We start from the raw sequence: 72089 nt of genomic DNA, 5'->3' as shown, positions 1-72089 counted from the left end.
ACAAAATCACTTTATTTATAAATGTGAAAAGTTTGCAGCGATGTCTCTAGAGGAAAAGAAAAAATTTGTCATTAGCAACAATATGTGCTTCGGGTGCCTCAGAGTCGGACATGTTGCAAAAAATTGCAGAAAGAGGGCTACTTGCAATATTTGTAGACAAAGTCATCCATCTCCACTTCACGAAGAACGCCCTGTAGGAGAAAAGCTAGAAGCATTACCACAAAAGGACAATTCTTCCATTGCCTTATGCACCGTGAGAATGGACAATGGTGATCGCACTTCCATGATTGTTCCAGTGTGGCTCTCTAGTGCGGCCAAGAATAGTCCAGAGACTTTAGTGTATGCATTACTGGACACACAGAGTACCAGTACTTTCATTGACCATGATGTCTGTGGAAAAATTCAAGCGCACACAGAACCTGTCAAACTGAAGTTGTCAACAATGACTGTGACAATTCAGTATTGAACTCTTGTCAGAGTTGTTGGACTGAAGGTGAGAGGGTACAATTTACAAGAGTACATTGAGCTACCTCCAGCATACACTCAAGAATACATCCCACTAGAGAAGAATAGCATTCCCACTCGTGAAACAGCAGCAGGGTGGACTCACCTTCTGTGCATAGCCGAAGAGATGCCAGATCTGTTGAACTGTCCTGCAGGACTTCTGATTGGCTATGACTGTGCACGGGCTCTGAAACCAAAAGCAGTGATATCAGGGGAAGAGTATGAACCTTATGCAGTCAAGACAGATTTAGGCTGGAGTATAGTTGGAGCCAAAATGCCTTGCACTGACATAAGGGATGGCGAAGGGTTCTGCCATCGTATCTCTGTGAAAGAACTTCCACCTATCACACCTGCCTCTGTGATCAAAGCATTAGAGAGAGATTTTCTTGACACAAATCCAAGAGAAAGGACAATATCCTAAGATGACATTCAATTTCTGCATCTCTTGAATGGGAAAATTCAATATAACGAAGAGGGACATCTGGAGATGCCTCTACCATTTAGAAAGCGTCCTCAGCTTCCAAATAACAAGCAGCTGGCTACAGTCAGATTGAAACATTTAAAAGGAAAAATGGAAAAGAGTCCAAAGTACAAGGAAGATTATATCAAATTCATGGACAAGGTCTTTAGAGATGGTGATGCAGAAGAAACAAATGCCACCACAAAGGAAGGCAACACATGGTACATTCCGCACCATGGGGTGTATCATCCTAGGAAGCCTGAGAAGATTAGGGTCGTATTTGACTGCTCTGCCAAATGTGAAGGCACCTCTCTGAATGACCACCTCCTCACAGGACCTGATCTAACAAATACTCTGACTGGAGTGCTGTGTAGATTTCGCCAGCATCAGATCGCGATTAATTGCGATGTTGAGAAAATGTTTCACCGCTTCCACGTAACCCCAGAAGATCGGGATTTCTTGAGGTTCCTGTGGTGGGAAAATGGGAACACCGCAAGAGAGCCCAAAGAATACCGGATGCGAGTTCACATATTTGGAGCAGCATCATCGCCTGGATGTGCTAACTATGGCATGAAATACCTCGCCAGCAAATATGAGAATGATTACCCATTGGCTGCAGTCTTCATCCGGAAAAATTTCTATGTGGATGATGGGCTTATCAGTGTCGATTCAGTTCAAAGAGCCAACCAGCTTGTGAATGAAGCACGGGAAGTCTTTAGTAAAGGACAGCTGCGCTTACACAAATTTGTCTCTAACAACAGAAAGGTTTTGGATGCAATTCCAGAGGGTGAACGGGCAAGTGCAGTGAAGGATGTGGACCTGAACTACAGCGAGCTTCCAATGCAGAGTGTGCTGGGAGTGAAGTGGAGCATAGAGACGGATGCGTTCTCATTCAATGTCGTCCTCAATGAAAAGGCAGCCACCCGGCGAGGAATCCTATCAACGGTAGCTAGTGTATACGACCCATTAGGATTTTTCTCTCCCTACATCTTGACTGGGAAAAGAGTGCTGCAAGAGATGTGCAAACGAGGTGTAGGATGGGATGAACATGTTCCCCTTGAACTGAAGCCAAAGTGGGAAACATGGCTCCATGACCTGGAAAACCTTGAGAAAATTCAAATACCAAGATGCTTCATTCCTGATCACCTCAGCACAATACGAAAAATTGAGCTGCATCATTTTTCAGATGCCAGCAACAATGGCTATGGGCAATGTTCTTATATCAGGATTCTTGCTGATGAACAAGTACATTGTGCATTAGTCATGGGTAAGGCCAGAGTGGCACCCACAAGGGTGGTCAGCATTCCACGCCTTGAGCTCACTGCAGCTACAGTCTCTGCCGCTGTGAGTAGTGTCCTTAGAGAAGAGCTGGAGCTGAAGATAGACCAGGAGTTTTTCTGGACTGATTCACAGGTGGTGCTCGGGTACATCAAGAATGACGCCCGACGCTTTCATGTTTTTGTAGCAAATCGCGTCCAGAAAATAAGAGACACTACTGATCCTAGTCAGTGGTTCTACGTCGAAACAAGCCAGAATCCAGCCGACCACGCATCTAGGGGTCTCAAGGTGGCAGACCTAATAGAATCAAATTGGCTCAGAGGACCAAAGTTCTTATGGGAACAAGAAATTGTTTTTAGCCAAAGATCCCCAGAGCTTCTTGTAGGTGACCCAGAGGTCAAAGCCCTGAAAACAGATGCTGTTGAAAGAGACAGCTTCCTCCATAGGCTGTCAAGACTCTCAGATTGGAATACAACCCTCAACATTATTGCTCGGATTCAGAGACTGGCACACAAAGACAGGTCTGGACCCATTAGTGTAGAGGAACGAAGAGGAGCCGCTCTTGTGCTCATCAGAGCAGCACAAAGAGAAGCCTTTGAAAAGGAGCTGAAATTGTTTAGTCAGGAATCCACAAAGCTACCAAAAACTCACAAGATGTATCAACTTGACCCTATCTTTCAGAATGGATTGCTCAGGGTTGGTGGCAGGTTGAGAATGTCCTCCGCATCAGTTGAGTTGAAGCATCCAGTTATCCTTCCTAAGGAAGGCATTGTCACACAGCTTATACTTGACCACTGTCACAAAAGGACTCAGCACCAAGGCCGAGGTCAAACCTTGAATGAGCTCAGAGCCAGCGGATATTGGATAATAGGTGCAAGCAAGGTAGTGGCCAAGCACATCAAGAGTTGTCACTTGCAGAAAGGTGCGTGGACGGACTGAAGAACAGCGAATGGCAGACTTGCCTGTTGACCGAGTAGATCCATCTCCTCCATTCTTGTACACCGGAATTGACTGTTTCGGGCCATTTAACACGAAACAAGGTCGAAAGGAATTCAAGCGGTATGGTCTGTTGTTCACATGTCTAAGCTGCAGGGCCATCCACTTAGAAATGTTGGAGGATCTCACAACAGACGCATTTTTGAATGCTTTGAGATGCTTCATAGCAATTAGAGGAGCGGTAAGACAAATCCGATCTGACCAAGGTACTAATTTCCTTGGAGCAAAGAATGAGTTGGAGAGAGGTCTAATGGAACTTGACAAGGAAAGGATTTCAACTTACCTTGCAAGAAAGCAATGTGACTTCCTGATGAATGTGCCTGAAGCAAGCATCATGGGAGGCATTTGGGAACGCCAAATACGGACGGTTAGGAGCGTGATGAGTTCTGTTCTGGCACAGGCTAAAGGGAGACTGGATGACACCTCTTTGAGGACATTCTTCTATGAAGCCATGTCAATTGTTAACAGTCGTCCACTCACAACAAACACAATCAATGATCCTAAAGGTGTTGAACCTTTGACACCTAACCATTTGCTCACAATGAAGTCCATTGTGCCCCTCGCGCCTCCAGGCAAATTTGTCCGGGAAGATTTGTATGCCAAGAAGAGGTGGCGTAGAGTGCAGTACCTCTCGGAACAATTCTGGAGCAGGTGGCGCAAGGAATACCTGGCCAGCATAAGCCTCAGACAACAGTGGCATGTGCCCAGAAGAAATGTGCAAGTTGGGGATGTCGTTATTGTCAAGGATGACAATATTCCCAGAAATGAGTGGAAGCTAGCCAGAGTTGTTGAGGCAAGGGCAGATGGTGATGGTCTTGTGCGAATGGTCAAAATTCAAATAGGACAAAGTAATTTAGGAAAGAAAGGTGAGCGCATAACGCAACTTTCTTCACTTGAGCGTCCAGTTCAAATATTAGTGGTGCTAGTGGAGCAGAATTCATAGACTAGTATCCTAAAACATTAAACAGGAAATATTAAACTTTTAGACTAAGCTGTTCAAAACCAAGTATCAAAAATTACTTGCTAAATGTATAGGAAAATTACACGATTTATTCAGTTTATTCAGAATATGGTTAACATAAATCTTTGTAATTTTGGTGGCAGTGTAGCTGTCGCTGAAAGCATGTATGTGTCATTTCTTTCTTTAAGCCTTTAAAGTATTTATTTGTTATGTTATTATTACAATAATGCACTGTAAATATTAATAGTAATTTGCCTATGTGAGTTTTGTTTTACAAGGCTTGTTTGTATTGCAATGTAATAGCGCAATGTTTCCTAGGGCCATTAATGCTAGTTTAATATGTGAGCAAGATGAATGAATACTCATGGACTCTTAAGAACATGCTTATGTACAATATGCTCATGTGAGAATGTGTTATGCACTTTATTTCAGTTTTTCACGGTGTTTGACGGTGATTGAATGCGCTTAAGTTGTGAAGGAATGCAATTAAAGAAACAACAAACATCAGTTGAAGCGTACGTTTTAATCTGACCAGAAGAATAAGTTTGGGAGCAGCTACATCCGCCATAACCCGACTTAAGGATTTCGTTTTACTGTTTAGAGATTTTTTAAAAAGTGTCATTTCGCTGTGCGAAAATTTAAAAACTCAAACTTTAATTACTATTAAGACTTATAATTATTTGGAAAACATGATAACTATCTGTTCTGACTTATTAATGTTTATCTTATGCTAACAATCCAACCTTCTAACAGTCTAATTAGGCTTTTAACTTACCAGTCACTTTTTGTACACTTACATTTTCTGTTAATTTTAACTTGTAATCAAATATCAATATTAATGCCTAGTTGAACAAAACTTTAAAAATATTACCTCTTTGTTTTAAAGCTTTTTAATCCTCTAATAGGTAATAGAGCTAATGTGCATATGCAGATTAGCCACAGTCCTTTACTAAGTGGGTGGTGCCATAATTTGCATAAATTAGACTTGCAGAGTGTGTGAGGTGTTGGCAAAGCCCCTCCCCCAATAAATACCGGTTCCAGACTAAAGGGGGCGACATAGACCAGACCGATCACACACACAGTTTGTCCAGATCACGCGTTATATGCCAAAGATAAAAATTTGTGAGGCGTCTATTTACAGCCTCCTCAACACTTTTCAATGCATCACCCCTGTGAGGACGTGGATTTTTGTCCCCATAATGTTTTTGGTCCCCATGAGGTTGCTGTGTACACATGAAGTGATAATTACAAACTCTCTCACTCTCTCTCACACACACACACACACACACACACTCTCTCTCTCACACACACTCTCTCTCTCACACACACACACACACACTCTCTCACACACACACCCCCTCTCACACACACATACTCTCTCTCTCTCTCTCTCTCTCTCTCTCTCTCTCTCACACACACATACTCTCTCACTCTCTCTCACACACACACTCATTCTCTCACACACACACACACACACACACACACACACACACTCACACACTCTCTCTCTCACACACACACACACATACACACACTCTCTCTCTCTCACACACACTCTCTCTCTCACACACACACACACACACTCTCTCACACACACACCCCCTCTCACACACACATACTCTCTCTCTCTCTCTCTCTCTCTCTCTCTCACACACACATACTCTCTCACTCTCTCTCACACACACACACACACACACACACACACACACACTCACACACTCTCTCTCTCACACACACACACACATACACACACTCTCTCTCTCACACACACACAGACACACTCTCTGTCTCACAGACACACTCTGTCTCTCACACAGACAGACTGTCTCTCACACAGACAGACACACTCTCACACAGACACACTCTCTCTCACACACACACACACTCTCACACAGACACACTATCTCTCTAACACACAGACATTCTCTCTCACAGACACATTCTCTCTCTCTCTCACTCGCACAGACACTCTCTCTCACTCGCACAGACACTCTCTCACACACACAGACACAGACACTCTCTCACACACACAGACACACACACTCTCTCACACACACAGACACACACACTCTCTCACACACACAGACACACTGTCTCTCACACAGACACACTCCCTCTCACACACAGACACATTCTCTCGCTCTATCACTCACAGATACACTCACTCTCTCTCTCTCACACACACAGACAGTCACACACTCTCTCTCTCTCACAGACACACTCTGTCTCTCACACAGACGGACACACTCTCACACAGACACTCTCTCACACAGACACTCTCTCTAACAAACAGACATTCTCTCACACAGACACTCTCTCTGTCTCTCACACTCAGACTCTCTCTCTCTCTCTCTCTCTCTCTCTCTCTCTCTCTTTCTCTCTCTCTCGTGTGCGCATGGACTGAGTGAGTGGGCGGAGTGGGAGCGGTAGTGATTGAGTGGGCGGAGCGTGGCCGAGGCCGCTGCTGTAAAGTTCACTTGTTCATTTTTCTATCTGTCTTTTCTTCAGAAATACGATTTCCTTTAGGTCTTTGGTTTCTGAGGGAGTCTTAATTTACTCTTGTTTGTTGTGTGTGTGTGCGTGTGTGTGTGCGCAGGTGTGTGTGTTTGTGTGTGATTTTTCCCGCTGGCCTGGGCGGCTGTTTCCGTGTTGTTTTGGGAAACATGGCTGCCTCAGGTACGGGGAAGTATGAGTCTCTCACGTGGCGGCATGCTATTAAAGTAGTCACTACCGCCAGCGTTGAGGAGGTTAGTCTGGCCGTGGGGGAGAGTGTAGGATACGACAACATTCTGTCTGCGGCCCGGATGAATAGTGCCGTCGTGCTGTTTCTGAAAACGGTGGAGTTAGTAAACGACATGGTGGACAGTGGAGTTGTGATTGATGGTGTGTTCCACTTAGTGCTTCCTTTATCAACCACGTGTAAAAAAGTCATCCTGTCGAATGTTCCTCCTTTTATTAAGGATGAGGTTCTGTCACAAACCCTATCCCGCTATGGTAAACTGGTCTCTCAGATCAAGAAGATAGCGACTACAAGTAAATCCCCTTGTGTAAAACATATCGTGTCTTTCAGACGGTGTGTGTACATGGTTCTGAAGGACAATAATGATCTGGAGCTGACACTCAATGTAAAGGTGGAGGATTTTAATTAGGTTATTTACGCTACTACTACTACAATGAAGTGTTGTGGGTGTGGTTTATCTGGTCATCTGCTGCGGGCCTGTCCTGAAAAACAGGTAAATCCCGAAAATAATGATAATGCTAACGCGGCCGCTGGTAACGAGGTTACTGCTGGAGTGGACGTTGGGGTGGATGGGGCCCACACACCAGGAGAGGGAGCAGCAGCACCTTCTCAGGTGGAGACACCTGAAGCTGGCCCCTCTCACCAGGGTGTCGGTGCTAAACCGGGTGAAGAAGAGAAGGCTGAGGGTGAGCCTGAGTTATGTGATAAGGATACACAGGACAGTACGGTGTCACTAGTGTGGATTTGTCCCTTGCTGATGAAGTTGCGGATGATAGCTCTCACATGGATACAGAAGAGAATGTGTTCAAGGTACCCCAGAGAAAGAGATGGAGAAATCGCCCTCATGCACAGGCTAAGAGGAAAGATGTTGCAGAGGAGTTGAATTCTGTGGAGGTAGAGAGCGAGAGCGAAGCGTCTGACTGTAGTATTACATGTAGTGTAAATCTAAGTGGCTTTTCGAGCCATGAATATCGCGTGGATGACATCAGGGCTTTTCTGAGAAAGACTAAACATGCTAGGAATGTGAGGATAGACGAGTTTTCCCGGATGTGGAACAGTTCATTAAAAAAACACGTGGGTTTATGGGAGAAGGGGGTTTCACTGATCAGGAGGGATACCGTCTAAAGAAAATCCTTACAAAAGTCAATGTAATGTTAGACAATAACGATAGTGATAGTCAATCCTAGACATCATGTACGTAAATCTATTATTTTTCCTCATATTTATGAGTGAGTTTCGAATCGCTTCGTTGAATTTAAATGGAGCAAGGGAAAGAAATAAAAGATTTTTGTTGTTTGAAACGGTGAAGCAAAAGAAAATTGATGTAATCTTTGCTCAGGAAACCCACACAGACGCCAGTAATGCTGCTGACTGGGCCAGGGAGTTTAAAGGGTTATCCGTTTTAAGCCATAAGACATCTACCAGTGGCGGAGTATCTATTTTATTTTCCCATAATTTTATCCCCTGTTCTTATCAAGTTGATGAAATCATAAAGGGTCGACTGTTAAAGGTTAGAGCTCAATATGAGAATAGGTGGGTCGTTTTTGTTTGTGTTTATGCTCCGACCGCAGTCATTGAAAGAATGTTATTTTTACGAACATTAGATGATGTCCTGAAGAATTGTGACTCTGATGATTTTTTTATTCTAGGGGGGGATTTTAATTGTACAGAGCTGGGTATAGACAGGAATCATGTAGAGCCCCATATGCCATCACGTAGAAGTCTAGTCGAGTTAATGAATTCCTGTGACCTTGTGGACATTTGGAGAAATTTTCACCACATGCAGAAACAGTATTCCTGGGTGCACTCCTACAATAATATGCTCTCTATGGCCAGATTGGATAAATTTGATATCTTTAAACATCAGTTAAGTGCTTTTAGAAGTTGTGTAATTATACCAGTAGGATTTACGGACCACTGTATGGTTCTCTCTACTGTGTATTTAAGTAAACTCAAACATAAGAGTGTGTATTGGCATTTTAACACCAGTTTATTGCAAGACGGTCATTTTAGGGATGTGTTTAAATATCTTTGGAGTGATTTTAGAACCACAAAGGTTTCTTTTAAATCCATGCAGCAGTGGTGGGACTTTGCCAAAACGCAAATTAAACAGCTGTGTCAACAGTATACCTCCAATGTCACGAGAGACACAACTCTACGCATGAAATCCTTGGAGGATGAAATAATGGAGCTTCAAGAGTTAATGAAAAGCACAGGACGGCAGGTATGCATAGAAAATTTAAGAATAAAAAAGAATTTATTGACTAAATTGCTAGACGTTACCGCACAAGGAGCTCTGGTCAGGTCACGGTTTCAGACTGTAGAGTGTATGGATGCACAGTCAAAATTATTTTTTAATTTTGAAAAAAAGAATGGTCAGAATAAGCTGATACATGACCTGTTTTCTGATGAGGGGACACTTTTATTGGACCATAGAGAAATTCGAAAGAGAGCAGTCGGTTTCTACAAGGAACTGTGAAATCTCCGATGAACAGGCCCATGATAACGTCTTCTTGAAGGATCTCCCTCAGGTGTCAAAGGAAACACATGCAGACCTCGGAGGGGCGTTGACCCTAGAGGAACTGCTACGAGCCCTCCAGGGTATGGAGAGTGGCAAGGCACCAGGGATCGATGGTCTACCGGTATCACATGTTGATACGATGTTGAAGATCACTGACGATTTTAGAATTGTTTCTTCCGCCAAGGTAAACTGGGAGAAAAGCATGGCGTTTTTAATCGGGAGATGGTCAGGCGGCGTCCCAAACCTCCCAGACCGCTTATTATGGTGTAGAGATGGTTTTAAGTATTTGGGGGTGTTTTTAGGGGACGAAGGGTTTATGGGGAAAAACTTCGAAGGGACTGTCGAGAAGGTAAAGGGTCGGTTGGAGAAGTGGAATTTTTTAGTTAAAAAAGTGTCCTTTAGGGGGCGGGTACTTATAATTAACAACCTGGTAGCATCATCCCTCTGGCATAGGCTTGCGTGCATCGATCCCCCAATACATGTTTTATCTAAAATCCAGTCAATTTTGGTTAATTTTTTTTGGACAGTCTACACTGGGTTCCACAGAGTGTTCTGTTTCTCCCCAAGGATGAAGGGGGACATGGACTGGTGCACCTGCAGAGCAGGACTGCAGCCTTTCGGTTACAGTTTGTGCAAAGGTTGCTACATGGACCTGTAAATGCAAACTGGAAGGCTGTAGCATGTAACATTTTACGGACACTTGAAGGGCTGGATTTACATAAACCTCTTTTCCGGATGGACCCGAAAAAGATGGACATCAGGAAACTTCCTGTTTTTTACCGTAATGTTTTTAAAGTGTGGGGACTTTTAACAGTGCAGAGAGTACAATGCTCAAGTTCTCTCTACTGGCTGCTGCAGGAGCCAATCACAAATGGTTCCATCTTAGATGTATCTCAAAGAAAGCCGTTTCATGCGCTACTGACCTTAGCAGGACCGGAGTTTAGGAACACGGTGGCAGTTAAGCATAAATTTAATTCTTTTGAAATTCTTTATACCAGTATAAGTTATGTAGCCACAAAAAATAAGTCAATTCCTCTAATTATTATTTACAGACCCCCAGGGCCATATACTGAATTTCTTAGTGAATTTGCAGACTTTATCTCAAACCTGGTTGTGTCTGTAGATAAAGCATTAATCGTCGGAGACTTTAATATTCATTTTGATAACCTGGAAGACCCTCTAAGAATAGCGGTTGTGTCCATCTTAGATTCAGTAGGGATTAATCAGAATGTAATCGGGCCTACTCATAATGGTGGTCACACTCTTGACCTCATACTAACATACGGACTAAGTATAGAAAATATTATCATTTTTCCGCAGTCTGAAGTTGTCTCAGACCATTATCTTATCTCGTTCATAATACGTATTGATCATAATATTTCCACCTCGTCTCGCTACCGTGTAAAACGTACCTACACTTCAGCTACTGCACCAAGCTTCATAAATAACCTCGCAGAAACATCAATTAGATTTGGATCACCGTCAGATCACACAGAACTCGATCAGGCGACTGAAAGCTTGGAGTCAACACTCCGCTACACGCTAGATAGAGTGGCTCCACTCAAAAGGAAAATAATTAGAGAAAAAAAATTAGCACCCTGGTATACCGATCAAACGCGAACCTTAAAACAGACAACTCGGCAATTAGAACGTAAATGGCGTCAAACCAAACTGGTGATATTTCAAATAGCATGGAAGGAGAGCCTACTGAAATATAGGAAATCTCTTGGCGATGCTAGAAAAATCTATTTCTCCACCTTAATAGGAGACAACAAAAACAATTCTAGATTCCTTTTCAACACAGTAGCAAAATTAACTAGGAATAAAACCCCTACAGAGAGAAACACTCAATCATTACATAGCAGTGAAGATTTCATGAAATTTTTCAATGATAAGGTTGAAAATATTAGACGTGAAATACAGGCCATTAAATTAAAACTGGACAGTACTGTAACAAACCCATTACATGACAGTGTAGCAATATCAGATCAATGTTTAGAGTGTTTTGCTCCGCTTAGAGAGACCGAACTAGCTACATTAATCTCTTCAGCAAATTCATCAACTTGCATACTAGATCCCGTACCTACATGTTTGTTTAAACAGATTGGTCCAGTAGTAATTGAGCCACTTCTAAATATAATCAATTCTTCCCTAAGCAGTGGCTATGTACCTAAATCACTTAAATTAGCAGTTATTAAACCCTTGATTAAAAAACCTGATCTTGACCCGTCTCAATTGTCCAGCTATAGACCAATATCAAATCTCCCCTTCATCTCTAAGATTTTAGAAAAGGTTGTAGCAAAGCAGTTATGCTCGTACTTAGATAGGAATAACATTCATGAAATGTATCAGTCAGGATTTAGACCTCATCATAGCACAGAGACAGCGTTAGTTAAAGTAGTAAATGACCTTCTACTGACTTACGATCAGGGTTGTGTCTCGCTGCTTGTGTTACTCGACCTTACTGCAGCTTTTGATACTATAGATCACACTATTCTCCTTGATAGATTAGAAAATGTTGTTGGTATTAAGGGAACAGTCCTCTCCTGGCTCAGGTCTTATCTGACCGATCGTTATCAGTTCGTAGATGTAAATGGTGAATTCTCCATGCGTACTGAGGTTACTTTTGGAGTTCCACAGGGTTCTGTTTTAGGCCCACTGCTCTTTACTTTATATATGCTACCCCTAGGTCAAATTATTCGTAAACATGGAATTAGCTTCCACTGTTATGCTGATGATACACAGTTGTATGTTTCAGCGAAGCCAGAGGACAGACATAAGCTTAGTAAAGTTGAGGATTGTGTAAAGGACATTAGACATTGGATGTTAATTAACTTCCTTCTGCTTAATTCTGATAAAACAGAAATACTTTTATTAGGCCCACGTGTAGCTAGAAGTATCCTTTCTGATCACATGGTTACTCTGGATGGTCTTTCTGTTTCATCATGTGCAGCAGTTAAAGACCTTGGAGTGATTATTGACTCCAGCCTATCATTTGATGCTCATGTAGATAATATTACTAGGATAGCCTTCTTTCATCTCAGAAATATTTCTAAAATAAGAAACATATTGTCACTACATGATGCGGAAATACTAGTTCATGCATTCGTCACCTCTAGATTAGATTACTGTAATGCCATACTGTCTGGATGTTCCAGTAGGAATATAAATAAGCTCCAATTAGTCCAGAATGCAGCTGCTAGAGTCCTAACTAGAACTAGAAGATACGACCATATCACACCGATATTATCCACACTGCATTGGCTCCCAGTAAAATCTCGCATTAATTATAAAATACTCTTATTAACCTATAAAGCACTAAACGGTCTCGCGCCACAATATCTAAGCGACCTTTTGGTTTTATATGATCCGCCACGCCTACTTAGATCAAAAGATGCAGGCTATCTGACGGTACCTCGAATAGTGAAGGCTACAGCAGGGGGAAGAGCTTTCTCTTATAGGGCCCCACAGTTATGGAACAGTCTTCCTATTAGTGTTCGGGACTCAGACACAGTCTCAGTGTTTAAGTCTAAGCTTAAAACGTATTTGTTTACTCAAGCCTACCCTGACTAGATTCTGTTCTACTTTCTCCCTCTCTCCTTTCGCCGAGCCCCACACGAATTTATGGAGATACTAGAGATCCAGATCCTTTCTGCCTCTGGATGGAGCTCAAATCTTCTTTAATTCCAGACTGCTGGGACTACGGCTGCTCTTAACACCATACAGACTTCATATAAATCCATAATGAACTTTTTCACAATATCTGTTGTTACCCAGATGAGGATGGGTTCCCTTCTGAGTCGGGTTCCTCTCAAGGTTTCTTCCTCTTAAAACATCTTAGGGAGTTTTTCCTTGCCACCGTCGCCACTCAGTGGCTTGCTCAGTTGGGATAAATTCACACCTTTAATATCTGTATACCGTGTTGATATTTCTGTAAAGCTGCTTTGAGACAATGTCTATTGTAAAAAGCGCTATACAAATAAAATTGAATTGAATTGAAATTGAAGTTGCCGGACACATAAAGATGAGGTCTGTCCGTGTAGTCACGCAGTTCCTTGTGGAATGGAGGTCCCTGCTGACTGAAAAGGTCTTGAACATGCTGGAGGAATATTCCGGAGGGCTAATTAGTCCCAATGACCAAGATTCTTTACCGGATTTTAGTGTCTCGGCGAATGTACGTGAGTGCTCAGGTGTGTTTTTTAAATCTGAAAAACTAAGTTTTGTGGGTCCCAAGTTACCTTCTGGGAAAGAACTGTACAAAATTTGTGTACTATCTCTAAATAAAAAGTTTCTGGACAAAAGAGTCGACACACCTTGGCGTTCTGTTCTACAAATAAAGGAACATGTAAAGCCACAATGGAGGGCTTTGTACAAGTCACCATTAACAAAAAAGTGTGGGGATTTACAGTGGAGGATTTTACACGGTGCAGTGGCTGTTAATTCTTTTATCTGTGTTTTAAACCCTGATGTGAGTTATGAATGTCCTTTCTGTGCCGTGAGAGAATCTGTGTTTCACATGTTTATGCACTGTGTGAGATTGAAGCCTCTTTTTACTGTTTTACAGAGACTGCTTGGCCATTTTAATGAGAGTTTTACAGTCGAAACTTTTATTTTTGGTTTTAAATACTCTAAAAAAAAAAAAAAAAAAAAAAAAAAAAAAAAAAAAGGTTTAAGTGTCAGTTGATAAATTTTATCATAGGGCAGGCAAAGATGGCCATATATGTCAGCAGGAGAAACAAAATTGAGTCAAATTCAGGGGACAGCATTTTAGTGGTTTTTGTGATTCTGTTAAAATCTAGGATATTAATCGATTTTAAGTTTTACCAAGAGATCAAAGACCTTGTACCATTTGAAAATATCTGGTGTCTGGAAGGGGCATTATGTGTGATTGCAGAAGAAAAAGTGAGATTTCATCAACTTTTAAAAGACTGTGTACATACTGGTTGAAACTTGTTTGCTTTTTTTATATTCTTTACTCCCTGTGGGTTTTAAAGGCAACTGGAAGGAGAATTATTTTAATTATCTATTTATTTATCTATTTATATATATAATATATATGTGTGTGTGTGTGTGTGTGTGTGTGTGTATATTTATTTGACTTTTTTTCTTCTAGGGTCATTTGCAATGACTCTGTGGGACCGAAATAGGACGATGTAGCTTTTAAAAGCTTGTAAATGAAAGGCTTTTGAAATTCAATTCTATCTCTCAGACACTCTATCTCAGACACTCTCTCTCTATCTCAGACACTCTCTCTCTATCTCTGACACTCTCTCTCTATCTCTGACACGCTCTCTCTCTCTCTCTCCCCCTCCCTCTCCCTCTCTCTGGTGTATGCCGGCAGTGGGTGTGGTTAGCGTGAGAGCTGCGTGTGTGAGAGCGTTTGTCTTTCCTTAGACTCTTTAATCTTTATTCTTTTTTTTCCTCTATTGTTTCTCTCTTTTTGAGTGAGTGTTGCGAGTGAGCGTGGTGAAGTTTGTAAGTTTTCTGATCCTCTTTTTTTTTCTTAAGGTGGGGGTTTATTTGTGTGTGTTTGGTGGAGTCGGCGGCTGCCGGCGTGGCCGGTCAGCATGGCGGCAGGTGAACAGTTTAACTTTCACAAACTGACTCGCCGACACGCCATTAAACTGTCTCCACCTGACGGGTGCTCGGTGGAGGAGTGATATTAAACTGTCTCCACCTGACGGGTGCTCGGTGGAGGAGTGTTATTAAACTGTCTCCACCTGACGGAGCTCGGTGGAGGAGTGTTATTAAACTGTCTCCACCTGACGGAGCTTGGTGGAGGAGTGTTATTAAACTGTCTCCACCTGACGGAGCTCGGTGGAGGAGTGTTATTAAACTGTCTCCACCCGACGGAGCTCGGTGGAGGAGTGTTATTAAACTGTCTCCACCCGACGGAGCTCCGTGAAGTAGTGTTATTAAACTGTCTCCACCTGACGGAGCTCGGTGGAGGAGTGTTATTAAACTGTCTCCACCTGACGGAGCTCGGTGGAGGAGTGTTATTAAACTGTCTCCACCTGACGTGTGCTCGGTGGAGGAGTGAAGTCTAGCGGTCGGTGAGATTGTTGGTTATGAAAGTAATAAATCTGCGTCTAGAATGAACAGCACTGTTGTGATTTTTCTAGACAATATGGATAAAGTAAATCAGCTACTTGTGAACGGAATAGTGATTAAAGGTTCCTACGTATCAGTTTTGTCCCTCGTAAGTCCCGCTAAAAAGGTCATTATCTCGAACGTACCCCCGTTTCTAAAAAAAGAGCTATTGGAAAAAGAGCTGGAGCGATACGGTAAACTAGTTCAATTCAATTCAATTTTATTTGTATAGCGCTTTTTACAATAGACATTGTCTCAAAGCAGCTTTACAGAAATATCAACATGGTATACAGATATTAAAGGTGTGAATTTATCCCAACTGAGCAAGCCACTGAGTGGCGACGGTGGCGAGGAAAAACTCCCTAAGATGTTTTAAGAGGAAGAAACCTTGAGAGGAACCGACTCAGAAGGAACCCATCCTCATCTGGGTAACAACAGATAGTGTGAAAAAGTTCATTATGGATTTATATGAAGTCTGTATGGTGTTAAGAGCAACCGTAGTCCCAGCAGTCTGGAATTAAAGAAGATTTGAGCTCCATCCAGACTAGTGTCTCCGATAAAGATGATTCCCATCAGCTGTAAATCTCCTCACCTCAAACACGTCGTGTCTTTCAGGAGGCAGGTTCATATGATTCTTAAAAAGAGCGACGAAGAATTGAACTTGGTGTTTAAGTTTAAAATCGATGACTTTGACTACACCGTGCATGTAACGTCAGAAACAATGAAGTGTTTTGGGTGTGGCGCTGTAGGACATGTGATCCGCTCGTGCCCGGAGAGAGCCGGTGAGAGCCGGCCAGCTGCTCACGCAGAGGAACCGCCGCCCGTTAGAGCCGAAAGCAGGGCCTCGGTACCGGACGAACCGTAGGGAAGTGTGCAGGCCTCGCAGGAGGAAACCCGAGACCATAGCGATCAGGAGAATGAGGTGACGGGGAACTCTGAGGGAGAACAGAACGAACAGGGTGGTTTAGAAGTGGAGGTGAACGTTGGTCACACCGCGACTAGAGTAGCAGAGTCAGTATTGAAAATGAGGAGGATGTTTTCATGGACGCTGACCTCCCTAAATTCTCCACCAAGAGGAAGAACCCAGAAAATAAATCAAACGCTGAAAAAACTGCAAAAGTGTCAAAGATTAAATCAATGGGCTGTTCATCTCTGTCAGAGGACTGTTTTATAAACACACAAGAGGGTGAAAGTGTGGAAAGTGATGTAGGTGGAGACTCTCAGATGGAGGTAGAGGGCGCTTACTCTTCCACTGAAATTCAGTCGTTTTTAGACAGGACAAAAGGCATGTGTTTCGTTAAAGTTGAGGATTTTTTCCCAGATTTAAAATTGTTCCTTGATTCTGTTAAAATGTTTATGAAAAACACGGAAAGCACCGACCAACCAACTTTTAGCGAACAAGACGGTTATCGTCTCAAAAAACTGATGACGAAAGTTAGAGAGAAAATAGTGAATGATGGTTAAGTGTCTCGCATTTTGTTTTTCCCTATTTTGTATCAATCTCACGTTTCTGTTTGAATGCAGCTTAACATTTGCTATGTGTGACATAAAGCTGGGATCCTTGAATATTAATGGTGCTAGAGAGGATGTGAAGAGAGCGTCCCTTTTCAGCTTGTTTAAGGCCAAGAAGCTAAATTTGATAACCTGGAAGACCCTCTAAGAATAGCGGTTGTGTCCATCTTAGATTCAGTAGGGATTAATCAGAACGTAATCGGGCCTACTCATAATGGTGGTCACACTCTTGACCTCATACTAACATACGGACTATGTATAGAAAATATTATCATTTTTCCGCAGTCTGAAGTTGTCTCAGACCATTATCTTATCTCGTTCATAATATTTCCACCTCGTCTCGCTACCGCGTAAAACGTACCTACACATCAGCTACTGCACCGAGCTTCAAAAAGAACCTCGCAGAAACATCAATTAGATTTGGATCACCGTCAGATCACACAGAACTTGGTCAGGCGACTGAAAGCTTGGAGTCAACACTCCGCTACACGCTAGATAGAGTGGCTCCACTCAAAAGGAGAATAATTAGAGAAAAAAAATTAGCACCCTGGTATAACGATCAAACGCGAACCTTAAAACAGACAACTCGACAATTAGAACGTAAATATTCATGAAACCAAACTGGTGATATTTCAAACAGCATGGAAGGAAAGCCTACTGAAATATAGAAAATCTCTTGGCGATGCTAGAAAAATCTATTTCTCCACCTTAATAGGAGACAACAAAAATAATTCTAGATTCCTTTTCAACACAGTAGCAAAATTAACTAGGAATAAAACCACTACAGAGAGAAACAATTACATAGCAGTGAAGATTTCATGAAATTTTTCAATGATAAGGTTGAAAATATTAGACGTGAAATACAGGCCATTAAATTAAAACTGGACAGTACTGTAACAAACCCATTACATGACAATGTAGCAATATCAGATCAATGTTTAGAGTGTTTTGCTCCGCTTAGAGAGACCGAACTCGCTACATTAATCTCTTCAGCCAATTCATCAACATGTTTGTTTAAACAGATTGGTCCAGGAGTAATTGAACCACTTCTAAATATAATCAGTTCTTCCCTAAGCACTGGCTATGTACCTAAATCACTTAAATTAGCAGTTATTAAACCCTTGATTAAAAAAACCTGATCTTGACCCGTCTCAATTGTCCAGCTATAGACCAATATCAAATCTCCCCTTAATCTCTAAGATTTTAGAAAAGGTTGTAGCAAAGCAGTTATGCTCGTACTTAGATAGGAATAACATTCAGGAAATGTATCAGTCAGGATTTAGACCTCATCATAGCACAGAGACAGCGTTAAAGTTAGTTAATTGTTAAAGTAGTAAATGACCTTCTACTGACTTACGATCAGGGTTGTGTCTCGCTGCTTGTGTTACTCGACCTTAGTGCAGCTTTTGATACTATAGATCACACTATTCTTCTTGATAGATTAGAAAATGTTGTTGGTATTAAGGGAACAGTCCTCTCCTGGCTCAGGTCTTATCTGACCGATCGTTATCAGTTCGTAGATGTAAATGGTGAATTCTCCATGCGTACTGAGGTTACTTTTGGAGTTCCACAGGGTTCTGTTTTAGGCCCACTGCTCTTTACTTTATATATGCTACCCCTAGGTCAAATTATTCGTAAACATGGAATTAGCTTCCACTGTTATGCTGATGATACACAGCTGTATGTTTCAGCGAAGCCAGAGGACAGACAGAAGCTTAGTAAAGTTGAGGATTGTGTAAAGGACATTAGACATTGGATGTTAATTAACTTCCTTCTACTTTATTCTGATAAAACAGAAATACTTTTATTAGGCCCACGTGTAGCTAGAAGTATTCTTTCTGATCACATGGTTACTCTGGATGGTCTTTCTGTTTCATCATGTGCAGCAGTTAAAGACCTTGGAGTGATTATTGACTCCAGCCTATCATTTGATGCTCATGTAGATAATATTACTAGGATAGCCTTCTTTCATCTCAGAAATATTTCTAAGATAAGAAACTTATTGTCACTGCATGATGCGGAAATACTAGTTCATGCATTCGTCACCTCTAGATTAGATTACTGTAATGCCATACTGTCTGGATGTTCCAGTAGGAATATAATTAAGCTCCAGTTAGTCCAGAATGCAGCTGCTAGAGTCCTAACTAGAACTAGAAGATACGACCATATCACACCGATATTATCAGTACTGCATTGGCTCCCTGTAAAATCTCGCATTAATTATAAAATACTTTTATTAACCTATAAAGCACTAAATGGTCTCGCGCCACAATATCTAAGCGACCTTTTGGTTTTATATGATCCGCCACGCCTACTTAGATCAAAAGATGCAGGCTATCTGACGGTACCTCGAATAGTGAAGGCTACAGCAGGGGGAAGAGCTTTCTCTTATAGAGCCCCACAGTTATGGAACAGTCTTCCTATTAGTGTTCGGGACTCAGACACAGTCTCAGTGTTTAAGTCTAAGCTTAAAACGTATTTGTTTACTCAAGCCTACCCTGACTAGATTCTGTTCTACTACTCCACAGTCATAATTATCTTTTTTCTCCCTCTCTCCTTTCGCCGAGCCCCACACGAATTTATGGAGATACTAGAGGTCCAGATCCTTTCTGCCTCTGGATGGAGCTCAAATCTTCTTTAATTCCAGACTGCTGGGACTACGGCTGCTCTTAACGCCATACAGACTTCATATAAATCCATAATGAACTCTTTCACAATATCTGTTGTTACCCAGATGAGGATGGGTTCCTTTCTGAGTCGGGTTCCTCTAAAGGTTTCTTCCTCTTAAAACATCTTAAGGAGTTTTTCCTTGCCACCATGGCCACTCAGTGGCTTGCTCAGTTGGGATAAATTCGCACCTTTAATATCTGTATACCATGTTGATATTTCTGTAAAGCTGCTTTGAGACAATGTCTATTGTAAAAAGTGCTATACAAATAAAATTGAATTGAATTGAATTGAATTAAATGTCATTTTCTTACAAGAAACACATAGCACAGCTGATAATGAAACTGCATGGAAGAAGGAATGGGACGGGGAAACATTCCTCAGTCATAAGAGCAGTAACAGTGGTGGAGTTGGCATCTTGTTTCCTAGAGACTTTTTACCCATATCGTGTGTAACTGAAGAAATCATTGAGGGTCGTTTGTTAAGAATATAAGCTGTATTTGAAAATGTCAAATTGAATTTTTTCAATGTATATGCTCCAACTGTAGGCACAGAGTGTTTTTTTTTTTTTTTTTTTTTTTTAATTTTAAATACTATTATTAGTAATTGTGGTGATGACGGATATTGTTCCTAGGTGGTGATTTTAACTGCACTGCAAACGCAGTGCTGGATAGAAACCACCCAGAGCCACATGGAGCCAGTAAGGGATGTCTGGTTAAATTGATCGATGCGAATGATCTATGTGATGTTTGGAGGCTCTTCCACACCACTCAGCGTCAGTATACTTGGGCTCATGTAAAGGATAATTCTTTGTCTTTGGCAAGGCTTGATGGATTTTACTGCTTCACACATCAAAGCAATATACTGAGAAGCTGTTCAATACACCCAGTTGGTATTTCAGACCATTCCCTTATACAAGTTTCCATCTTTGTCAAGGATGTGAAATGCAATAGCGCCTACTGGCATTTTAATGTCTCTGCTGTCTGATAATGTTTTGAAGGATGTTCTTGTGTATTTTGGTCTATGAAAGATTTGGAGAGTGGAATAGTGAAGCTGCCGGATTTGGCAGACTCCACTAGAAAAGGAGAACATTTCAAAATTCTCCAGAGGAAAAAATCAGCTCTATCTAACCTGTTGGGTTTCTCTGCCCAAGGTGCTCTGGTTCGCTCTTGTCATCAAAACGTCATAAAAATGGATGCACCCTCTCACTTTTTCTTTGGCCTTGAACATAGGAATGGACAGAGGAAGCTAATGCACTCTCTGCGATCCAGCACCGGGCAGCTGCTACAGGAGTCTGCAGAGATCCGTAAGTGTGCAGTTACTTTTTATGAATAGCTTTTCAGGAAAGAGTTCCAAGAGAAACCAGAGGTGGTGCAGTCCTTTTATGAGGGATTACCCAAGGTCTCCGTGGAGGTTAGCGCAGAGCTGGAAGCTCAAATCACTGCTGCTGAGCTACTTTCTGCGTTGCAGAGCCTAGAGAGCGGTAAGGCACCTGGTATTGATGGTCTTCCTGTGGACTTTTATAAAGTGTTCTGGCCTGTGATCGGAAAAGATCTACTGCTTGTTCTCAGAGACACTTTGAACAAGGGACAACTACCACTGAGCTGCAGGAGAGCAATACTTACTCTTCTCAGTACTGATTACAATCTTTTATCAAAGGTGTTGGCCATGAGGCTGAGAAAAGTTATGGAGCATGTTGTTCATGTCGATCAGACTTATTGTATACCCAACAGGTTGATATCTGATCATCATCCTAATTCGTGATGTTTTGGACCTCTCCAAGTTATTGGGCTGTGAAATCTGTCTGATTTCACTAGATCAGGAAAAAGCCTTTGACAGAGTTGAACATCAGTATCTGTGGCAAACGCTAGATGCGTTCAGGTTCAGCTCGGGATTTATAAACATGGTGCGAGTCTTGTACAGTGACATTGAGAGTATTTTAAAGATCATCGGTGGTTTAAGAGCTCCATTTAAGGTCCAGAGAGGAGTCAGACAAGGCTGCTCACTATCTGGCATGCTGTACTCCTTGGCCATAGAGCCTCTCCTACACAGATTAAGACTGTCTCTTTCAGGTGTAAACCTTCCTGGATGTGAAACGGTTTTTAAATTATCTGCTTATGCCGATGACGACGTTGTCATCAGCAAGAAACAAGAAGATATTGACACCCTTGTAGAAAACATTAATGATTTGGGTGTAGTGTCCTCTGCAAAAATTAACTGGGGAAAAAGTGAAACGATAACATTCAGCGATGAGTTGAGCCAGAAACTGGTTTTACCTGCTGGGCTGAGTTGGAACAAATGTGGTTTTAAATATCTTGATGTTTATCTTGGTGATGATATTTTTGTGAGAAAAAATTGGGACAATGTTTTAGAGAAGGTTGAAGGGCGTCTAAATAAATGGAAAAATTTATCTTACCACAGATGTCTTTCAGGAGTTGTACACTTGTGATTCACAACTTGGTGTCATCTATGCTGTGGCACCGCTTAGCATGCGTAGACCCTCCAGCACAACTGCTGGCTAAAATACAAGCAGTATTGGTGGACTTTTTCTGGGACCGTTTGCATTGGGTCCTGCAGAGTGTACTTTTTCTACCCAAGGAGGAAGGAGGGCAAGGACTCATTCATCTCGCCAGCAGGGGCGCTGCCTTCCGACTCCAGTTTATTCAGAGGCTCCTTGTTGGGCCCAGAGACCTTGTCTGGAGACCCTTGGCCAGAACCATATTGACCCGAGGCCGGAATTTGGGTCCTGCTGAGTCTTTGTGGCTGATGGACTTGAGTTCTCACAAACTTCACAATCTTGCAAAGTTCTACCAAGGACTGTTTACTGTGTGGGGGATGCTCCACAAACAGAGAAGACCAGGCGGTGAGACCCTATCGTGGCTGCCGAAGGAACCAGTGGTGCATGGGACTCATTTCAACGTGGAGCGCGTAGCAGGACCCTTTGTGATGCAGTTGTTCTGTTCAGCTGGGATTGTCACGCTAGGACATGTGGTCGAGCGATGTGGACCTGGTTTGATCAACGCTGCAGGCTTAGCCTCTCAAGTGAGAGTTACTTCCACCAGGGTCTTAAGCCAATTGCTCAACATGTGGAAGCACAAACTCACCAAAACGGAACTCTCTCTCTCTCTCTCTCTCTCTCTCTATCTGACACTCTCTCTCTATTTCTCACACACTCTCTCTCTCTCAGACACTCTTCTATCTATGAGACACTCTCTCTCTATCTGACACTCTCTCACCCTCTATCTCTCAGACACACACTCTCTCTCTATCAGACATTCTCTCTCTCTCTCAGACACACACTCTCTCTCTATCTGACACACTCTCTATCTCTCACTCTCTCTATATCTATCAGACACTCTCTCTCTATCTCTGACACTCTCTCACTTTCTCTCTCTATCTCTCTCTATCTCTCTCTCTCAGACACACACTGTCTTTCTATCAGACACTCTCACCTGCTATCTCTCAGACACTCTCTCTCTATCAGACACTCTCTCTGTCTATCTCTCAGACACTCTCTCTCTCTCTTTCTCTCAGATACTTTCTGTCTCTATCTCTCAGATACTCTCTCAGACACTCTCTCTCTCTATCTCTCTGACACTCTCTCTCTATCTGTCATTCACTCTCTATCTGAAAAAGCGATTTGTGAGTGTGTGTGTGAGTGTGTGTGTGGACACTATTCATAAGTAGTTAATGAAAATGGCATCTTGTAAAACCATTTTGTTTAAACATGTCTGTCTCTCCGTGAAAAATGAGGAGCTTTTATTGTTTTTATTCACTTCCTGCTTCTTATATAGTGCGACTGTTTATTTTTCCAGGGCTGGGCCTCACTTCATACCTGATACCTGATTCTCCCATTCGGTGCTGTTTTTTCAGAAGCTGCTGCTGTGAGGACGCACTCACACATGGTTTCCTCTTTTAGCTAGCACTAAGCTAATGTTTAGTTCATTAACGTTAAAGTCATTAACATTCATGTCAAATCTGTCAGGGTCTTCTCTCGTTGGTTTCGGTTACTTTGGGCTTGCTCTGTCTCTTCACCATTTTCCTACTCGTTTTGGAGGAATGATAGAAAGTGACATTTTCATTCCTGGGGTCTCGTTTCTGAACCGTATCCATGTAGAGAACGTGCAGCGGGATTGCTGCATCATTGTCAGTGACGTTCATAGATAGTTCGTAGACCTTTGGACACGCCCCGTGTGGTGTGTAACGAGCAGTACGAAGAGCCCGTTGCTTGGTGTTTTAATGGGAGGTGGTTTAGCATATACGGTGATTTGGAAGGCGTTTTTTATGCAAATGAGTGTCTCTGTGTACAAGTGCATCAGTTTAATGCGTGGGATTTATCAGTGGGCGTGGTGTTCAGCTCCTCCTACACATGTGTGATAAAATCCATTTGCTTGGAGGGTCTTTTGCATAAATTTACAACTTTGATTGCACGCTTTGATAAACCCGGATTTGTTCTTGGATACAAGAATGAATCCAAACCTCTCATATCATGACAAATGAGTTTTTATGGTTATTCTTTGTCATTTGTACTGATGAAAATGTCATGGACCTATACATACAGAGAGGTTTCAGTGAAGTGGGTGTGGCCTCTCTGTCTGTCTCAGTGAAGTGGGTGTGGCCTATCTGTCTGTCTCAGTGAAGTAGGTGTGGTATCTCTGTTTGTCTCAGCGAAGTGGGTGTGGCCTCTCGGTCTGTCTCAGTGAAGTAGGTGCGGCATCTCTGTCTGTCTCAGTGAAGTGGGTGTGGCCTTTCTGTCTGTTTTAGTGAAGTAGGCGTAGCCTCTTTGTCTGTCTGTGAAGTAGGTGTGGCATCTCTGTCTGTATCAGTGAAGTAGGTGTGGCCTCTGTCTGTCTCAGTGAAGTAGGTGTGGCCTCTGTCTGTCTCAGTGAAGTAGGTGTGGCCTTTCTGTCTGATTGTATATTTACATCAGGCGATGCTCTCTTTAAATAAACTGGATAAAATAGTGGAAGTCGTGTGGTCATATGTATCTCTTGTAAATGTATCACAGTGTCTCTTACTATATATACACTGTATGAGAGATGTAGCACGTTCATGTGAATCTGGCATCATCCTACTGCACTGCATTCTGTGTGTGTGTGTGTGTGTGTGTGTGGGTGTTTTTATGCTATTGAAAATATTGAAAGCCAGTGTGTTAAATTAAGCATATTGTCGGTAGTGAAGGAAGCGTGGCCTCTGTGTCTGTCCATCTCAGTGAAGGAGGTGTGGCCTCTCTCGCTCCCTGTTTCAATTTCATTAAATTGAATGTAATTCGGAGTGATTTATTGGTGTGACACAGCACAGTGTGCATTTGGTAAAACTTGAATTGAGTAAGTAAGTGATAATAACAGTAAAAATAAAAAGACAGACAGACTATTGGTTTGTGCTCTTTTATTAATAAATTAGCATAACCCAATTTTTTACTCTCATTCCACTGAATTTCACTTCACACACACACACGTGAGTGTGTGAGTGTGAATGTGAGACTGTGTGTGTGTGTGTGTGTGTGTGTGTGTGTGTGTGCGAAGTGAAATTCAGTGGAATGAGAGTAAAAAATTGGGTTATGCTAATTTCATACTAAAATCATACACCTACACACACACACACACACACACACACACACACACGCACGTGAGTGTGAATGTGAGACTGTGTGTGTGTGTGTGTGTGTAGGTGTATGATTTAATTCTTGACCATCTCTTGCAATGTTGTCATTTGATGATGTTCCCTTTTAAATAGCAATTATCAGTCCGTACACGATTTTTCAGAGTTCTTTATTTATTTATTTATTTTATTTTATTTTATTTTTGCTGTGGCTTTTTACAGAATTGAGTTTTTTTTGTGCTTTTCTTTGCAGAAATCTACTTGCACTGGTTAAATTGCAATTGCACGAAATTGTTCTGTACAGTCTTTTGCAGTCATGTTTGTTTGTAAATGAGTCCCCTACAATTCCACTGTGTGTGTGTGTGTGTGTGTGTGTGTGTGTGTGTGTTTCAGGAGAACGAGAAACTCGGACACAAGAGTAATGTTGATGGTACTGTGTACACATCAACATTCACACACGTCTCCATGCTGGACATCTCAGGAGCTTTCACACACAGTGCTAGGAATATCCCGGGACAGAGAAACGCACCTCCTAAGTGAGCGAGTTTAGCGTCAACCGGTGAAATTTGCTGTAGCGTGAACACTTCGCCTCTGTGAGCTTCACTCTCCGTCAGGTTCACTGTAATTAGACATAAAATGTACATAGATTATTTTTCATGCATTTAGGATTTAATGTTTTTTTTTTTTACTCTTCGAGGAACAGAAATGATCTTTTGAGGCAGCTTCTTCATCACTACCTGCTCCGTTTGACTCAAAAATGTAACGACCGGTTTCAAAAAGTCATGATGTCTACTGTTGAATTTAAACAGGAAATGTGAAATATTTTTGTTCCTTTGTTTCCTGTACTGTCTTTTTTGCTGTGATCTTGAACCCGGTTGTAATTTTATTATTTTTTAAATAAATAAATGATCATTCTATTTCTCTCACTTTCCTTGTCCTAATTGTCCTGTATCTGTTAAATCCGTTTCATCTGTGGTCTTTCTGTCTGTATGAACACTTGTAGAAATTAAAAACCTCACTTAATACAAGAAATTCATATCCTAAATGTTGCAAGTGATTAATCTGATCATTTTATTCAGCTGTTTAATTATTACTTTCTAAATAATAAACAAATGAATGTTCTGGATTCATGAGGAATGTTTACATTTTGTGTCCAAACTCAAAAGTTTATACAAAGTGTATATTTATGATAATAAAGCACAAAGAACGTGAAACCTCAACATGACTACAATCATAAATGAATTAAATATTAATAAAAAAAAATAAATGAATGAGTGAGAGAAAGTATATTTTGAATTAAAATGTAATTAGAAAGGAGCACTTTTAAAGTGGATTTGATTTAAAATAATGATAAAGCTGTTTTTTTTATGTATTTGTATATCTTATCCTCTATCGTGTTTAAGAAGAAGAGAATAATGAAGCTTTTTATGAAATAATATTTGGGTTTATTTTATTTTATTTTCTCCTCACAGATTTAAATTTACGTCAACGTCCGTTACGTTGGTGACCTCACCGCAAGCGCGAGAAGTCGAACTGAGGAGCAGAAAGCGGTGTTAGTGTTAGTTCTGGCCCGTTTGGACCCAAACTAAAGTGAGTTTATTCGGTTCTGTGTAACCGAACTCGTTGTGTTCTGTGCTGTGTCATGTGTATGTGTGTAGTTAACGGTGTTAACACCTGTGTTTCAGGTGTATCAGTATGAAGCAGGCGGTGACGGCGCACTGATTCACTCTCGGAGCTCGGTTCACTAATGACCGAATCACCGAGGAACCGACCAAAGACAGACCCGCACAGAGAAGAAGAACAAGAGGAGGAGAAGTGAGAAATAACATTTTAAAACTTTTTTATTCACTCCTCTGGTTCAATATTAATGTTAATATTATACAAATATGCTAGCGGTGCTAGCTTTTGAGGAGGCAGTCCAGTCCACGCATGCGCAGTGTAATTAATGAGCAAGCTAATCGAAATGAGATTAGCTGCCGTATTTTATGCGCGTGTCCCTTTATAATGGTTTTGATCTCTGCTCTACTTAATGGTACATGTATATCAACTGTTTCATGTTTTATAGATCTTTTTGCCAGTATATCCACAATTTCATTTCCTTCGACCCCTACATGTGCAAGAACCCAAAAGAAGGAAACACTCAGCCCCTTAGCATGAAGTATGAGAAGCAGATGAAGTATTTGGTAGACAATGTCTTCTCTGAATGATGTTTTCCCAGACTGTATGCTTGATGGTGCTGATAGACTGTCAGAAGCTATAGCGACATCTTGGTTCTGATGATTTTTTTCCAACCACTGCAATGCCAGTAGGACTCCTAATAATTCTATAGTGTACACTGATAAATGATCGGTCGCCCTTTTTTTGTCTGCTACTTCATACCGAGGAATGAAGAAAGCTGCACCAGTGCGGCCAGTCTCAGGCTGTTTTGACCCGTCTGTATATATGAGTAATTTATCCTGATACTGGTCCATATAGTTTTGAGTTATTATCCCTTGTGGTGCTATTTTAGAATTCTCTTTTAATATTTGTTGTAATCTTGTATCTACAGATGGTTTTATGAATCTCCAGGGTGGTACAGTTGGTATCGCCATAATGGGGCTCACTTGTAGCTGACTGAGACCTGCGTTTTGTGCCTTTGCATTTCCTAACCATCCGAAGCTATTAAAGTTAGTCCTATAAAACTCTGAGCATTCTTGTAAGATGGCTTTCGTGGGGTGCACCCTGCTATACCCTTGTAGATTTACCCAATATGCCAGCATGATCTTAACCCTCCTGATACACAACGGCATCTCTCCTGTCTCCACCTGTAATGCAGTCACTCGTGATGATTTAAATGCTCTAGTACAGACCTGAAGTGCTTGTGCCTGTTCCACATCAAGCTTTTTAAGATTTGATTGTGATGAAGACATATATGATAAGCAGCCATAATCAAAGGTGGCCCTCATGAGAGCCTGATATATATTTATGAGCGATGCCCTACTTGCTCCACAGTCTCGCCCTGACAGACATCTCAGAACATTACTAATCTTTTCACATTTGTTCTTAATTTTATCAATATGTGGACCCCAGGTCAGCTTCTCATCAAAAATCACTCCTAAAAATCTCACAGCCCTGACCTGTTCAAGATCTAGCCCATATCATTTAAGTGGTACTGTTTTATGACGTTTAGAGAAACATATACCTTGTGATTTTGAAATTGATAGTTTAAATCCCCATTCATTTGCCCTCTGTTCTACTTTCCCTATTGCATGTTGCATTTTCTTTCTTAAATATTCTATATTCCGACCCCTAACCCAGAGTGCCCCATCATCCACATAAAGAGACTTACCTATATTTTCTCCAACCAGATCAAATATGTCATTAATCATAATATTAAACAGTATCGGGCTACATTCACTGCCTTGTGGGTTACCATTTTCCACTGCATACCTATTTGAGTACTCTGCACCTACTCTAACTTCTGTTGCTCTTCTGTTCAGGAAGTCTAATACCCAATTATACATCTTACCATTTATTCCTAATTTGTCAAATTTAATTATATAAGTCCATCCTTCCAAAGCATATCATGCGCTTTTTCAACATCAAAAAATACAGCAGTTACACTTTCTTTGTTAGTCTGAGCTTTCCTAACTTCTGACTCTAGGCATAATACAGAATCCCTTTATGAAATCCTGACTGATACAGTGAGAGAAGCCCTCTACTTTCTATATAGTGATCTAATCTATCTGTTACCATCCTCTCCATAGTTTTGCCTAGCTGTGACGTTAATGCTATAGGTTTATAGCTTGCTGGATCTGACGGGTCTTTGCCAGGTTTGAGTATTGGAACTATAACTGCCTGTTTCCATGTTAGTGGGATTTTTCCTGTATTCCTTACCATATTGAACAGTCTTAATACTACATCAAGTGTGATGTCACTCATGTGACCTAGCATGCTATAGCATATACCGTCTTTCCCTGGTGCCGTTTGCCGTGCATTTGATATGGCCCTTTTTAATTCAAATAGAGTAAATGTCAAGTCCAGCTCTCCCCCTGATGTAGTCCTTCTTTCTACTATCCCTGGGTTTTGGGCAAGTGTCTGATCTCTACACCGCTTAGCTGTTGAGGATAGGTTTTCAGTACTGTGGATCTTCACAAAAGTTTTTAGCTTTTTCTGCATTGCTGATCGCATTTATATTGTTGCTGCTTAACACTGGTATTTCTACACTGTTCCTTATTCCGCTCATTGTCCTAATTGTTCTCCATATGTCTTATAGCTGGGTTTCACTTCCAATTTTATTGCAGAATTGTCTCCAATACCCACGTTTGGCTGATCTAATTGTTTTCCAAACTACTGCTTGTGCCCTTTTATAGTTAATCAAAGTTACCAGTGTATGGTGAGCTTTGAGTTGCCTGAAAGCTTTATTTCTCTTTTTAATTACTATACTACAGCTCTCATTCCACCATAGCACGTTCTTTCTTCGTTCACATCTTGTCTTTTTAGGAATTGTTTCTTCAGCTGTTTGTATAATTGCCGTAGTCACTTTTCTGTTCATTTCTTCTACATCTATAATATCCTTATTCACTAGTTCCACACATTTTATTTCACTCAGCATTTGGAACATCTGCCAATCAGCTTTATCTAACCTCCACCTTGGTGTTCTCACTTCACTATCCTGGTGTATCTCTACTCCTATCCTGGTTATTATTGGATAGTGATCACTACCTACTGTCGACTGGTCTAAAATCTCCCATGTGCTGATTCCTGCCATTTCAGTTGTCATTATTGTCAGATCAGTAGCACTTTCTGTGTTATGTGAACTACTATACCGTGTGCCCTTCCCGTCATTAACACATACCAAGTTTTTATCGTCTATAAATTCCTCTATTACTGATCCATTTATATCTGTGTTCTTACTCCCCCATATTGTGCTGTGTGCATTAAAATCCCCACACCATACTGTTTTCCCTTGTGTCACCCCACATACTGCATTCAGTGTATCAGTGCTCAGTCTATTACAGGGATTATAAAAGTTGACTATCATTATACTGTCTTTTCCTGTCCATATTCTGACTACCACAGATTCATGTTCTTTCCCTTCATTGATTAGGTTATATTTCACATCATTTCTTACAAAAGTTGCTACCCCTCCACCTTTACCCATTTCCCTATCGTTTCTGATTGTAGTATATCCATAAATCACAAAGTCTAACTGTGGTTTTAACCACGTCTCTTGCACACATATCACATGAGGTTTATCTAACAGATCAGTCACAAACTTTTTGAATTGTTGTCCATCAGCTATAAGACTCCTGGCATTCCACTGCAATATAACTAGGATCATGAGTCGCCAGCCCATGACTGAGAGTTAGAGATTCCTGCAGTTAACATTTCTTCCACTCCTTCACAGCTGAGTCCTTTAATACCAAGGTATTTTTCAGCTGATTTAACTACTAGTATTTACAGTCTGTGTGTTTTGTTTTATAAAGGAAATGTTTATTTTAGATGCCATACAGTAACTTTAATTCAAATCTAATAGTTAGTTCAATATAAAAGATGAATCTAATACTAATATACTAATACATTTAACAAAACATTGAATAAAAAAAAAAAGATAATTTCTTATTTAATGTCAGGTTAGGTACTGCATCATATTATAATTAAACGTAATCTTGTGAACATTAATTCAATTTATGTTTTTATTTCCTTTAAAAACGACTGGAAAATGCAAATGAGGCAAGAGTTTAAGAGGAAACTTTTTAGTTTGACCCACAAACTGATCACAGCATTGTTGCACTGAATTATTTATGGTAAAAACACTGATTACACCTGTGACAAGTGCATAAATTGCATAAAATGTCAGTTGAGAGGCATTCGATTTTGGACAAGATGTAAGGGGGAAGAATTCGGAGTGTATTTAAAAAAATAAATAAATATTTAAAAAATAAAAATAATTTCTTTAGATTTGTCAGTGTATTTTGTGAAATGTTGTGGAATTGTGCTGACGTTCCTGAGTGAGTGTAAAATGCAGACAATACGAATGCATTGTGATTTCATTTAAATTTAAAAACTTTCGTTTAAAACTCGGAATGTGGGTGTGTTCAAGTCCCGGACGCAGAAGCCCAGAGAAGGACAGATCGTATGGAGGAGCCAGGAGAAAGAGGTCCGACCTCCTCACCGATGAGACACACTGAGATTTTACACACAAACACATCTGTGATGGTTGTGTAACAGGAAGTCACACTGTTTCATAGTTACACAGCTTCTGATTATGTGTATAAAAGCTTGTTTCTAAAATAAATGCTTAACAGATTTAACAGGTTTCGCCGAGTACTTGATGTGACCTCTGACCTGTCGTGGAAATTAGACAACACTCACAGACTCGTCCTCTGAAGGTAAAAAGGTTTATTACAGAAAGATGGTTAATACAGGATAGAATAAAGCAGGACAGAATAATGAGAGCACTCTGAAGTCCTTGTACTAAACCACTACTATATATATGAAACTCAGAGCATGACATCATTCTGTGTACCGATAAGAAGCAGTTTGAGGCAGTTCAAACAGGCTTTGTTTTAGGATCTTAGATGATGTTTAGACGAGCCTAGAACAGACGAACATGTTTGTGTCTCTGTAAGCAGATAAACATTCTGTACTGATCTCAGTGACATCACATGGCCTTCTGAGTCGTTATCCTCACATGAGAATGAAACAGAACAAGAATAAAACTATTTCAAAGTAGAAATTAATAATTTCCCTCACATTTCCCCCTTTTATCATTATAAAATATGATACCTAAAATTAACAGAGGAATTACAATGCTGTGAATACATCAGAACTTCAGAATCCTTTCACGATTCAACTGAATTCATCATGAAACAGAAATAATGAAGGCGCTAAGGCTGTTTTTGCGGCTATAAGGTATCCTGTCGTTAAGCAAGCTTATGAGTGAAATGAGAATCGTCATGGTGAAAGGAATATTTAGGTGTGAAATGGATGTCAATTAGTCGTCATCGTCAGTGTCGCTGAGACAATCTAGTTCCCAGTCAGGTTTAGGGTACAAATCATGTTGTTCATCATAGGGATCGTAATCAGTCTTTGTCAACATCAGCGTTTGGTCATTAGTGATTTCAGTGAGCGTGAGAGACAATACAAGGCAAAATGAGCAATAGAAGAAGAATCATTGCACCTATTGGTAGACAGACGGTTAACATCCACGAGCCCCATCCCTCGAGTACTGAGTTCAGCCAGTCAAACCCCATCTCACTAGTCTGTGGAGGGTTGTGAATCGCAGACCGCATATGTTTAATGATAGAATAACCATTATGTGTCTGCATGACGAGGGGACGCGTGACGTTGTGCGGGTAGCACTGTTGGCAATGATTCTTACCACGAAAGGCGATACAGAACGGTTTACAGAGGCGGCCAATATCTTGGCATAAGGGCTTTTAACTACTAATTGTCGTACAATCTGCAGCAATAGTGTACTAGAGAACTTTGTGGGCTTATGTGGGACCATTAGAATTCACGTCGCCTTAGGCACTTAGTCCCGTCACCACAATCAGCTAAATACCAAATTTGGGTAAAAGTGTGTGCGTCATGCACTCTTTCTGCTGCAGCGATGTGATTGGCGTGATTGATCATTAAGTCTTCCACCCAATAAACTTCAATACAGCGCTTTGGTTTATCTTTCCAGCTTAAGGGTCTACCCCCGACCCCCAGTGTTGTCGGGAACGGTCCCAGTGATTTGTGAGTTTATTTCTATGACAGGGTTTACTAACAGATACCACCTGTACCAGGAGAAGGGTGCACGATTAGGAATGGGTTTGCATGTGAGAGTGGATGTGCAGGTCGACATCCTAATGATTTGTGTCTAGTCTGCAACAGTAGTCTGTGGTCAGGGAGCTTTGGGGCGTAAGAGCTGCGGTAGCAAAGTCACATCGTCTATCCTCTGTCCTGGTCACGTGGCTATATAGTACGCACCAATGAAGTTCAGTCCTCCTAATAGTACAGTTTCCGTCGTACTATTCCGGCTACTACATTCCACTTAAGACCGTCTATTGTGGAGTCGCATGGGATTGGTTCATGTGTGTGAGTGTGTATATGCAGATCGTCGCTCGGGAGCGTTGGTCCTCCTAGTCCTGTCTTCTCCAGCTCAGTCCTCAGCTCTGGCACACTCCTGCAGTGGCTGGCGTGCTTCCACATGGCTCTCTGGCTGGCCTTTACCACAGAGTGAGTGACGAAAAAGGATCTAGTATGGCCCAGACCACCAGGGCTTGTTCCACCTGGTCCTGCGGAAGTCCTTGATCACGACCCACTCTCCGGGCTTCAGATCATGCAGCGGACCCGTGGCTGGAGCTGGAAATGCTGCCTTTACCTGCTTGTGGATAGAGTGCAGAGCAGAGGACAGGGTTGCACAGTAATTTAACATTACATCATCACATGCTGCAGTGTTGGGAAGAGGAGCTGTCACAGATCCAATGCCTGTTTGTGGAGGTCTCCCAATCAGTATCTTAAGCCCATCTTAAGCCTGTTTCAGAACAGCATTTGCTCAGTCTGTTTTTTAGTGTCCCATTTTCTCTCTCTACCACCCCACCACTAGCTGGATGATATGCACAGTGCTGCTTTAAGTCAATACCGAAATATTCATCCACCTACTCAAGGGCATGGCTCACAAAAGGTGTGCCATTATCACTGGAGATTATCATTATCACTACCGCTTCTGAGTCCTGTTTGGACTAAGGGATGTGGCCTTCTCTACCTTCAAACCTCAACCCACGTTATGAGTTGTGCAAACAGTGTGAACAAAATTTTTTTTAGAGTAATTAGAGAAAACAATGCTTTTCGCAGCTATCATTCTCCCTTTTGACGCATGGTCCCTGCCATGCGTCAACTTTGAAGACAAGGACAGCCCTGGGGGCATCGCCAAACTCCGTCAACAACCATGCAACCTGCTTTGCACTACACAGCCTTTTCCTCGTCCGTGTAGCCTGTGCTTGGAGGTCTGAAAGCTGTAAAGAAGGAGTGATTATTTTCTTTTGAGTTTTGGGACCATAGATGAAGCTGCTTGCTTTGCTGCACTGTCCGCTCGAGCATTTCCTAGGAAGACAGGGTCTAATTTGTTAGTGTGTACATCACATTTGCATACTGCAGCAGTTTTGGGGAGTAGGACTGCGTACAGTAGCTCAGAGACTCGTTTGTGGTGGGCTATGTGTGTTCCTGAACTCGTCAGGAAGTTCCTCTGTTTCCAAATTGTTCTAAATCATGTACTACCTCAAAGGCATATCTACTGTCTGTGTAGATATTTACTGACTGTCCCTCAGCAGGTCTTCATGCCTCTACGAGGGCGTACAGTTCAGCTGCTTGTGCTGAAAGGTATGAGGGGAGATTTCCTGACAAATCGTCGCGTGTGCGGTTACTACTGCATATCCCACTTGATTTTTACCTGTCTCTGGGTCACGTGACGCAGGTCCGTCCACAAAGAGGATCAGATCTGAGTTTTCCAATAGAACATCTTTCAGGTCGACTCTAGGAGAGCAGAGTTCATTAGTCAGTATGACACAATCATGTGGTTCCTCGTCTCCCTCTGTTGGAAGAAGAGTAGCAGGGTTAAGGACAGTACATCATTTTATAGTGACATTCGGCATGTCTAGTAGTATAGTGTTATGGTACTGCCACCATTGGGTGGACAGGTGTGAGGTTTTCTGCTCAATTAGGAGTAACAACACCTCATGTGGAACCAAAAGGATCAATTCTGAGTAACCTACCAGGTCTCTGGATGCCACCACAGCTTTCTCAGCTGCTGCTACTGTACGTACACACGGGAAACTCTGCAGCAACTGGATCCAGCTTACCTGAGAATGAACTGTCCAACCTGTTGCATATGCCATCTCTCTGAGTGGTGCTTATAGAATGGAATAGTTTAGAATGAAAGATCTACGATACGAACGCATACCTAGGAAAGAGAGAACTTGTTTCTTCGTCAGGGGCTTGGGAATACTCTGCATTGCAGATACTCTTTCTGTGGAGAGTTTCTTTCCCTTTGCAGAAATGTCATGACCCAAGAAATCTCGCTTCTTGTTGTACATACTGTAATTTGGAGAAACTGGCTTTGTGTCCTTTGGCAAGATGCTGCAACAATTTAATGGTGTCAGTGTCACACTGTGCCCTGGAGAAAGTGGTAGAGGTGCTAAGCTGTCTAGCATTTGGTTGTATATTGTTAGTGGCTCACAATACCCTAACACAAGTGAGTGAAAGTGTAAGGACGTCCATCAAATATGAATGCAAACCGAAACGGTCTTTATCAAGAGATGTACTGAAAAAAATGCATTAGCTAAATCTAGGACTGAAAACCATTTGCTATTTGCTGGAACCTGGCTTAATGTAGTGTAAGAATTGGGCAAGTCTTGAGCTCTCTGTTTGACTGCTGCATTAACCGCTTGCAAATCTTGTACAAATCTCCATTAGCCAGGTTGTGGGGGATTTTTTTTTTTTTCTTCTCTCACTGGAAATATTGGCGTGCGCACTGACGAATCAGGACAGGGAACAATGACCCCTGCCTTCAATAATGAATTGAAATCTGGTCTAATTCCCTCAATAGCTTCTGATTTAAGAGGGTATTGAGATTGTCTGGGCCTAAAGTCAGATTTGGGCATGATCACAACTGGTGGTGCACTTTTAGTCAGGCCTACGTCATGTTTCCCTAGGGCCCACAGCCTGAGAGGCACCTTCTTCAATTGTGGGTGTAAAGTTCAGAAACATTCCCTTGTCATGACATATTACATCCAGGTTAACCTTGGCCATTTCCTGAAATAATTTTTTGTAAACTCTCACTGTCGGGCTGCACCACATGTTGGAGGTGGGTTTCTGTTCCCAATCTGTAATTTTCCCACTCTCACATACTCTGACCCATGGTCCCACATCTTTCTACTGTTTGTTCTTTATTTTGGCTTATGAGACGTGAGGCACTGATTTGGGGACGAAAAATGCACGCAACTGCGTGTCACTCAGTTTGACTGAACAGGCACAAAATTTGTCACACCAATATAGGTACAGCTCTTCACTTTTTGGGATATCCATAAACCATTCTTTCTCAAAAATAAAATATTTTCTTTCATGCACTTGCGCTGTGCAATGAAGGGCAGAGGACAACCAACATCAACATAGTTGTCCTTTATCTTATCATGTGCCAACGTCAACAAATGAGCACAGGCGCTAGGCTTGTTATGCATGGACCATTGATAAACACAGAGCTCTGTTACTTTAACAAACAGAGTTCCCAATGAAGAGTCATCAGTTATTGTTACTCCCTGAGGTGAGGATATCAAATTTAAGTGTAAAACACACATTAAGTCCCTGCCCAGTGGATCGACTGGACATGAAGATGAAATTAGGAACTGGCGGGTTGCTCTTTTCCCATTTTCCCATTCACAAACTAGCAGTTCAGAGAAACGTTCTAATACTGAATGTCCTGTCACACCCAAGGAGCGCAGGGACCGTGAACTTGTTTTCAGGGATTCTTTTAATTCGCAGTGTTTATTACTGAATACGTTTGCTCCTGAATCTACCAAAAATGTGACACTTTGCCCATTAACTACAAGAGATGTACATGGTAACTGTGTGAAAGGAGAGGCATTATACTTTAAAAGGTTAAGGGTCATGACTGGTTCAGACATTTGTGAATTGTCAGTCTGACTAATGTTGGATGTGGGTGTGTGCATATATTCCTGCTCTTTGTGAGCTAACTGATAGTTTGGGTGTCTGATGTCACCTCTTCTGTTCCCAGGTTCCTCACAATTCCCTTAGCTCCGCCCGTCAGTTCGCTTCTGCTCTGGACAGTCTCTTGCAAAATGTCAAACCTTTCCGCAGTTGTAATAGTTTAATCCTGGTCCATATCCCTGAAGGCCGGGTCTTCCTCGTCTGCGTGCTTTTGGTCTTCCTCTCCTCTCCATCTTTCTTTCCTTTGCCTCTCGTTAGAGCTTCTCCGTGTGGATTGCATACCTCTCCACTTGTGTGAGGTTTCTGGTGTCCCAGGTTTGTTGTTTGATTATAGCTGCAATTTCTAGTTTCATGCCGTTCATAAAGCTCTTTCTGAGATTTGCCTCCCATACTGTGACAGCCACCTGCCCATCTGCCAGAGTGTCGGGTTTCTCCAAGCCTAAGTTTGCATTGTGGATCTCAGTGAGCCTGGACAGGTACTGTGATACAGTCTCTGAATCTTGCTGCTTGCATTTTGCTATTTTTGTCATGTCCAGTCACACAGAAAAGGTGTTCGTCAGCCACTGCTGGAGCGCCATGATTTGTACATTGAGGCCCTTATGATTTTCACTCTGAAGAACTCTCTGTTCTTCGAATCCATAGGAAGAGATTATGCAGAAGAGCCACTCAACATGATGCATAAAAACAGCACAATGCAGACAGAAGCATTCCTCTTCCACACAAGAGTAGGTGCAAACTTTCTGCCAAAGGTCTGGGCGCACCAAGCCTCAGAAAAAAAGGTGTTGATGCTCAGCAGGCTGGAAAAAGTTACAAAACCATATCTAAAGAGTTTGGACTCCTCTGATCCACATTGATACAGACTGTGTACAAATGGAGGAAATTCAAAACCATTATTACCCTTCCAAGGAGTGTACCACTCCAAGAGCAAAACGTGTAATAGCATTGAAGTCAAAAAGGACCCCAGGCTAACTTCTAAGCATCTAAAGGTCTCTCTCACATTGGCTAATGTTAATGTTCATGAGTCTACCACCAGGACAACACTGAACAACAATAGTGTGCATGGCAGGGTTACAAGGAGAAAGTCACTGCTCTCCAAAAAGAACATTGTTGCCCATCTGAAGTTTGCTAAAGATCACGTGGACGAGCCAGAAGGTTATTGGAAAAATGTTTTGAGACCAAAATAGAATTTTTGGCTTAAATGAGAAGCGTTATGTTTGAAGAAAGGAAAACGCTGCATTCACGCATAAGCCCCTTAACCCATCTGTGAAGCATGGTGGTGGTAGTATCATGGTTTGGGCCTGTGTTGCTGCATCTTGGCCAGGCCGGTTTGCCATCATTGATGGAACAATTAATTTTGAAGTTTACCAGTGAATTCTACAGGAAAATGTCAGGGCATCTGTCCATGAACTGAATCTCATGAGAAAGTGGGTCATACAGCAAGACAATGACCCTAAGCACACAAGTTGTTCTACCAAAGAATGTTTAAAGAAAAATACAAATTAATATTTTGGAATGGCCAAGTCAAAGTCCTGACCTTAATCGAATAGAAATGTTGTGGAAGCAAGCAGTTCATGTGAGGAAACTCACCAACATCCCAGAGTTGAAGCTGTTCTGTACTGAGGAATGGGCTAAAATTCCTCCAAGCCAATGTGCAGGACTGATCAACAGTTACTGGAAATGTTTAGTTGCAGTTATTGCTGCACAAGGGGTTCACACCAGACACTGAAAGCAAAGGTTCACCTACTTTTGCCACTCACAGATATGTAATAATCATTCATTTTCCTCAATAAATTAATGAGCAAGGATAACATTTGTGTCTCCTTCGTTTATTTGGGTTCTCTTTATCTACAGTACTACAGGCTTGTGTGATAATCTGATGATATTTTAGGTCATACTTAAACAGAAGTATAGAAAATTCACAAACCTTCAAGCACCATTGTACATACTCACCATCGGTGCCTTGATCATGCATTTCACCTCCTGAAGAGGAGACTGTTAAACGAGCATGTCGTTATTGTGGATTATGTTTTGAGACGCTTTATGGGTTCAGGTAATCCTGAGAGGACATGGCTTGGTGAAGACAGGCCTGGCAGAGCAATTAATAATCTTCAAGGCAGGTTCAAATAATTCCCCGCATTCTGTTTTGCCATGTTAACATGTGTGTGGATGTTTACTCTCAGATAAAGCAATTTCACAGAAAGTACAGGGACAGTCAGCACTTCCTGTAAATAGTCTTCAGGACTAAGTGCTATTAAGAATCACACTGTTTTGTATTTGCACTTTATGTAGTCCTGCATACTGTTCTGTGTTGCACCATGATCCTGAAGAAATATCATTTCGTTCCAATGTATACAAGGTATATAGAGGAACAACAATATAAACCCACTTGACTTGATTTTAAACATTTCTATCCTTTCTATTTGAGTGGACTCCCATCCCTATCTTTTGGTAAAAATGACTCAGAGGGTGGTCTAATACATTACTAAGGCCATGTTCACACAGCAGGCAGAAGTGGCCCAAATCCGGTTTACTGACCAAATTCACTTTATTTGTTAGGCTCTTCACGCTATGTTTTCAATGTGGCCTATATCTGGCATTAGTCTGAACAGATCACGCTCCACGCGGGGGTGCATGAACAAGGTGTCACGTGATGCATTCAAGCTCGCTGCATAAAAAAGGGCACATTATTCGGCCATGGCCACTGCTTTGGTTTGTGTCCATTTCTTTTGGGATCTCTTCAAACACGGAGCAGTTGCGATATGTGCCTTCTAATTCTGCTTGTACAGCAACATCACCCAGAGTGTATATAAGATCCGTTAGCTCACTATCCCGCCACTGAAACCTTCCTTCACTGTTATCTTCCATCTTTCCTTCCCAGCGGCAGGAAATCATGACGAATGTCGAGGTGGATTGACGTAAAAGTCGCATGAATTCTGACCTGCTTGTTCATACAGCGGTTGCATTGCCACGTATCAGATATGGATTTCAGGACCACATATGAAAATGTAGTTCATGCAGGCATGCAAGTAACAAATTTGTGTCACGTTTGAAGAACATGTGCCTTTTGCCTGCTGTGTGAAGACGCTTTATCAACCATCTGTATATGTATCATGTTAATGACATGTCAATCTGCGTCCAGCTACAGTACCCATAACCCCACGCGGCCTACCAACATGGCTCCAACAGGACTCTTACTGTTCGTTCAAGTCTTCCTGGGAGGTTCGTAATTATGACGTCAGGTGCATTCAGGTCACTTTGGCAAGATGATGGTGTACTTTCTTTTAATTAACTACAAAAAAAATAGAGCAAGGTGTTTTTTTTTTTAAAAAAAAACTCTACTCTAACAAAGAATGCGAATCAGGTGTGTTTTGCTTTTTTTTATAAATGTTTTTAATCAATTTATGAAGCCACTCTAAAATTTTGCATCACATATTATATGACAATTGTACGCTATCTTATTTTGTGCATGAAATTAGCTTGGTTTTACTGTAAATAAAAAAAGCCTGACTATAACTTGCTGCATATACCAAACACGTAATAACTGAAATCGGCTTCTGAGACGAGTAAACATTCCATTTTAACATTCAAATTTACCGTCAACTACGGACATTGCATCCATTGATTCCTTCTTACTGACACGACCCCAACTCTGAGCTCAAAGAAAATCCATAGTTTCCCCACTCGTAATTATGACTTTGTGGTGGCGTTCATGTGCATTCAAGTCGTAAATACGATCTTTCTGACATGACTTGAACGCACCATTGTTCCCGTCACACACGTTCAATCTCGCCTGATTACTAATTGTGCACACCTAGACTCAAATTCACTACCACAGTGCACCCGATGCAAAATATACTGTTTTGAACCAATCATTACCAAGACTTAAATTTAGTCATAGTCCCTTCTGGGTTGCTCTTGGTTTTGGATTCCTTGTCTTCGCTCTTTGCCTAGCCCAGTTTATGCTGGTCGTACATCGCCCGACCTTTACCTGTTCGCTGATCTTGTTTTTGTCTCACATTTTGGATTTGCCTGCAAGCTTGCTTAATTAACCTTTCATTTACCTGTATCTGTGTCCTATATCTGCTGCTTGACAACTCTTTGGACCTCAACAAATCATGTACTAATAGCACTGATGATCAGTCAGAAGTAACAGATCTGGTGTGTAAACATCATCTATTTATCATTAAAAGGTTAAATGAGAGTTAAGTGTAGATGTAAATCAAGAACAAGCTGGCAGGAACAATCTGAAGAATTTTAATGGTTTGCCATCAGTGCTATTGCATCAAAACAGGAGGTAATATTTGCCACATCTTATTGACCACGTTCCCTTCTTATCATTATAAAACTTCTGTCAGTAGCAGTATTCTTAATGACCTTTTTATGCCTGTGCCTATTTATGCTATTATTATTATTATTATTATTATTATTTTAAATATTCTATTATACACTACAAATGCACAGTTAATAGCATTGTGAACATGGTTCATGATTAGAACTTAGTCTGCATATTCATATAGTAGTTTTTAATTCTATATTCCATACATTTTTTTAAAATCATAATCATAATTCTGAACAAACAAACAAAGAAACAAACAAACAAAACAGCTATGTCCAGTGTACTGTGTTCAGTGTGAATAATACATTAGCACGCTGAGCAGAAAGCAGCCAATAGGTCAGAAGTTACAGAGAACAGCTTTCTGCTGAGAAGCTCCTATTACTGCACTTTGATTTTCTGACCTACTTCTTATTACAGTATGAGTATTAAAGATATTTGTTCTCAAGTGGACAGTTCAGGTGAAAGTATTGTGACAAAGAGATAATACAGCATAGTACCCAAATAAACCCAAACAAACAAATCCTTACTGTCAAGCAGGGTGGAGGGAGTATACATGTATTGGAGTGTTTTTCTAACTCTAGCCCAGAGCAATCTGACATCACCGAGGGAAGAATTGTCAAGGAATTTTTGACAAAGAATATCGGGCCATCAGTTTGAAAACTGAAGCATTCAAGTAAGTCTATTAAGAAATGCTAGTGTTGGGTCCGAGTCCACCTTTGTCGAGTTCGAGTCGAGACCACGTCCTTAACCAATCGAGTCTGCGTCTGCCTCCAAAGGGGGCCGAGTTGGATTCAAGTCCGTGTCCTTAACGGCTGAGTCGGAGTTGAGCCCAGAAAGTAATTAAATTGAAAAAAGTTTTAAAATTGCAATTGTAATCTCAACACTGAGCTGTTAAATTAATATTTTAACGTTCACAGACCAATGGCAACATAAATGTAACAAAAAATACCACTGTTACACCTTGCCATTGCCATTTAATATTTTTATTTCATGTCATCATCACCTCAACTAGTTTCCTATCAAAAATGGTTTCAAAGAAAAAAGGGCTATAGAGGTACATGTAGAACTTTTATTACATTACAAGTGTATGAAAATACAAATTAATCTGTTTTGGTATTGTATCACTACATTGTGTCCTCCAGTTCGAGCTGACATTTCAATTATTTGATGCGTCTCCCCCACAGTTATATAGGCCAAGAGAGAGACACACACACACACACACACACACACAGACACACACACTAAGAACGTGTACTAAAACTGTGTTAAATCTTCGGGGTATTTGTTATACGCTACATCCCGAAGAATTCAGAGAGCATGTATGGTGTTAAAAAAGAAAAAAAAAGTCATGAGTGGCAATATTTTGATGCAGAGAGCAACACTATGGTGCGGAGAAAAGATTAATCCCGTTTACACCTGAACAACCGCTCCGTCCCTCTCTCACATGGATTTACTATGGTTTATGTTCACTAGTTTAGGAAATAATAGTGCACAAATTCCTATCACCATATTATTATAAACACACATTTACACCGTGATCATGTGACCACAAAATCAGTGAGGTAGTCCTCACAATTAGTACTCGAATGTACCGTCTCTTCGCCTCCTGGAACCTACTCGCCGAGTGCCTTCCGAGCCTCTGGTGCTTCCAAATGACAGGAAACCCCGGCACTTTTCCCTTCTCATACCGCCGTGTGGCTGAACGCTCGAATCGAATCTGAAGTTGGTCAGAAGGTGTGCATTGTGTTCATATAACAGCACAGGTAGTTCTGGCTTAATATTAACCTATCCTTCATGTTACACTGTTCTTGTTTTAATACATTATTGTTTTATACGTAGTAACTACTCGTACACAGGGACTTGTATGGTGAACTAAGACTAATAAACTTTTTTTAAAATATGTTTATAACAAAGTGACTCTTACAGTTGCTTATGGTTAATACTATACAAGTTTTGAGATTTTATACTTTTCCTTTTACTAAGTGTATAAAGTAAATTCTGGTCTATGTAAGTCTTATTTTATGTTATGGACAGTCGTAAAAAGCTTTTTCACTGCATGTCGTACTGCGTATGGTTGGTGTGTTTGACAAATAAATTCTGAATTAAAATTTTTGTTAATTTTTTTTTTGTTAAAACACATTTATTTAACGTTTACGGCAGTTGTAAGCACTGTAAGTCTCGGTTATGAGTTCCATCAGGAATTCCCTCCCTCCCTCATCCCTCACCCAATCACCGCTGTGCATTATTTTCAAATAACAGAACGGTCTGGAGTGTGTTATTCCTTACATAACGTTCATGACTAGCATTCTACAAGGGTGAGTCAAATGAAAACCTTATTGTCTCGATTTCATTTAGGGCAAGTGATCCAGTGGAAACAAAAGGCCCTCAATACATTCCAGCTGCGTCCAGTCTGCGTATAAGTGCAATAACGCGTGAAAATAATGCTTTGCTTGCGTATAGTGGTAAATAGTCTGCAATTAAATATCGCTTTTTTAACCTTATCGGTTCTACAAAGTGCTTTCCACTGGTTTTCATTCACACACACTCACAATCCAATGGTAGCAGAGCTGCCATGCAAGGCGCTAACTTGCCATCGGGGGCAACTTGGGGTTCAGTGTCTTGCCCAAGGAGACTTCGGCATGTGGACTCATGTGGGCTAGGAATCTAACCCTACGATTAGTGGACAACCCTCTCTGCCACCTGAACCACAGTGCTGGCATTCGTTATTTCTGTACAGGAGCACAGTCTGTTGTGTGTCATTCCTTAACATGTCCAACCTTAAATGGTAAATGGCACACTTGTATAGCTCTTTTATCCAAAGCGCTTTACACTGTGTCTCATTCACCCATTCACACACACACACTCACACACCAATGGTAGCAGAGCTGCCATGCAAGGCGCTAACTTGCAATCGGGAGCAACTTGGGGTTCAGTGTCTTGCCCAAGGACACTTTGGCATGTGGAGACGTGTAGGCTGGGAATCAAACCTCCAACCCTACAATTAGTGTACAACCCGCTGTACCACCTGATCCACAGCCGCTCTTTAACATTAACATGTTGCTAACATGAGGAAAAATGTAACTGATACTCAATTACAATGTACTCAATCTCAAAAGACATCCATTTCCACTATGTATTCCTTTAGCTCCATAAACATGCAGTTATTCATTACAGTTAAAGCATGCTATTCAGTAACTACAGTGAAATTAATAGCTAAGGTATGCAGTTACAAGAAGGAGGAATAGCACTGTAAGTCTGGTCCTACTGAAGCGTCCTCGGAGTTTTAAAGCGCTTATTTGCTCTTTCTTCTTTAGATAATTTAATTGGGATTCTGCTCCGCCTGGCTGCCATTCTCAGAGCAACAGAAGCATTAAGTAAATTCACAGATATGCCACATGCAATGCAGTCAGTTTTTCTTTTTTTTCTATTTTAGTTTCATAGAAGTTACTTAGGGAGGAAAAATAACACACTTTCAATTATTTTCAAACCTGAACTTTTTACGGGAAAGGGGAAAATATTGGAATAAACTGTCCATGACGAAAGAGAGGAAGTGAAGGGAGAGCATCTTGTTAGCGGCCCGCTGTAGCCGTGGGAAGTTTTCTATCAGATGCATGTACAGGGAGAGGCACCCAGTTAGAAAATAACTTTCTGCACATGCTGGGCCATTTAGCACAACCTGTGATGACTCCTGTTTGGGCTGGAGATAAATGCACGTGCACGCTCTCTCTCTCTCTGTCTCTCTCTCTCTCTCTCAGTTCTCTAACCCCCCACAACTATACAGGAAAATTGCTACATTACCTGGGAGACGTATTCGCTTCCCATATCATTTCTTGCCAACTATGTGCACAAGCTGAGAAGAGAAGACCAAAAAAACCCCGCATACCGCAGAGATGAATAGAGTGATGAAGATTAGAAAAACAAGCATTACTTGTATTATCATTCGTTTTATTACTTTTAGATCCGTGAATAAGCAACAAATAATTGAGTAAACGCTAAAATTGTTGACATCCGTCATAGAAAAAGTTCAAAAATGTCTGTGTATAATGAATAAAACATGCAATTTTTGATATTTAGCTTCTTTTTATTTTTTGCTGGGATGCTTTACAGTTTTATTTGAGTACAATATTTTCCTCATACACACTGTATATAACTAACTGGTGTATGTATATGTGATGTACAATGATACAAGTCCCAACAAATAGAACTCGACTAGTGTAGTCCTCCTTGTTCTTCTTGTAATTTGTATGCCAGAAATATCTTTACAGTATACTTCAAACATGAAGGACACGATTGAAGAAAAAAACTTTCTAAAATGTTTTTTAGTCTTCTTTTATGCAAAGGTAAAATCATGATCATTATTAAAACGTTTGATGTACAAGTCCAACTAACACATGTCTGGGTGTTCAAAATTAAAATAAACTAAAAAAATAAAATAAATATAATTAGAAAAAATAAATCATAAAATGCTGTCTGCAGGTTTACCCACAATTCTTACAGATTTTCTTCTTAATTAAAAGGAAAAGCTATTCCATACTAACTTACTTTATCTCTTTGTTGAGTTCTCACTCATTTCCTGAACAATGAATTGTTGTTAAAACCAATAAAAGCTTAACATTTTGCCATTTTGGGCTTGACCCATTTTTTTTTTTTTACCCAGGACCCAGGTCTTTTAATAAACCATATTAAAAATTGTTTCAACATCAAGGTCTACAAGTCAGGATTTCGTAAACTGTAATCATTTCCGAGTAGCACTGTATTTCCCACAAACCTTAGTTGGCTGTGGCAGCCTTAAATGTAATCGATTACTTGGCAGTTGAACGCCACATTGCGGTATCAGATCTCACCAGTGATTACTATAACAGCATGTAGAGACTGTGCACATACTCATATTACTGCTGGGAATGAGTACGCCTGCCTTGTTTTATACGCCATGATTAAACGCAAGGCAGATATTCAAACAGGGGTCGTTAGATGAAATAGCGGTCATTTAAATGTTCTGTGTTGGGCTTTCTAAATTATTTCTTATTAATTATTATTGGTATAAAGTGATTTGACACTGTGCTTTTGTCCTGCTATATCTTTTTAGGTCGAAAAAAATTACTTACCTTACGTTATACAAATATAACTGAGATTATTTTAGATAAAACAATCGTAACGTTGTGCTGTCGCTAAATTTGATCGGTTCTTACAAACATCCGCGGCTAGCTTGTAGCCCGCTAGCATCATCTTACCGCTAGCCTTGTTTACATTTCACGTCTATCTTATTTGCCGCTGTTTTGTTTAAAAAGCAAATATGTCTGCTGTTTCTCCACTTTTGAGTGCAGATGAGGACTCGCTCGAGCTTCACATGGTGCTGTTGGAACTGGAGGATGTGGAGAAGCAGATCCGCGGCCTACTCGACAAGCAGGCCCAGCTGCTGGAGCGACGAACTGCACTGGAAATATCTTGTGCCTCTGCCTACACATCCAAGGTAAGCACGCAGCGTGATATTTCCACTCCCAGCCCCTCTACGCAGTGTGTTTCTCTGTGCAGGGACCGTGCACCCAGGACTTTTCCAGCCCAGGGCTTTTCCATCACGCCGGACCGCCGGGCTGGACCGCAGGCGAGGACCTCTCCGCCTCCGATGTTCGAGATTCCAACCAGGAACCGCTTCACCCCTCTCCGTCAGACCAGACGAAACGCTGTGATCGTCAGGGACTCCATTGTGCGAAACATCCGCGTCGCTTCAACAACAGGTAAGGTGTACACACACTGCTTTTCTGGTGCTCGTGTCCTTGATGTCGCTGCGCAGGTATCTGGGATCCTGAAGAAGGACGAGCGCATTGGAGCGGTTGTGCCGCACGCGGGGACAAACGACATCAGGCTGCGACAGACGGAGGTTCTGAAGAGGCACTTCTCCAGCCTGATCGAAACGGTACGAGGCAGATCACCCACCGCGAAGATCATCGTTTCTGGACCTCTTCCCTCATACAGACGTGGAGCCAAAAAGTTCAGTAGACTTCTAGCTTTAAATAACTGGTTGGTTTCTTGGTGTAGTGAACAGAATCTGGTGTTTGTTAATAACTGGAATCTGTTCTGGGAGCGTCCTAGGTTGTTTCGTCCTGATGGCCTGCACCCCAGCAGCCTCGGAGCGGAACTGCTGTCTGACAACACCTCCAAGACGTTACACTCCAAGTGACTGTCTACCATAAGCTCATCTTCCCACAATAACAACGTTCATCATAAGCAATGTTCAATTAATAGTCCAACACCTGTAGTACATACTATAGAGACTGTGTCTGTTCCCCGAGCTGTACAAATACACAAACAATATCGGAATGTCTGTCTTAGTAACCTAATTAACATAAAATTAGATCATACTGAATGCACATCCAGCACCTTTAATCTGCAGCTAGGACTATTAAACATTAGATCTCTTGCGTCTAAGGCTCTTATTGTTAACGACATTATTACTGATCAGGAATGTAATTTAATGTGTTTAACGGAAACTTGGATTAAACCAAACGAGTATGTAGCATTAAATGAAGCCAGTCCTCCTGAATGAAGGCTTCATTCATCCTAAATGAAGCCAGCCTCGTTCAACTTTTAGAGGAGGAGGTGTTAGACTCATCCATAGTCAAAATCTAGTCGTCACACAAAAACCTAGTCATAAATTTAATTCATTTGAAATTCTTTATACCAGCATAACTTATGTAGGCACAAAAAATAAGTCAATTTCTCTAATTATTATTTACAGACCCCCAGGGCCATATACTGAATTTCGTAGTGAATTTGCAGACTTTATCTCAAACCTGGTTGTGTCTATAGATAAAGAATTAATCGTTGGTGATTTTAATATTCACTTTGATAACGTGGAAGACCCAGCGGTTGTGTCCATCTTAGATTCAGTAGGGATTAATCAGAACGTAATCGGAACTACTCATAATGGTGGTCGCACTCTTAACCTGATACTAACATATGGATTAAATATAGAAAATATTGTAATTTTTCTGCAGTCTGAAGTTGTCTCAGACCATTATCTAATCTCGTGCATAATACATATTGATCATAATATTTCCACCTCGCCTCGCTATCGCATAAAACATACTTTCACATCAGTTACTGCACCGAGCTTCGTAAATAACCTCCCAGAGACATCAATTATATTTGGATCACCGTCTGATCCGTTAGAACTCGATCAGGCGACTGAAAACTTAGAGTCAACACTCCGCTACACGCTAGATAGAGTGGCTCCACTCAAAAGAAAATTATTTAGAGAGAAAAAGCTAGCACCCTGGTATAACGATCAAACGCGTACCTTAAAACAGACCACTTGACAATTAGAACGTAAATGGCGTCAAACCAAATTGGTGATATTCCAAACAGCATGGAAGGAGAGCCTACTGAAATATAGAAAATCTTTTAATAGGAGATAACAAAAACAATTCTAGATTACTTTTCAACACAGTAGCAAAATTAACTAGGAATAAAACCAATACAGAGAGAAAGGCTCAATCGTTACATAGCAGTGAAGATTTCATGAAATTTTTCATTGTTAAGATTGAAAATATTAGATGTGAAATTCAGGCTATTAAATTAAAACCAGACAGTATTGTAACAAACTCATTTGATGATAATATAGCAATATCAGATCAATGTTTAGAGTGTTTTACTCTTCTTAGAGAGACCGAACTAGCTTCATTAATCTCTTCAGCCAATTCATCAACTTGCATACCAGATCCTGTACCTACATGTCTCTTTAAACAGATTTGTCCAGGAGTAATTGAACCACTTTTAAATACATCAATTCTTCCCTAAGCACTGGCTATGTACCTAAATCACTTAAATTAGCAGTTATTACACCCCTGATTAAAAAACCTGACCTTGATCCCCCTCAACTGTCCAGCTATAGACCTATATCAAATCTCCCCTTCATCTCTAAGATTTTAGAAAAGGTTGTAGCACAGCAGTTATGCTCGTACTTAGTACTTAGGAATAACATTCAGGAAATGTATCAGTCAGGATTTAGACCTCATCATAACACAGAGACAGCGTTAGTTAAAGTAGTAAACAACCTTCTACTGACCTCTGATCAGGGTTGTGTCTCGCTGCTTGTGTTACTCGACCTTAGTGCAGCTTTTGATACTATAGATCAGGAGTGCCCACACATTTTTGGCTTGCAAGCTACTTTTAACAGGACCAGTCAAAGAGATCTACCTGCACAAAAAATGTGAAATATATATATATATATATATATATATATATATATATATATATATATATATATATATATATATATATATATATATATATAAAATATATAATATATATTTATGAGTATACTTCAAATATATACACACACACACAGTCAGCCAGGGTTGCATAGTCCGGACAGTAGCTGCTGGTAGCCAGCCTCAAACAGGCCTCCAAATGATGATCAGTCATTGTGGAACGGTATTTGGACTTAATGATCTTCATGTGTGAAAAGGCTGACTCACATAAATAAGTAGAGCCAAATAATGCAGTCAAGGAGGTGGCACATTTCCTCATGTTTGGGTACTTTTCCTCTGTGAGTAAGTTCCAAAACTGTCTATGCGCCCTGGACTTCAGCTCAATGTCAGTCTGTAGTTTCAAAATCTCATCCTCCACTTCAGACGAGTTCAGGTGAAACAGCGTTGCAATTTTCGATGCGAGTGAATCAACCTCAACATTGTCCCTAAACGGGTAGCACATGAATGTGGAGAATGGCACCAGTAAAGCAAAGTCTTGAAAGCGTCTGTCAAACTCTGACCGACAGCTGTCAATCTGCTCCGTGTAGCGTGCAATGTTAAACTGCACACAAGCCTTCCGCTGCGTCTCCAGATCTGACGCGAGGTTTTGGAAGTTCCCAAAAACATGGCGCTGCAGCTTTGAGAACAGAAGTTGCATTTTCCGTTTAAAGGCATTAACTGAGCTGATCGTATTGACCAGCTCCAAATTAAGCTCATTTAACATGTTGGTCAGATCGGTTAAAAATTCCAAGTCCAGCAGCCACTGATCATTATTGACCTGGGTGTATTCTGCATGAATAACAGCAAAAAGAAACTCGCTTATCTCCGGACAGAGCTCTCGAAATCTCTGCAGGAATTTACCCCTACTAAGCCATCTCGCGTCAGTGTGTAGCAGGAGCTGATTGGTCACAGTCTGCCTTCTCCAGATGCGCACGGAACAGCCGTCTTTGAAGTGATCTAGCACGTATAGAACAGGCGATCTTTGTTGCCACATCCATGATCTCTTTCATGTTTAGCATTCTTGCACATAAGGCTTGTTGGTGTATTATGCAGTGGTAGTTAAGGAAGTCAGGGAAAGCATCGTCTTCCCTGCACTTGGCAATGAATCCATTTGCGCTGCTCAACCATTGACTGATATCAATTTGCACACTGGAGCTGGGTTTTCTCAATGAAGTCTTTAAAATACTGAAAAATGTCCTCTCCCCACGATTTCGCTCGATAGCCTTTAGCACTGGCGCGCTTGATCGCACACGCATGGTGAGAGAAAAGACGAGATCTCAGACTGGCTGCCCTGTACATCAACGCTAACATCTACTTTTCTTTGAATGGCAATCTACCCGCACTTCCTTTGCGATCGACCGGTCGATCTCGATCGATGTATTGGGCACCCCTGTTTTAAGGTATTAATAGTTATTAAAATGTTTAATTTATTGAATTTCAATACTATATATGACCCAATCACTGAGTAATCTATATATAGTACTATATAACATTAGTAATAACTGAAAAAAATGGTGTAATTACCAGTCTTTTCTCCCCACGAGGTCTGTAGGTTTGTGCTGTGTTTGTATGTGTGATCCGAGCGTCCATCCGGTGGACAGATGCCATTTTGATTTGAAACTCGTGCCATTTTTGAGTTGGTAATGGGCGCAACCAAGTGTACAATTGGAGGGGGACACACCTATTTTCCTTAACAAACGGAAATATATTAAAAAGGAATAGACATAAATAAATAGAATAGATGAAGAAAAGACAGATCCGTTTGCCAGATTCATTACAGAGGGACATATAGAAAATATTTTGTACAGTATATTCGGGGGGGGCAACATTGGTGGGGACACGACCCCCCCAAAGAATACGTGGTTACGCCCATGGTTGTAGGATACACAGCAGCGACGGAGTTTTTTTTCCATCACATTTTGTCAAGAGTATTCAATCAGGTAAGCATGATTAAGTGAACTTGATTATAATATTTATGTTTATAATTGTGTTCTTGTTTGCCAGACAGATGTACAAGTTCTGTAATCAAGTTGTTGTTCAACAAGTAATTTTAATCTTAAATTGTAAGAGTTATTTTAAAATTGTAAGCGTACCCTCGGTTTTGTAAACCGCGCACGCACCGCGTAAAGTTTATATCATACATTCGCAGTCTGTTCCCTCAGTTTTTAGCAATCCGTTCCCTCAGTTTTTTTAGCGAATCCGTTCCCTCAGTTTTTAGCGAATCCGTTCCCTCAGTTTTTAGCGAATCCGTTCCCTCAGTTTTTTGCGAATCTGTTCCCTCAGTTTTTTGCGAATCCGTTCCCTCAGTTTTTTGGCGAATCTGTTCCCTCAATTTTTTTTGGCGAATCCGTTCCCTCAGTTTTTGGCGAATCCGTTCCCTCAGTTTTTGGCGAATCCGTTCCCTCAGTTTTTGGCGAATCCGTTCCCTCAGTTTTTGGCGAATCCGTTCCCTCAGTTTTTGGCGAATCCGTTCCCTCAGTTTTTGGCGAATCCGTTCCCTCAGTTTTTGGCGAATCCGTTCCCTCAGTTTTTAGCGAATCCGTTCCCTCAGTTTTTTAGCGAATCCGTTCCCTCAGTTTTTGGCGAATCCGTTCCTTCAGTTTTTTGTGAATCCGTTCCCTCAGTTTTTGGCGAATCCGTTCCCTCAGTTTTTTGGCGAATCCGTTCCCTCAGTTTTTGGCGAATCCGTTCCTTCAGTTTTTTGCGAATCCGTTCCCTCCGTTTTTAGAGAATCCGTTCCCTCAGTTTTTTAGCGAAGCCGTTCCCTCAGTTTTTTTAGCGAATCCGTTCCCTCCGTTTTTAGCGAATCCTTTCCCTCCGTTTTTAGAGAATCGGTTCCCTCAGTTTTATAGCGAATCCGTTCCCTCAATTTTTAGCGAATCGGTTCCCTCAGTTTTTAGAGAATCCGTTCCCTCAGTTTTTGGCGAATCCGTTCCCTCAGTTTTTGGCGAATCCGTTCCCTCAGTTTTTTGCGAATCCGTTCCCTCAGTTTTTGGCGAATCCGTTCCCTCAGTTTTTGGCGAATCCGTTCCCTCAGTTTTTGGCGAATCCGTTCCCTCAGTTTTTAGCGAATCCGTTCCCTCAGTTTTTTAGCGAATCCGTTCCCTCAGTTTTTGGCGAATCCGTTCCTTCAGTTTTTTGCGAATCCGTTCCCTCAGTTTTTGGCGAATCCGTTCCCTCAGTTTTTTGGCGAATCCGTTCCCTCAGTTTTTGGCGAATCCGTTCCTTCAGTTTTTTGCGAATCCGTTCCCTCCGTTTTTAGCGAAGCCGTTCCCTCAGTTTTTTTAGCGAATCCGTTCCCTCTGTTTTTAGAGAATCGGTTCCCTCAGTTTTATAGCGAATCCGTTCCCTCAATTTTTAGCGAATCGGTTCCCTCAGTTTTTAGAGAATCCGTTCCCTCAGTTTTTAGCGAATCCGTTCCCTCAGTTTTTAGCGAATCCGTTCCCTCCGTTTTTAGGGAATCCGTTCCCTCCGGTTTTAGCGAATCCGTTCCCTCAGTTTTTAGCGAATCCGTTCCCTCTGTTTTTAGGGAATCCGTTCCCTCAGTTTTTAGCGAATCCGTTCCCTCTGTTTTTAGCGAATCCGTTCCCTCTGTTTTTAGCGAATCCGTTCCCTCAGTTTTTAGCGAATCCGTTCCCTCAGTTTTTAGCGAATCCGTTCCCTCAGTTTTTAGTGAATCCGTTCCCTCCGTTTTTTTAGCGAATCCGTTCCCTCAGTTTTTAGTGAATCCGTTCCCTCCGTTTTTTTAGCGAATCCGTTCCCTCCGTTTTTAGCGAATCCGTTCCCTCCGTTTTTAGCAAATCCGTTCCCTCATTTTTTTAGCGAATCCGTTCCCTCCGTTTTTAGCAAATCACACACACACACATCCCTTCTTACTCCCGTCACATACACACACACACATGCACACACGTCCCATCTTACTCCCCCATCGGCCTGAGAAGCATAAAGGGCTATAAATCAGTGCACACTACTTTGATTGACAGTTTGACAGAAAGTGTATGATATAACTACTTCCGTAGTATTCAGTCTTCTTAATGTTTTCCCAAGACGAGCTTAACTCTTCTTTACGCAAAAAAATATTATTTAATCGACACTTCTTTATTTAAAAACAATGTTTTTGTTAACAATAAAAAGCGCTAACAGTCACGAGGCAGTCAGGTTTGGGACACATGCATGGTATGTGGTGCGTGCTTAAATGTTTGATCCGCACCTATTGGGACAAGTTTGTATTCATTGTTGTTTTTTTTAGTGTATATATTTAAAGATATATTTTTTGTATTAATTTATAATTTTTGTGGAAAAATTTTTAGACATCATGGCTGGACGTAGAAACCTGGGCGGCCAAGAGGCTGCAGCTCTGGTAAGGACGCACAAATCATTTAATTAAAACTTGTCTATTTTTTAAAACTACATTAAACCACTCTACTAACGATTGATCAACGACTCGATCACTTGAGTTTTATTCCAACACATTCCTGTTTTATTTTACTGTGTTTATATTGTTTGGGAAGAGTGTGTGTTCTGTCCATGGATAACAGCTTAGATGTAAAACGAAGTGCGTGAGTTTAAAAGACCTGTGTGTTCCTGTAGGTGTTGGCGAGACGTAACCATCTGATGAATAGGATCAATATTATATTCCAGCAGCTACGGAACCTTGTATAAGTGCACACTCTTACCTGCAACACCTGTTTATGAGTGTTTATTTTAGATCACAGATGCGTTAAAGTAACATCTGAACTTATTCACTCATATTCTCTGTCTCTCTCTGTCTCACCGGTTTACCTGACTGCATTTAACCTGCAGCCCACAAGTAGGACAGGGTGCAGGACAGCCACCTCCCCCTGGCATAGCTCTTCACCTGGGGGTAAGGATGCACAGTTCATCTAATTAAAACTTGTCTATTTTTTAAAACTACTGTGTTTATATTATTTGCAGAGGGTGTGTGTTCTTTCTATGGATGACGGTTTAGATGTAAAACGAAGTGCATGAGTTTAAAAGACCTGTGTGTTCCTGTAGGTGATGAGAGCTTATGTGATTAGATATTTGGATCTGCTCAATGACCTCGCTGTTCTAATATTGCAATATTACAACCTAGAGTAAGTGCACACTACACCTGGTTATCAGTGTTTATTTACAGTCACAGTGTTTAACCTCACGCTTCCTACCTCGCTAGGCAGATCATGTCCGAGGTCAAGGCACTCATCACTCAGATAACAGATGTAAAAGAAACTTCTGAGCTTATTCACTCTTATTCTCTGTCTCTCTCTCTCTACACGTTCATTATGAACCGGTTTCACTGACTGCGTTTAACGAGCAGCGAAGAAGAAGGACAGGGTGACGGACCGTGGCAGGTTTAACACAAATGATCGTCAAGCAGAAGGTACTACACTGAAACCCCCCCCCCGTCCCGGTCAGAATAACTCTTCTGCACTGTAGCTTTGTATATAGAAGTTGTTTTAGTTTGAGATGCCGTCGTAACCCTCAGGTTCAGGTTTAAAGAGCCATGGCATTTATCACACTTGTCCTCTACTTCTGGATATATTACAGAAAGTCTTGACTTAGACAAATGGAAAAGGTTTTGAAGAAATGCATTCCCTTTAGTATTGTCTGCAGGAAATTCGGATTTATAAAGTTAAGAGTAAAATGATTTAAAAGTAGCATATATTTCCATGGGATCTGTAGTGACGACATTATAAGTGTGTGCGTCTTGCTGAAGGTGTTAAATATGTTGCAGAGCCACACTCACGAGCATCATAAACAGGTTTAATAAAAATTAATAATAATAATTTCTGTTCCTTTGGTGAAAACTTTCAGAGCGTTTTAAATCTATGCCAGCCTTTTGTAAAATTTTAGATAGTATATAATCGGTATACATAAAATATTTAAGTAATTAAAAAAGCAGTGCTCGTGTTATTACAGGAGGCGATTTTGTAGGAAAACGTGAATAGTGAGAGGCGTGTGCGTCGTCATCGTGAAAGCATTTCAGACCCTTCTTTTCCCAAACAGAGAACGTGGAATCCATAAAGGAGGGGGGAAAGAGGTGGTTATTACACATAGGTGCCATGGTTGAGGCCGAGATGGATTTAAAATGACCTTGGTTTTTTTTTTTTTTTTTTAATTGTGTGTGTGTGTGTGTGTGTGTGTGTGTGTGTGTGTGTGTGTGTGTGTGTGTGTGTGTGTGTGTGTGTGTTTCAGGTTGACCCCTCTCAGCAGATGGAGGTTGTGTAGAAGGGTGATGGCAAAATGAAAGGTGTTTTTGTTCCAGCTGTACCCCATAACTCTGCTGAACATGTGAGAGTTGTGTTTTGAGTTGTGTGTTTTGATGTTTGTTTGTTTATGTATTTTACTCTTGAGTAAAAACACTGAAGAGTCTCGTATAATTTTTTTGCGTTATGTTTTATCATACAATTTTTATTGGAAAATCGCATTTTACTTATGATAACATCCCAACAAAATAATCACAGCCAAAACCCAAAGAAAGGGGGAAACAAAAAACAACAACAAACAGCCAGAAAAAAAACAAACAAATAAATAAAGAGGGGGGAAAAAGAAGGTAAGATGATTAGTATTTACCGTCTACCTCTCCTCAATCCACCTCCAGGATGCGTACATCATTGAGGTAAGTAATAAATTGTTGCCATTTTCCCAAAAATGAGTCACCCCTGCCTCTGATGTTGTACTTGATTTTTTCAAGTTTTAAAAAGAAGATTAAATGTTTAAGCCAGGCTGATATAGAGGGGGGTTGTTGAGAGGTCCAAGACAACAATATTCTGTGCCGAGCAAGTAACGATGCAAAAGCCACAACACTAGCTTGTTTATGGTTCAGAGGCTGATGCTGAGATGGAACACCAAAGATGGCAATTAAAGGACAGACATCCAATTTGATTTGTTTTTAAGAACGTCGGACATAGTTTCAAAGAAAGAGTTCCAAAAGTTCTGCAGTTTGAGACAGAGTGCAAACATATGACTGCGGTTACAGGGCGAAAGTTTGCATTTTTTCACACGTCAGGAACATTGGGATATATTGTAGACAGTTTCCTCCTAGAGAGGTGAGCTCTATGGACCACTTTAAATTGTATGAAACTAAGTCTAGCACATGACGTGATGGTACGTATATTATCTAACACTCTGCCCCAGTAATCATCCTCAAGCTCCAGGCCCAATTCCTCTTCCCAAGCACTAATGGTTTTGATATTGAAAGAATCGTCCTGTGACCAGATCGTGGCATATATCCATGAAATAATGTCACACGGATCCATGATATCAGTCCATCCTCAAAGCCGAACCTCTTCAGCACCATTAAAAGATATTCCCATTCTATCCTATCAAACGACTTTTCTGCATCCAGAGAAATGACCACGTCAGAGGAGTCACTGTTTTGTTTTGAATATAAAATACTAAGAAGAGTACGAATATTAGAAAAGGAATGCCCTCCTTTTATAAGTCCGGTTTGCTCCTGTGAAATAATGCTAGGGAGAATCCCCTCTAAACGAGGGGCCAAAAGTTTGGCTAAAATCTTGACATTACCATTGAGGAGGCTAATAGGTCTGTACGAATTACATAATGTTGGGTCCTTCCCATCTTTAAGCAACAGAGTTATAGACACTTGTCTCAATGTTTGTGGCAGTGTACCTAGTTCTGAGGATTCCAGAAGTAATGGAGCCAATGTAACATGAAATTTGGCTTTGTTTAAGGGGAGAGAGAGTTCCAACAATCAAACCACTGCGTAATTTGAGCTGTGAGAAAGCCACACACGCAAACGCACGCACACACACGTACACGCACACCTGTGGTTTGTACAATGAGGTCAAATCATCTCTCTCTTAAAGGAATATAATTCATAGCTTGTGTTCTTTCAGAATAAACAATACAAATATATGATGGTAGAATAGTATATCAGCGATCGGCAAACAGGCATAAACGGGGCAAAGCAGGAGTCAGAGTCGCGTCACAGAACTCAGGGTCAAAACACAAAACAAGAAACATGAAATAGTACTATGGACTGGGAGCGGAAAAACCAGCAGGGACGAAATGAACTGATCTATAGTTTAAACTAATTCTATTAAGGAACATAACATTAACAACGTATCTAACTATACTATATCTACTCTAATACTCAGCGAGGTGTACAGGGACGCGAGTGGTATACATCCCCAATATAATCAACCCTATAGAACCCAATAGAACCATTTCCTGCACTCTTATCAATGCACTTTTTAATGCACTTTTTTCTTGTAGGCTTCAGAGTGTTCCATTCTTTCAGCAGTCAGTTATAGGCCAAACATAGGGTATTCAAGGGGCTCAAAGATGACCACATCAAAATATTTTTATTTTACTCATTTATTTATTTAAAGTTATATTGTGCCTTGTTGGTAGCCTATGCCAGCTGGAATGAAAAAAAAATGTTCAGTGTTAAATAAATATTTTGAAATAGTATTTTTTGTAATTGATTTTTTTCTTTGAAAAGCAAGACAAAATTGTAAAAAGCACATTTTGACTATTTAATTTATGCAATGGTGAAAAAATTGCAAAATAAATGGGAAAAACATGAAAAAACATGTTCGGTTTCGGCTTTCGGCCAAGAATTTTAATTTTGGTGCATCCCTTTATTTATATATTTATATATATATATATTTATATATTTATATATATATATATATATATATATATATATATATATATTAGTGTATGTGTATTCAATAATGCTAATTGGTATTCATTCAGCTTCATGACTCACTGTTAGTGAAGTCTAATGTTTATTGAACAGCTAAAACACAAAGATCAATGACAAATACACAAACTAAATCCATGTGACTCACTCAGATGACTCATTTCCACCTGATATCACCAACTTTGAAGTACAAAATTACTTTTATCACTCTTGCAAAGAAATCAGATTATTCAAGTATATGGGGGAAGTTCTCAATATCTTCACCTGTCTCAGTTATGTGAAGAAGAATTCATCATGCAAGCAAGGCAACTTTATGTAAACATATAAACAAAGACAGCAGCATGAAGAATAGTAACTATAATGTGAGCAAATTTGGGGAAACAGCAAGAAGGAAACAACAATACCCACTGGTATGAATTCTAATTAGTATCACTCTCTGATCCTAAATGAGGTTATAATATTTTGAAGGTAAAAAAGTTTCCTCTTACCTCCCAAAAACATGACAGTGGGTGGATTGGGTAACATAGATTGTGTCTAATTGTGTGTGTGTGTGTGTGTGTGTGTGTGTGAGAGTGATAGAGAGAGAGAGAGCGACAGATTCTGGCATCCCGTACAGTCCGTATTCCTGTCTCAGTCCCAGCATTCCTGGGATAGGCTCCAAATCCACCATGAAACTGATCATAATAAAGTGTTAACCGAAGTTTATTTATTTATAGAAGCACATTTAGAAACAGAAGTTGAAACCCAAATGCTGTAGAAGTAGTATAAAACAGAATTATAAGCATACATTTAATAGTACCAAATACCAATGGAGAAATGAAAATTCTACACCCTCAGACCAAATTAAAAGATAATGAATAGAAGTGGGTCTTCAGAGAAGTGCTGAACATAGCAATAGAGGGGGAAGATCTAATATGCAAAGGGAGACTATTCCAGAACCTGGGAGGAGCTAATGAGAAAGCCCGGCCACCTTTGGTTTTAAAACGTGAACGAGAGATTGAAAGGGATAATTGGCTGGATGATCGAAGAGACCTTGAGGTAGTATATGGTGTAAGGAGATCACATATGTACTGGGAAGCAAATCTATGCAAAGCTTTAAAAACAAATAGCAAAATTTTTAAATCAGTGCAGAAACTTACCAGTGTAAAGATGTGATGACTGGAGTAATATGCTCACGTTTTCTGGTGCCAGTCAATAATATATCTGTCAAATTTTGTACCATTTGCAAGAACTGTAGAGCAGTTTTAGCCAATCCAAAATAGAGGGAATTACATTCGTCTAGCCTTGATGTTATAAATGCATGAATAACCATTTCCAGGTCCTTCTTAGAAAGCATTTTCCTGATTAACAGTGCTATAAGTTGTGTTTCTATATGACATGACCAAGAGGAAGCATATATAGAGCAAACAAAAAAGGTCCCAGTCCCAGAATGAAACCCTTAGGAACACCATATGAGATTTGTGCATGAAGTGAGAAACAATTTATTTAATTCCTACATTAACAGAAAAAGTCCTCCCCTTAAGGTAAGAGGCAAACCACTTCAACACATGTCCCTGAAACCCAGCCACATGATTATGTCTCTTTAAAAGGATGTCATGATCTACTGTATCAAAGGCTGCACTTAAATCCAGCAGGATTAAAATACAGCAGGAACCAGAGTCAAGTGAGAATAAAATGTTATTGGTAACCTTTAACAAAGCAGATTAAGCACTATGTAGTTCTCTAAAACCAGACTGAAATTTAATATTTTTTTATGTTGAAAGTACTCATTTAGAAGAGATCTGAGAATAAAGAACATTTTCCAAGACTTTTGAAATAAACGATAATTTGGAGATGGGTCTGTAATTATTCACATCATGTTGGGCGGGACTTTATGCATCACCTTAGGTCTTTGTGACCTAAAGGGGGCAACTGAGTCCAAGGTAGCAATGCAAGTACTGTTAAAAAGACCAACCAATTCATCAGGATTGACACAAGAAGATATACTAGAATATTGTACCCATTTTACATGTTATAGCAGCTGTCCCCAACCTTTTTTGCACCATGGACCGGTTTAATATCAGACAATATTTTCACGGACCGGCCTTTAAGATGTGGCTGATAAATACAACAAAATAAAATGACACGACCGGCATAAAACTGGGGTATTTAAAAAAAATATATAATAATAAATGTGAATCCAATGTGAAATCGCAAATTTATTAGCAGCGTCCTCATAACTTCACGCCAACAATATAACATGAGTAACATCCTCTCTGCCCCTAACACTCTCTGGTCGCTATGGTAATGTTTCAAGATGCCTTCAAAATAGGATACACCACAAAAACAAATATAAAGTACGACTCACCATAACGCTGAATCAGTGGGAGCCCTGAGCCTGTTTCTCTGTAACAAGACGGTCCCATCTAGGGCTAATGGGAGACAATGACACCCGGAGTGTGTTGCTTATGTCCAGTCTACTCCGTAATTTTGTTTTGGTTGCTGTCACTGCAGAAAGGATGTTGGAAATGGCAACAGGGTTTTCAGTGCTGTTGTGGCGATCTCAGGGTATTCTGCCATGACTTTAATTCAGAACACTGCAGAGTTGTTGTCTCGAACATACTTTTAAGGCCGCAGTCATTTGTGATCTCCAGCAGCAGATCTTCTTATTTATATTTCAAGTAGGACTCCAGGTATTGTCTGTTAAATGCAGCTTTCTTTTTCTTGGAAGTCATAGGCTCTTCTTCTGTCTCCTCACTGGGCCTTTCCCCCTTCGCAAAGAAACTTTCCAGAGACGTTTGTTTTCAACTCATTTTGCTAGCTTGTGGGTTTATTTTTTAGCAGTAATGTATCACGTGACCGAGACAAGCATCTTGACATGCATCAAGAGTTAGAAATAGACGGATGTAACGGAGAGAATCCGGTCATTTCAAAGTAAAACATCGTTTTCAGAGAATAAATAAAATGGAAATAATGTAAGTTATTTATTATTTCTGTGTGGCCCGGTACCAAATGACCCACAGACCGGTATCGAGGGTTGGTTACTGAATGTGTCAACATTTTATTTCACTAAATATATTTCCAATGAGGTTATTCACATGAAATTTTCACCAGACATCAGTAATAACTCAAGAAATCTGGAAATATAAAGAATTCACAACATTAAAGTCCATAAATGAAATAGTGTGTAATCACTGAGCACACAGCTCTCACTCGCAATGGTATCTTTTGTTCCCAGCACAAACACACACGTTCTCATACATAGTATGGTCATGTGCATTCCACACACACACACACACACACACACACACACACACACACACACACACACACACACACTTAAAAGTAGCACCGATGTTCATCTCACTACCCAAATTGAACTAGTATTCTTCCACTGAAAATAGTTCCTTGTCTTATGTTGGAAAAAATTATTTGACTTTTGTTTTTTAAATATCAGTCCATAAAATATGGAATAATGACCAAAACAAAGAATAAAAAAAACAGAAACTATAAATAATATATAATTTACATTTTAAAATAAATGTGACAAACGTGGCACGGATTATAACATGTTGTGAGAAGACACACACGTAGAGTGTTTTTTTTTTTTTTTCAAATTGCGCTTTCCCTCAGGACTGTACAGTTCACGGCAAGAATCTGTAAGCGAAATATGTTTATTTCAATAGTTATGTTTAGAACTGTGTTCTTGTTTTTAAACTAATGCTGTTTAGTTTGTAGTAAGTAACGAGCAAATGCCAGACAATTTTAGTCAGATAATTAGCCCTTGCACCCTAATCTAAATTATAATAAGCGAAGAAAAATTTTGTTCAACAAGTTTTGTACAGGAAAGAGTATTAAAAGTGCTTTGAATATGGAAATTCCATGAATTACGTTAAATAAAACAACTTTTGGTCGTAAACGTCTCGTTTTTCCAAATAACAAGTATTGTTTTGTCTTAACACACACAAAATTTGTATTCAATCTTCTTAATGTATTCCCAAGACGAGCTTAACTCTTCTTTATGCAAACCACCACTGAAGGTTTCAAATCTACATCCTTAGTCTATCTGACCAGGTCATGGACATTCCAGTCTCATCAATGTCCACACCTTTTCCTACTCAGGCTCTTTTTGTAACTTTTCTTTCACATTTTTTGGATAATGTGTGACAATGCAAATGTACTGGAAAGGGAACAACAACAACAAAAAGAAACATTTACAAATGTACACTCGGATTCTTAAAGCTTCTCTTTTTTCCATAGTAAGGTAATTATAATTTCAAATAAAGGAATAATTATTCTAAAAATGGACATTATACTTGAATAAGTTTCACATGCTACTCATGAGATACCAGTGATCATGACCCCTGCTGCTCTCCGGATCTACCTGATCCATTCTGATGCCCTACTTCTGCTTGGAGTTCTCATCACTTGGAAATCACTCACTGTTGCTGAGGATGGCCTCACATGGACATCCTAAAGATACAGGTGCATCTCAAAAAATTTAAATATCATGGAAAAAATCTTTTTTTCCATAATTTAATTCAAAAAGTGGAACTTTCATATATTCTACATTCATTACACATAAAGTGAAGTATTTCAAGCCTTTTGTTTTTTTAAATCTTGATGATTATAGTTTACAGCTCATGGAAATAAAAATCCAGTATCTCAAAATATTAGAATAATATTGAATTGAATTTAAATTGAATAAAATTTTAATAGAGGGAAAATGTAATGTTTATAATAAGAGTAACAAAATAGTACCAAGAGTGTTTTATATAAACAGTAAAAACACAGTAAATCAAAGCTTTAAAATTCCCACAGTACCATGTGTCATAAAAACGGTGTTTTACAGTACTCGAGAAGGCGGTGTGACCGTCTTTGACACTCGAATTTGTAATTTCATGTGACAGGAGAAAACTACTCCACAAATACCGAAAAATACCATCAGTAATCACGATTGTATCAGTATAATCCTTTAAAAATACAACTTGATGGATTATGGTGGTGTCTTTGCTTTGATTCAAAATATTTTAATGATTTCCCCTGTACTCATCAATACGCGTAACTAATATTTGGATATGTTAATAAAGTACAATCACTATGTATAACCAACATTTACATTTATTACTTAAAAGCATAATCTATATCTATAATCAATATTTAGAAGCATAATCTAAAACCATAGAACACTTTTTATTCAAGCTATAATCTAAGTGTGTACTGAGTTAGAGTAAATCTGTGTCTTACAGCACAGTAATTGTTTTTCTGTATCATCCTGTACCTTTCTGCACAGCAAAACATTGGCATTAGACATTCGCTGAAAGTGCTTTGAAGCTTGCAAACCAGTGTCAGGCTGAGCTAAGGCCTAAAGTATCGAACTGGGATAAAAGCCAGAAAATCATTAAGGTAGGAAGTGAATGGGGTGAGAGCCAGAAATTCATTAAAGTGTAGACTTGAATTTGGGACAGAGCAAAAGAAAAACAAAAACAAAACAAAAAAAAACCCCCAAAAAACCTTGTCCTTATAAAACCTTTCTAAAAAGCAACTAACTGAGACAATAGTCATTCTAGTTAAAGGATATGAAACAGACCAGCCTTATAGCATACACACATCACCTATTGATGATGTGAGAAGCTCTAGGGAGAGGTTTCAGACATTTGTACGTTTATAATTACTTAAACTGTTCACATACTACTGAACATACGTATTAGTACTTAGTGTGTATGTAGTCTATATACACATTATATACATCTATATATCTATATACACTATAACTGTACCATACATTTCTGTCTAAAAAAAACATTCAGAGTACACTCCACTTTGCCCACTTTTTAGTGGATTTTAGGATTATGTTATTAAAACAGCTTTGTCTTTCATTAATAAATAAATAAATAAATAAATAATTTTAAAAAACATCAGTCTAAAATTGTGAAATAAATAAATAAATAAAATAAAATAAAATAAAATAAAATAAAATAAAATAAAAAACAATATTGTTTGCTACGGAGCTCCTAAAGGGACATGGTGGTGAAAAAAATATGGGATGGGGAAAAAAAAAAAATTCAAAGCTTGTGCGTTCTCTTGCAAAACGTTTGCGTTCCCTGAGAAAGTTTTGCGTTCCCTCACAAAGATAGCCTACCTGTTTTTTCCCACCACCACCATGTCCCTTTAGCGGCTCCGTAGTTTGCAGTCAGTGCGTAGCATTTTTTAATTGTCTTCATGGCAACACTGCGCATGCTCGGTTTGAATTACAGCAGATTCTAACGGACACACTGAGCTGCAGCTGTAAACTGAACCACCATTCTTCTACACACAACAGGACGTGAGAAGCGGATTCTAGAATGTTGTGTTGAGTGAGCTTGTTTTTAAGCATGACACTTCCAAATTCACTCTGTTTGAATAATTACTTTAAATAGAAACATATTTCCCCTGTACTTTAGAGACATTGTACTGTTCATGAAGAACAAACACGATCTCACCATGGAAATCATCAACTTTTACGTTGAGATTATACTGGGGGGGAAATCCTAAAAATAACTCTTTCAGCTATTAGGCTACTATACAGAAGGATTTTTTTTTAAATTGCATGTATTTAAAAAAAAAAAAATTACGTTGTGTGTGTAATTTAATTATTTTCAGCCAAAGCCTATAAGAAAATACACCCTAAAGAGGTGTGTGTTGCCAACAGAGAAGAAGCACTACGATCCTCCAAACAAAAGTGAATTGAAAAAAACAGATCGTGTTGGAAGCTTTTTGGACAAACACCACCAATATGCTCATGTCTGCAAGTGTTTTGACCATATATTGGTCATATCTTTAAAAAGTCCTTTTCCTCTCACTCAGGTATTTCTTCTACCAGAAGGAGTGGGGGAGGTTTCATTTCCCTGGAGAAAACTCACATAAAAAGCTACTCTTGTCCACCCAGGTACCGTTAGTCTTTTGGTTTCTGTTTTTTTTTTTTTTTTTTTTTTTACATATTCAGCACCATCATGTAATATAAACACATCTTTAAATAGCTGTGTATTTGCACTATGTATCAAAATAAATGTAGAGCATCATGTGACTAATACACTTGTTTTTTCAATCTTCACAAAAAATTTGCATACTAGCCTCCGCCTGTAAGTTACATCCAGATGATTCATGTTTGTATGAAGGAATTTTTTTCAATCGTATGCATTTTATAAAAATTACATTTTGTGTGTGTAATTTAATTATTTACAGCCAAAGAGAAAATACATCCCAAACACGTATGTGGTGCCGACAGAGAAGAAGTGCTATGATTTAACGTGGGAAATCCGACATGATTTGACAAACGGCATCATTCCTGCAAAAATAATCTACATGAAACATGACATAAGCAAATGACTTTAACGTCCATGTCACATGAATTTTTAAGATTTTTATCTAATAATGCATGTTTTCCCTGTCCTGTGAGTTTTATGAAGAGAGAGTGAGAAAAACCTAAGTGATTTTTAATTGTGTATGCTAGTCCAATATTGTTATTGGCTAGTCTTTAATGTTCGGTTCTACAACTATCCATGTTAAAAACACTAGATGTTACATTAAATGGAATAAAGACAAAAGTGTACCTTCTCCAGTGGTATCGCAGGGCACAATCACATACACACACACAGTGGTATCACAGGGATGAAACCCATCAGCTCTTCTACCTGCTCACACGTCTTAGTCACATGTTCTAATGTTAGTGGTCAAGATGAAAATGAGTGTATTAATCCAATAGGTCGCCCTGAGCTCAATGGGTGAGCCAGACAATCCTATATATATATATATATATATATATATATATATATATATATATATATATATATATATATATATATATATATATATATATATAAATGTAATGCATATATTAACTCTGAGTGCACACATTGTCCAGAGATATAAAGCTTTCACATTTTACAGCACCAGGAGACGGGATCTGAAGCTGATCCGGATACCTTCGGCGTAATGTCACAGGAGAAGGTGCGCTTTTTAAAATTTATTTTAATTGAGTTATTTCAGTAAATATAAATTAATTATTTGGTATTAACATCTGTCTCGAGTGATCCGATCACAAGTGGACAGCCAAAACACATTGGTGTTTATACCTGGCATTTTGAACATGTCTCCAGCAGGCACATGAGCTCAGATTTCATGCGTCATTTCGGCTAGAGGAAGGCTGTCGTGCACGTTTATTACACGGGCCTTCCATTTAAAATGTTTTGATCGCGTGGTTTCTTAACAAAACTTGTAAATAAATGGGAGATGAGATCGCAAAGAGAAGTGGCTGCTTTCAGCTCTGCTGTTACCGCGTCACCGTTCTCCATTATCCCAGAGGAGGAGAACTCACAATCACAATGATCACGTATTTATTTTCCAGCGATGGTAATGAAGCAGTCGATTAGGCGGTCATTCGTTACTCTCCAAGACACATTCAGATGCTTTTTTGAGCCCACTCTACGAATGTTATGCGGCTGTATGCGTCAAAGATCATGGTGTGAGACACGTCGGACACCTCGTTCGCCCCTGTACGTCACGCTGACCACTTGCGCTCGGATCACCCAGAACACACGTTAATCCCAGGTGTAATTTGATGTTTTGTAGGCTCTGGATGTGGACCTTGTTGCTGATCCTGAATTCCCTGCTGTGATTGGTATGCTATCTTGCTTTGCAAAAAACATGCTCGCACACGACAAACGGCAAAATAGTACCTTTTTATCAAGGATGTGTTTTTCTTTTTTTTTTTTTTTTTTTTAGAAATCTAACATTCGCTGATCTGGCTCTTCGTTTTTACAGATAACGTTATTGACTTTGTGAGTGAGACCGAACAGGCCTCGGATATCACATCAGACTTGGTGATGATCGTTTACTCCCACTAGTGTTGATGCAACTTAAACTTTATTTTTTATTTCTTTATATTTGCATGCTGTGTGTTTGTGTTGAATTAAAATTTTAGATTCAAGTCAGTATGGCGGAGACTGAACATCTTACTGCTGACACGGCATCTTCTGGTGAGCTCTTACATTTGATTATGAACCACAGATCCATCAGCAGGTGTATATACGCTTTGATGTGGCTTTTTAATACAGATGACGGTCATGTGCTCTGCAGACTTGCAGAAACCAGCTGATGAAGAGGAGTTAAAAGCTTAAATGGTCACGCATCTGTCCCTTAAAATCGAGGACACGTCTGAAGACGACATCATCTTCGTGACGGAGTGGCAGGTTTCCCCGGCCGAGGTGAGCGAGCCCGGTAGTAAAGAGTAGCTGCGGCTAGACTACTTCATCAGTCGGTGTTCTTTTTTTAAATTTATTTTATTTAGATGTATTCAGAACAGTTTGTTCAGAAGCGACGGTAAAGAAAATTCATTACAGCTTCGTTTTGGTTTAATAAAAGGTTGAGTTTAAAAGTGCATGTGTTACGTGTTGTGATGAGGAAAACTATCGAAACATCATTTTGTTTAGTAGTGTCTCGTACTTTTCCTTCATTTTATATAGCACAAAATAGTGGACCCGGTTCTTGTTCTTTACAGGTCCAAATCAGAATTTCAGTAAAAAATAAACAAGGTGCAAGTTTCACTGGTGCTTTTGAGATTAAACAATGCACACACAAAACATGTTTCATTCCCTTTTTTTTATTGCCATTTATAAATCATATGTAAAACGGATATAAATTACACAATAATTATTACAGTCAGGCTTTTCATGTGCCAGTGTTTTATCTTCCTATAGTTCATTTGCATCTCAGGATTGTTTTTTATTCCCATACAAGACAAGTGACAAAACATTTCAAATTGAAATACATGGATTAATTTATAAATTGTTTCAAATATAAAATGACATCGTAAAATATTTCATTCTGACTGTGGGCATTTTGTAGTGTAAAGGCTTTATAGAAAGCACTTTTTTTATTTCCAATACCTCAAAATGCAGTGCAATAAAGTAGTAAAATTAAATGATAAACAACGTAATAGAATGCACAGGACAAATGAAAAGTTTGTGTGAGTTTGTGCCCAGGAGAAGAACCTGACGTGGTCTGCTGCTGTTGTAGCTCATCCACCTCAAGGTCTGGTGTTTTGTGCATGCGGAGATGCTTTTCAGCTCACCACAGTGTTTTGTTTTTTGTTTACATATTTGGACAAGCAAATATTTGCTCATCTTTGAAACAGTGCCTATTAATAAAGTTGATACACTATCAAATGACACATAAAATTGGCATTTTGTAATAATATTTGCAATTTAAATTAACATTTAAAAAAACCCTAAAATCAGTCACATGTAAAAAGTTAGTTCACACCTTTAAATCCGTAAAGTGTCAGGTGTTCAGGATTGGGTGCCAGTAATTAGAACCTGCTTATTTAAACCCCTCTCATATCTAGTATCTGGTGTTCCCTGTTATTGAGCTGTGTGGTGTCATCATGCCAAGATGTAAAGTGTTCTGTAAGGCCTTCAGTAAAAAAAATAAAAAAAGAAAGAAAAGGTTGTGCATGTCTACGAGTCTGGCAAAGAATTTTAAAAAATTTCCAGGTCCAGGACTGACCGTCCCAGCAAATTCAGCCCAAGATCAGACAGTCTGATGCAAAAAGAACTCTCCAAGAACCCTAAAATTTCATCTGAGGATCTGCTAGTGAGTCTCACAGCTGTTGGTGTGAAAGTGCATGCTTCTACAATCAGAAAGAGATTGCACAGATTTGACCTGCATGGGAGGCGTGCCCAGAAAAAGCCTTTGCAAGACTACAGTTTGTCAGTGAGCATATAGACAAAGACCAGACCTTTTGGAATAGTGTGCGCTGAACAGACTAATCAAAGATAGAGGTGTTTGGTCACAGTAACAGCAGACATTTTTGGTGCAGACCAAAGACAGCTTTTCAGGAGAAACACCTCATACCAACTGTGAAGCACGGTGGTGGAAATGTTATGGTTTGGGGTTGCTTCACTACCTCAGGGACTGGACAGCTTGCATTCATTGATTCAACTATGAATTCTGCATCATATCAAAGAGTGCATGAAGATACTGTGAGGTCATCTGTCCGAAAGTTGAACTGAAAGTTGAACTTTTCAACAGGACAATGATTCTAAGCACACGAGCAAATCCGCCAAGGAACGGCTCAAGAAGAATAAATGGAGGATTATGGAATGGCTGTGTAGGGATTTGAAACGGGCAGTACATGCAAGAAAACCCTCAAACATCTTACAACTGAAAGAATATTGCATGGAAAAGTGGTCAAGAATTCCAGCAAGCCTGGTGGACAATTACGCAAAACACCTACAAGAAGTTATTTCTGCTAAAGGGGGCTGTTACAGCCATTTTGCCATTTTTATTATGGAATTGGAATTTGGGGTTGAATGGTGTAGCAAGGAACTAGTGTGATCTGTTATTTGGGATTGTGTTACGTTTTGTGAGGTTTGGTGATGTGTTTGCTCCTGGGTCGTGGGTCATGTGTGATGCAGGAGGTACATGACGTAGGTTAACCTTCTGACAGGGCGAACGGATATGGAGAGCTGGGAAGCACACCTTTTTTGACCACGCTCCTGCACGCCAATTCATAACAAGTAATTTTACATTAAGTTTAATAGGAAGGTTTAATTTCAACTAGTTTCATTCATCATTTTGTTTCTGTCAAGAAAATAAAGGACTTTTTATCAACAGTATGCGAGGAGAGTGCGTTAATCCAACCTGGTTCCCATGTTTCCCCGGCATCGAACAAATCGCAGACACAGGGGCAATACTAGCTTCTGAGGCCAAGGGTGTACTTATTTTTACCACAGAAGAATATCACATTTCTATTGATATTTCTGTTGAATGAATGATCGAAAAAGTAAATTTGCCTTGTGATTTTGTTCAAGTATACCAACATCATTAACAGGCACTGATCAAATGTTTGCTCGTCCAAATGTAAAAAACCCAACAATATCCATGGGGTGTACTTATTTCTTCACATGACTGTGATACAATAGATAGTTGACATTTTATAGTAAAATGTGCATAAATACAGAAGCTCACAAATAGAATTGAAAAATGAACCATGTAAAAAAATAAATAGATAAAAACAATTCAAACAAGGTAACCATGGACACTAGAATATGAACTTTACAATTCAATGTCAAGTTAATAAAGATATTAATTTTACATTTTCAGCCACTTCTTTTAAAAAAATAAAAAAGGTATTGATCTTGAGTAATGAAAACGGTGGCAAGTTCCACAGTTTTGAACAAAGTAGGAACAAAAGGGGGGCCTCTCTGCTGTGCCTGTATTTTACAGAGGGGGTTTTAAGAAGGCTGACATTAGCGGCTCTCGGGTCATGTGCTGAGGTACAGATGGAAAAACATTAAGTGAGGTACACGGGTGCTAAGCCATTTAGAGCTTTAAAACGTCAAAGAATTTTGAAATCTATTCTGGAAGATAATGGAAGCCAGCAGCAGCTCGTGACCATACATTTTAGTGAGGAAGGCTAACGTTAATCAGGACATAGCCTCAAACAAAATGAAGTCGAGGTAACTCACTGGTAAGACCAGGGGTAGAGTTTGACAAAAACAAAAAAGCCAGTACAGTCTTGGAAGAACACCCTGTGGACAGATGAAAGAATGATGGGAAGAGAAGAGCATGGAGAAGGAAAGGAAGTGCCCATGGTCTGAAGCATACAACCTCATGTTATAGTGTGGTAGTGACAGTGGAACTTGTTTGCTTGTATTTATTGATGATGCGACCGCTGACGCAAGCGGCGGGAATAATTCTGACGTGTACCAGGGCCACATTACCTGCTCACGCTCAGGCAAATGCTTCAGGATTCATCAGACGGTGCTTCAGAGTGCAGATGAATGACCTGAAGTTTACTCGGAAAGCAACCCAAGACTTCTTTAGGGCAAAGAAGTGCAATGTTTTGCAGAGGACGTGTCAGTCACCTGCCCTGAATCTAGATCAGTTCACTCACTGAAGACAAAATGCCCCAAGAACAAGAAAGAAGTGAAGACAGCTTCAGTAAAGACCTGGCAGAGCATCACCAGGGAATAAACCCAGCATCTGGTGATGTCTATGGGTGATGGATAGTTTGTCCAATTACTTTTGGACCCTTAAACTTTTTTTTTAAAGCATTGCTTTTGAGGCAACTGGGAGTTAAAATGTTTAACTTTATTTGTGATTGAGATGTGTACAAATAAGACACCAGTTACAGTTCAGGAAAACTTGTGGTTTTCAGAACGATATTACATCCGTGTCATCTCGTGTGGTTCGTGTGTTGTTTGATGTAGCACCGTGGTCCCGGAGGAACATCATTTCATTTCACTGTACCAGCTGTATATGGTTGAAATGACAATAATACCACTTGAACTTGAACTAATTATATATTTATATATATATATATATATATATTAGTAGGAGATTTGACCACGTGAAGGTTTTTCCAGACTACCACACAAAATAACGTTTAACTGATTTAAATGATGCTAAAAGTGACTGATTTATCTGCTGGAAATGTCCTACAATAGAGTGTATGATCTATCTTATGAATTTAATGATGTGTGATTATCCGGTGAACACGTTAAGACCCTCTTAGGTTATGAATACTTACTTAAATTTGACTTCCTTACACAAACACTCAATCACTGTGGCCCCACCAAAGGAATGGCCCATGACTGCTATTCTACACAAGTATATACAGTTCTGTAAAGAAGCATACCAAGCACTGTACTGTAAATACTGTTTTTTTTTTTTTTTCATAATTTATGCTCTAATTACTTAAACATGTCAATGGACACACTCATGTTTTTAGATAAAGACTTTTTTTGTGTAATTAAAAAAAAAAAAAAAAAAAACTGGTAAACTGGT

At 40.1% G+C, this 72089-nt stretch overlaps 2 protein-coding genes and 2 long non-coding RNA genes across 4 annotated transcripts in view; 3 read left to right on the top strand and 1 right to left on the bottom strand.

The window, feature by feature from the left end:
* The window catches only part of LOC128628682 (kelch-like protein 10), a 230100-nt gene extending 225629 nt beyond the window's left edge, over window positions 1-4471 (top strand). The window contains exon 2 of the mRNA XM_053684358.1: window positions 4343-4471. Coding sequence (XP_053540333.1) covers window positions 4343-4357 — 15 coding nt within the window. The 3' untranslated portion in view covers window positions 4358-4471. The remainder of the gene's footprint in view (window positions 1-4342) is intronic.
* Window positions 4472-40092: 35621 nt separating this feature from the next.
* On the top strand, window positions 40093-48399 carry LOC128634117 (uncharacterized). The gene is made up of 2 exons (XM_053684363.1): window positions 40093-40243; window positions 46685-48399. Exons 1-2 carry the CDS (start codon window positions 40135-40137, stop codon window positions 47536-47538), a joined length of 963 nt encoding a protein of 320 aa, XP_053540338.1. The 5' UTR covers window positions 40093-40134; the 3' UTR covers window positions 47539-48399.
* A 5991-nt stretch (window positions 48400-54390) lies between these two features.
* Window positions 54391-55963, top strand: LOC124627486 (uncharacterized). Its single transcript, XR_006981913.2, has 4 exons — window positions 54391-54473; window positions 54626-54705; window positions 54927-54989; window positions 55805-55963. It is a non-coding gene; the product is annotated as an uncharacterized LOC124627486 (long non-coding RNA).
* A 16041-nt stretch (window positions 55964-72004) lies between these two features.
* The window catches only part of LOC128634164 (uncharacterized), a 3751-nt gene continuing 3666 nt past the window's right edge, over window positions 72005-72089 (bottom strand). The window contains exon 3 of the long non-coding RNA XR_008397420.1: window positions 72005-72089. This exon is cut by the window's right edge and continues 111 nt beyond it. This is a non-coding gene — a long non-coding RNA (uncharacterized LOC128634164).

The sequence above is a fragment of the Ictalurus punctatus genome, chromosome 12, assembly GCF_001660625.3.
Source record: "Ictalurus punctatus breed USDA103 chromosome 12, Coco_2.0, whole genome shotgun sequence".
Taxonomy (NCBI): Eukaryota; Metazoa; Chordata; class Actinopteri; order Siluriformes; family Ictaluridae; genus Ictalurus; species Ictalurus punctatus.
Note: the sequence above shows the minus strand (reverse complement) of the source record. Positions and strands in the feature narration are given on the sequence as shown.

Bases quoted from the DNA above. Each gene is read 5' to 3' on its own strand.
- LOC128634117 (XM_053684363.1), top strand. From the start codon at position 40,135: ATGTTAATGACATGTCAATCTGCGTCCAGCTACAGTACCCATAACCCC. The intron at 40,244-46,684 runs GTTCGTAATTAT...TTTTGAGTGCAG, and splicing joins CGTTCAAGTCTTCCTGGGAG to ATGAGGACTCGCTCGAGCTT.